This window comes from Thalia democratica, chromosome 2, assembly GCF_965202585.1.
Source record: "Thalia democratica chromosome 2, ktThaDemo2.hap1.1, whole genome shotgun sequence".
Taxonomy (NCBI): domain Eukaryota; kingdom Metazoa; phylum Chordata; class Thaliacea; order Salpida; family Salpidae; genus Thalia; species Thalia democratica.
Genome location: NC_139166.1, coordinates 22,834,494 through 22,906,582, shown reverse-complemented (window position 1 = coordinate 22,906,582; position 72,089 = coordinate 22,834,494). Strand labels below are relative to the sequence as shown.

General features: G+C 29.6%; 5 protein-coding genes and 2 pseudogenes across 5 annotated transcripts in view; 1 reads left to right on the top strand and 6 right to left on the bottom strand.

Annotated features, from left to right (window-relative positions):
- Positions 1-8,442, top strand: part of LOC145829899 (choline transporter-like protein 2) — a 21,439-nt gene extending 12,997 nt beyond the window's left edge. Inside the window, exons 16-19 of the mRNA XM_082937773.1 lie at positions 712-829; positions 3,147-3,262; positions 5,542-5,626; positions 7,602-8,442. Coding sequence (XP_082793899.1) covers positions 712-829; positions 3,147-3,262; positions 5,542-5,626; positions 7,602-7,714 — 432 coding nt within the window. The 3' untranslated portion in view covers positions 7,715-8,442. The remainder of the gene's footprint in view (positions 1-711; positions 830-3,146; positions 3,263-5,541; positions 5,627-7,601) is intronic.
- A 4,007-nt stretch (positions 8,443-12,449) lies between these two features.
- LOC145849902 (uncharacterized) lies at positions 12,450-16,053 on the bottom strand. Its single transcript, XM_082955005.1, has 3 exons — positions 15,032-16,053; positions 13,720-13,965; positions 12,450-13,442 (listed from the first exon to the last, which is right to left on the bottom strand). The coding sequence occupies exons 1-3, from the start codon at positions 15,267-15,269 to the stop codon at positions 12,889-12,891; spliced, it is 1,038 nt and encodes a 345-aa protein (XP_082811131.1). The 5' UTR covers positions 15,270-16,053; the 3' UTR covers positions 12,450-12,888.
- A 10,838-nt stretch (positions 16,054-26,891) lies between these two features.
- LOC145829537 (small ribosomal subunit protein uS12-like) lies at positions 26,892-32,034 on the bottom strand. The gene is made up of 4 exons (XM_082937368.1): positions 31,887-32,034; positions 30,947-31,087; positions 29,152-29,268; positions 26,892-27,163 (listed from the first exon to the last, which is right to left on the bottom strand). The coding sequence occupies exons 1-4, from the start codon at positions 32,019-32,021 to the stop codon at positions 27,053-27,055; spliced, it is 504 nt and encodes a 167-aa protein (XP_082793494.1). The 5' UTR covers positions 32,022-32,034; the 3' UTR covers positions 26,892-27,052.
- A 66-nt stretch (positions 32,035-32,100) lies between these two features.
- Positions 32,101-37,539, bottom strand: LOC145829971 (GDP-Man:Man(3)GlcNAc(2)-PP-Dol alpha-1,2-mannosyltransferase-like). Its single transcript, XM_082937862.1, has 8 exons — positions 37,244-37,539; positions 36,636-36,890; positions 36,171-36,353; positions 35,040-35,271; positions 34,066-34,162; positions 33,495-33,647; positions 32,996-33,072; positions 32,101-32,787 (listed from the first exon to the last, which is right to left on the bottom strand). Exons 1-8 carry the CDS (start codon positions 37,525-37,527, stop codon positions 32,587-32,589), a joined length of 1,482 nt encoding a protein of 493 aa, XP_082793988.1. The 5' UTR covers positions 37,528-37,539; the 3' UTR covers positions 32,101-32,586.
- A 249-nt stretch (positions 37,540-37,788) lies between these two features.
- On the bottom strand, positions 37,789-41,178 carry LOC145829972 (small ribosomal subunit protein bS16m-like). Its single transcript, XM_082937863.1, has 2 exons — positions 40,909-41,178; positions 37,789-38,070 (listed from the first exon to the last, which is right to left on the bottom strand). The coding sequence occupies exons 1-2, from the start codon at positions 41,164-41,166 to the stop codon at positions 37,807-37,809; spliced, it is 522 nt and encodes a 173-aa protein (XP_082793989.1). The 5' UTR covers positions 41,167-41,178; the 3' UTR covers positions 37,789-37,806.
- A 4-nt stretch (positions 41,179-41,182) lies between these two features.
- On the bottom strand, positions 41,183-42,020 carry LOC145829973 (ubiquitin-like FUBI-ribosomal protein eS30 fusion protein pseudogene; annotated as a pseudogene).
- A 443-nt stretch (positions 42,021-42,463) lies between these two features.
- Positions 42,464-43,031, bottom strand: LOC145829974 (ubiquitin-like FUBI-ribosomal protein eS30 fusion protein pseudogene; annotated as a pseudogene).
- Positions 43,032-72,089: the final 29,058 nt, after the last annotated feature.

The window sequence follows — 72,089 nt, the reverse complement described above, 5'->3', positions numbered from 1 at the left end:
TTTTACGATTCCACGAGGCAGGCTGTGACCTGCGTTGTGAGCCAGTGTGTGATGGTAAATTAAGCAGTAAAAGGTAATAAACTTTACAGTATATTTATTGTTGGACATGCTTTAGATTTTTGTACAAACTAACATAACTTTTAGTGTGGCAGTCGTAAACGTGCGTTGTAATAAATATATTAAAAGCTTTAAAGTACATCTGTTTCGAATGTATTTTATGATTATTACAAATCGTAAATTATATGTACGTACTTTACATGAGGCTTTTAGTAATTAGTTTTATGATCTAAACAGTAAAATTAAATACAGTTTGATATGTGTATATTAAGTAAGTTTTTCTGGTGATTCAAAGATAAATCTTACAAAGAAACTTATTTTAATAAACTAATAAAACTTTGACTGTGTAAAGTAACTGTATTTTTAAAAAATTACAACATTTTTTGATAAAATAAACTTAGGGAATAATTAAACTAAGTCATTAAATATTAAATAGAAAAATAATTTAAGTTTTTTAAAACTGAAAATTATAATTAAAGCTTATTTATTGTTTAATCTTGTTCCTTATTTGTTTACAACAGTAAATTAATTTTTGTTTTACGTATCATAATACTTCACATACGAACCATATGTACAATAAAACTTTAATCCCATCAAATGTCTTACACCAAACATTACAACTGTCCACTATTACGTAACAATCACCTCAAACAGATAGCCATTTACGGCAAGAACTTCTGCTGGTCGGCGAAAGAAGCATTCAAGCTCCTGTTCAGGAACATATTGCGGGCCGCCGTCTTGGACAAGGTCGTCGACTTTGTGCTGTTGATGGGTCAGTTGCATTTATTATTCATTTTGTAACTCGTGTGCTTTGCGTCTATTATTTGTGTTGAGCTCATTAATATGCACGTAAATTCGTGATAAGTTTGTCTGTTATCCATGTTGGTTTTGGTATGATGTCATTCAAGATTGTTAGTGGTCTGTAGCTTTATTTAACAGTTTAATTTTTTTTATTTTAGCAAAAAAATTAAACTCTTTTTTTTGGTCTACTCAGAGTGGTGATTTTTAGTAGTAATCTTAAAATTTTCGTTTTAAACAACAATAAGTCTATTTTTAATTGCAGCAGTGTAAAATTGTTTTTAAAATTTTAGCTAGTAGTCTATATAAAAAACGTGATTGTTAAAAAATCTTTTGTCAAAATACAAATGAAAGTAACAAGCTTTTTGCGCTTCAATAGGGGTTCTACTTTAAAGAAAAGCATTAAATTTTTTTTATTTTAGACTACACAACACAATTGGTAGAAATATAGTAAGCTAAAAAAACAATTTGTACATTAAATTAGAATTATAAAGTAACCAAATCCTCTAAATTATATTATATAAATTAATTTTCTAATACAAAAAGCGAGCTGATGCAACCTTGCATAAACGCGCCATTGAGCAGGTTTCGCAAACGTGTTCAATGTGACGTCACATTGAGTGTGGCGAACGAAGTCATGAGTTCTGGCTTCCCACTCACATCACGCCATCAGCGTCACGTGACTTATTTTTCCGCAAGGTGGCGCCAGACGAGGCGTTGCTTGGGTGGGCGCGAAACGGGTTTTATAAAAAACGCTGAAGTTTTTTTTTTGTTCAGCGCGTTTTGTTTCAACTTTTCACTTGAGCTCGATGGTAGCTGTATTGATTTCGTCTACTACTCTAGTGTTACGCAAAATCTCGTTGAACGTGACGTCACAAAAGCTGTTAACGCTGTGTGTGAGTGGAGGGAGCGAAGTATCGAGCTGGTTTCACGGGTCAAACGTAAATTTGTCGAAGACAGTTGAATTAACAAGAGCCTATTGTTTGATCGAGATGAATTGTTGCCTTTCTTCGCAAACGTTGTTCGCTGAAACTTCTTGCTCGTGTGTTTACTACTTCTTTGAAGTGTAGGCGTTTTTGATTTTTCCCAGCCGAACGCTTTTATTATTAACCTTTCTTTAATGGAAAAACAGCGCGAAAATATTTCCAGCGGTTTAATTTAACATTGCGAAATTCCTCCCCACGCAAAATGCCTGGGCGTTCTATGAAATTTATCTCACTGCTTGCTTCCTTTCATTGTGAAAAGAGCGGGAAAACTTCATGCTGAAAGCGCCAACGACTTATCGATTTTCCAATCCATATTTCTTTTGATGTTTTTTTTTCTAGTAAGCCCTCGTTATATAGGTTTTACAGCTAAATTTAGAAGTTAGTGCAGCTTAAACAAACGCTAACTGAATAAATAATTGATCTGTTTTTTCTCTTGCAAACTTCTACTACGTTAGTTTCCGTTGGCCGATTTCCTGCAATGCACTGCAGGATGAAGAGAATAAAACTTAGGCAGTTTGTAGAGTAGCTAATTAAATCGATTTCAAAGAGCTCTCATTGCGCAGCTTATACCGAGCTAAGCCCGAGCTGGTATGGATACACAACTATTTTTAAAACAAAGTTCATTCGTGTTTGAAACTTTACTTCTGAGCGCACATATTTCAACAAACCAATGATTTATTCCAGTTCAAAGCAGTTGCATGTTATTAACAGGCCGCTAAATATGCACAGCTCCAAATGTGCCTTTCGTTTATAATGGGTTTATTGTCTTGGACTTTCTTTTGACAGTTGGCATACAAAATAGAAATAAAATGTTTTAAAAAATATTTTGTATTTTGTGTGGTTTGTAGAGGACTGGATAAACTTTCTATTTAGAAATTGTAATAGTCGACAAACGGCAATATATCTTTAAAAAGCATACAACTCAAAAGGTAATTAATTAGTTTTAGTAAAAATACCTACCAGTTAATAAGCATTAAAAAACATTAATCATCAATTAAACTTTATCCAGTAAAAACTTCAATGACTATAATAGTGGAAAAGAAACACACTTTTTGATAGAATAGCTAAAAACGCTTTTTACTGCTCTTAAATTCTCATTAATAACAATAAAAATTGTTATATAAAGTTAAATTGAGATTGAACGCTTTTGCTAAAAACAAATCAGTTTTATTAACTTTTTCAGGAACCTACAATCAGCTTCTAATTTTTTTGTAAGCTCTAGTACATTTGTTCACTAACCATTTTAATTTTATAAGCTATTAAAAATCTTATTTGGATGAAATTATAGTTGATTTTATGTTTCAGGAAAACTAGTAGTGGTGGCAGCCATGGGAGTGATAACTTTCTTCCTTTTCACAAATAGATTCAACGTTGCATTCCTGGAAGCTCCCAACCTGAATTACTACTGGATGCCCATCATTGTAAGTTGATGTTTAAATTTTTTCTGTAAACAAACTTTTATACTTTTATGATGAGATTCGTTTGTTTTATTAGTATACTTTCATTGACTAGTTTTTGTAGTATATTACATGTTATACTGAAACGTTCCTTTTTTAGCAACTTTGCTGTAATTTTTAAGCTCTTCCAAAGACTCACTTAAGTTCAAGAGCATCTGAACAGCGACTTTGTTCGACTTGGCAAGGTCAAAACAGTCTTTGTGTCATTTTGTCATCTATTTCGAGTGCACAAAAGCACGCTCGATATAACTTTTATACAAGCCAAAACACGCGTTTGACAGATGCCAAAACTCCTTTCACTTTCAAAAAAAACTTAATCAAAACAACGATCGTGATACGCGTCTGCGCTTTGGTTATTGCCTCACAATTGAGTTTACACAAGACACAAAAACCTTGATTGAACGGCGAGATAGCGCCGAAGCTTTGCGATCAAAAGTTTTTCGCAGTTGTCACCTGCGTCTGAGCGAAATCAAAACACTCACGAAGCAAAAGAAAAGTCACTGAGGTTGTCGGTGTTTGTGCCAAGGTGGAGAACAATGAACCTGTTTCAGCCTCATTCTCCGCTCACAGAGTGGCTCGCATCCATTATTTACGCACGTTCTCTAAACATAAATAATAGATCACGCTAAGTAGTATCTTGCAGAGTGTGTTTTTTTTTTTTGCAAAGCTGCAAAGTAACTGCTCTTTAAAAGTGCTCTGCTGTTAAGAGGTTTCTGCATGAACTTTGTAAGTAAAAGCTGAAATGTCAGCATTTAAGTTACGCTTCGAAAAATGCTTTGGTTTACAATTCAACCATGAAGTTTTATCAATCTTTGCTATAGCTATCTAATTTTTAAAGCCCCAGAAAAGTATAATGCTTTGACTACTAGCTACTTAAAAAAGAATTTTTTTATTACAAAATTAAAAATAAAACTCCTCTCTCTATTATTATATAAATAGTTTGTTACGAGTTTAATTTGACTTTATAATTTATATCATATAAAAGTTGGTTTGAAAAGTAAGTTGTCATTATATGAGAGCTAACAATTTGAATTTGTATCTGTCAAAAAAAAATTAAAGATTGTTTTTATACTTATTATTTTTATACCACCGAACTAAACTAAAACGAAAAAATTTAACAAACTTCTTTTTAGTGCTTTTATATATATTTTTTTTAATTTAACTTTGAAAAATCAAATTAAATTTCTATTTTATAAAGTAAAAGTCATATGACCTTAAGCACATAGATGCAACGGAAATAAAACAAACTTTTCACGACGGCTTTGAAGTAAAAATTTCAGAAAATGTCTAGAATGTTTTCGAGTTTTGAAATATGAACTTTGTACTTTAAAAAGTAAAAACTCAAATATTTCTATTACTAAAGTAATCTTAAGACAAAAAAGTAGTATTTCTTGGTTTCGCAAGAGCGGATAACTTTTTCATAGCGTTTCACTAATGAGTAAGTAATAGGCATAGTTACATTGCACAGCTAATTAACAAATCGTGAACTACCAGAGCTTCCAATACACACGTTCAGCACTTAGTTGAACTTTCAAGCACTCTTGTTTGAAGCAATCAGCGCCAATTTTGCAGTACACGTTTATGTAGCGACAGCAAGTTTGTCATGCTTTTTATCGCAACTTACAGCACCGCTTGTTTTTACAAGAATTCAAAGCGTTGTAGAAACAAGTTCGTATGATTGACACGTTGCGACCGACGTGTTGTTCGAAAAACAACATTGCGTCAACGAGCGACTTTTCCAAGGTCGCCAGGGTTTGCTGTTCGAAAACACAGACGCGAAACATCAGAGCGTCCTGAAAAGCAATGTGCGTCTGAGAGGAAAAGTTTGATGAGTTAGTTCCGACCGTGACGAAGAAAGTTCCAAAGCAAACTGTTTGTGCTGCTGCTGAAAACTTGTTGTTTCTGCATGCTGTGTTTTTAAAACAACTTGTTTGCCAAGCTTGTTCTAAGAGCGTACTTACGCGCGTATAAGTCAGCATTTATCGTGGTAGTTATACTTGCTAAATTGCCGTGTTTAATCCTCCCAACTACGGTAAAACTATGTCTTATTTTTTACGAGTAATTAATATTGCTTATTAGAATTACAGTTTTTGCATAACGATTACTTCTTAAAATAAATTTATTAACATAAAAGTGATTGCAATTCAATCAATCAATAAAAGCTTATTTAAGTTTTATTTATCCTTAATTATTAATACTTTTCTCAGTAAAATTTTATAACTTTAATGTTTTTATATTTTCAGGTCATAACACTGAGCACGTATCTCATTGCTTCTGGGTTTTTCAATACGTTCGGAATGGCCGCCGACACAATATTCCTTTGTTTCCGTGAGTTTTATTGTTACAAAAATAATGCCAAAACCTTTTTTGTCAATAAAAATTCTTTTTTGTCATCACAACACAAATGTTTGTTTAATGCTATACAGTTTTCGAATAACAAGCCTTCGGTAACAAAGAGCTCAAATAAGTTGTTTTTCACGCGATTTTCTCTGTTCTAACCGCGAAAGTTCAAATTAGTTGCAAAATTCAGCTGAATTAAACCGTGAAATGCAAAAATTGATGATTTTTCTTCCTTTAAGCCAGCTTGGATAAAAAAGACTAAAAAGCCCGTTAGGCTAAAAATTGCTTAATGCAGCGAAAAATGTAATAATATTTATCTTTGGCTCTAATAATTGCGTGCTTTTAAAATTAAATATTCGGTATTTCCAGCAGTAAAAAAGCCAGCAAATTAGAAGAAATGACTTGACATGCAGTTTTAGAAATAGTTTTATACACTTTCGTCTTTTTACTAAATTAGGCATGTTTTTATTTTTAGTCGTAAATTTAAGCTGTATCTAACAAATTTACATTTAAGAAATGAACTGTTTACAATTTGATTGAATTTGTTTTAAACGATTTTATTGAAAACTACTTGTTTAATTTAAATTTACTTTAAAAGCTCGTATGTTAACGTTATTTTTTAATCTCATGGTAATTCTATTTTAAAATATTGAGTAATTGTGTTGCAACTGTATAAAACAAACTAAAAAACAATGTTATAACACAGTTTAATGCATAGTTTTGAAACAAATTGTGCTTTAAGTTTTTTTTTTTGTTTTTTTAACTAAATCGAGCTGGGAACAAGAGTTGTTAATTCAATTATAACAAACTATTTTAGCATACTGCTCTGTTGTATACTTTGATTCAAACTAAAATAACAAAAGTTTTTTTTATATTCAGCTTGAGAAGAAAACGTCACATACCGTTGTTTTTTTTTCACTGTTTGATTTAACAAGCTGTTTATAACACGCCATGAGAGTCTACTTTTGTTTATTTTCTCCTTTGACCTATAACACCAACCTATAACCTTTTGTACAATAACTTCTCACATAACTCGACATTCTTGAATATCAATACTAGGATTCTTTTGCGACTTGCAGCAGTAATACAAAGTTTAGGTTTTTTATGTATATACATATATTGTAAGCTACAACTTAATACTGAAAGCTTAATTATCATAGCCATTGTACTTCAAATAATTTAATTTACCACAAAATTACACAGACAAAGTGTTTTGTATTTTATTGAAAATAAGTTGAAAAGAATTTCAATAAAAACCAAAATATCAAGGGTCAGTTGCCTACCTTTTTGCCCTCACTTGACCCCAACCGTCCAGTGAACCGAAAACCAGATGTTGGATGTCCCACGCTCGGCGTTCGGCATTATGACGTAATAAAGACTTGCGGTTCGGTGGGCCACTTCACGTTTCGCAATTCACAACCAACTATACACTCGAACAAGAGCCTCTGTGAAGGGCTTTCGACTGAAACAACCCACTTCAGGACTCGAGTGCCACAACGTTGTGCAACGTTCAAACACTTTTTACTGTGACGTCATAAAAATGTGTAATTAACTTATTCAAATTTGTCATAGCTAACGGCGCTAAATTGCAAAATTGATTCCTTTTTTTAAGTAAAGTTAGATAGCTTTTGTTTAATATGCATAGGATGCATTTAGTTTAAAAAATAGCTTATTCAACACTTTTAATTGTAAAACTGAAGCTTGCAAAAAGTCCAAATTTGCAAATTTGCAGCTTTGGTTGTCAAAACAATATAGTAAAACTATAAATAAACTTTTTTTAATTACCATTGAAAGATATAATACAATTGGTCTTACAATTCAAAAAATAAAATATATAACGTTGTTTTTACGCATTTTGTATCGAGTGAGAAGCCATCAAAGTAAAAAAAAAGTAAAACGTAACTTAAAAACAGCAATTAAGCCTGTTTCATTACTTAAACCTGTCACAAAATTATTTTCACAGTTGAGGACTTGGAGAGGAACGACGGCTCGGAAGAGAAGCCTTACTACATGCCCAAGGGCCTGCTGAAGCTGCTGGGGAAAAAGAACAAAAAGAACAAGGAGGAGTCATCGTGAGAATATTGCTACGTCACGAACGTCGTTGGCTGGTACTCTCAACAGATTCGCGTTGAGAAAAACCAAACTTTTTCGTCTCTGTGTATTTATTTCTTCAAATTTATAGATTCTTCACAACTTTCACAAATGATGATAAAAGCAATTTAATGACTTTTTGCACGTTAGAACGTGTCTGCAAGAGCTATAAGTGTGATCAACAATTGCAGCTTTTGTTTTTTTCTTTGTATTTTTAAGCGTTTTATATTTTTTCTTAAAGTACTAAGTAATAATGAAAATTAAAAGATAAATTAAAAGTTTAATCAGTAATAGCTAAACTCAGTTTTAATAATGTGCCTTCGTTTAAAAGTAATAGTGTTTATCTCTATTATTTTGTAATCGCGGTGTATCTTTCTAATACTTTTTATCTGCCTTATCATGTTCAAAAGTGCTCTTTTTTTTTCATATGCGAAAATTTACTTCATAATGAGATAGTAGATATGCTGTTAACAACCTCATGTACTAACATTCTCACGAAAAAAAAACATCACTTTTAACGCTAGCAACCAAAAGTTTTATTAATACAGCTTTTTTAATTACTTACTTTTTTTTCTAACATAGCATTTCACTGACACTTGTTTATCTACATTCCAATGATCATGCTAGATATTTAAACGTTAAAAGTGTTTTCTGTTGTGTTTTTATCGTGACTCGGTTTTTACAGCAAACGTGTTTTTGGAATAAACTTTCTTTTCCACAAACTAAATGCCAAATGCTATACAGGTTTAAGCGTAAATAGTTTACTAAAAACAGTTCAATAAACTATTTAGCTTTTCGTGCAAAAATCTACGTGTCAAAAGCAACCTTATATGCAATTCACAAACGTGCTTTGAGCGAGGCACAAAAGCTAAAAATTGCACACTGTGTACTTTGAAACTTCCTTTAAAGTTGCAATTTTTAGCACAAAACTACAAAGCGTTTAGAACTTATGACACTGTAGTATGACCTCAAAGGAAACTAGGTTGCATAATGCTTCCTCGAATTGTGTTCGTGCTATTTAAGCTGTAAACGTTTTCATTTTACTACAGCTATTTTCACGTTTGAATACAAAATTGCTATTCATGGTTTGTGACTTTGAAAAGACTTCCTCGCAAAACGCTATTTATAGAAATTTCTAAAAGAGTAAAATTGATGTGTGGTTACAAAAAAAAAAGATTTCGGTTTCTATTAACAAAAACCGTAAGCATTTATCCAGCCGTGTAAAAAAAAACAAACCGAAAAAGTTGAGAATAAAACAAGCCGAAGCTGAAAAATGTGCAGATAACACAATCAGGCTTATGTAAGAAATCCGTTTGTTTTCAAACAGCCGCGCCACTAAGTTCTCAGTAAATCGCACTCTTGTAGTAAGCAGAGTCACGACGCGAGTGTTTACCGTCAAGATAAGTTCGTTCTGAAAACAAAAGCTCTAATTGGCCGCCTTCAGTCAAACTGGCCGGGCGTGGCCGATTATGGCCGTTATCGAATCTGGGCTCGGCATGTTTCATCGATAAGAGTCGTTTGGTGCCGTGGCTGCGTCACATCACGAATGAAAAGTTTATTTGAAGATCTTAAACTCCGCGACTGCGTTTACTCAGAAACGCGATTGTTTTGTTCACAGCCAGCGTTGAAATGCTCTACAAGATTCGTCGGCTGTAAAGAAGTTGTTTGATAAACAGAGATTGCCTTAAAAGTTTAAATGTTTTCAGTAGCTTTAAAAATTGGCTAAAAGTCAAGCGAGCACTTTTGCTGTTCTTAAAAGTTGAAAATGTATTTTGTTCTAAGCGCTACTAAAAACTACAAGTAATTAAAACTGCAGTTCAATCTTACGCCTAATCCGATTAGCTTTTCGACCTTTCGCGGTGCGGTCTCAGGCTAAACACAGCCGTAAAACCAAAGTATTGTTGCCTTTGTTCCGCTAGCGGGTTTTTTCTTAATAGAAAACCAGCCGAGGAGTTTGAGGTTAGGCTGTCAATCGCGACGGAGCGTTACTCATACTTTATCGTGCAAAGTTTGTTTTGTACCCAAACACGCAGCAGCTCGTTAAAAGCACTGCCAAGTGAAAAGAAGCAAAGGGGAGTGGAGGGTGAATGAAAGTTTGCCGTGAATGAATGCTTTCTGATAAAAAACGCTGCGTTGGTCGCTCTGTAAGCGCTTTTACGCTTGCTGTGAAAGTTCACGAATTCTTGTGCTGTGTGTGATAGCGCTCGCTCCCTTTTTATGTAATTTTGAAGTTTTTTTTTTGTACGGTATTTCAGTTTTGCAACAAACAAGATTGTTTTCACAGCAAGCTTGCTAGGAGGCGTAAAAGTTTTATTGCCCGTCGTATGAACCGTAAGACTGTCCGTTGTAGTTTTAATGCTATGCGGTCAGAGCTAAATTTTGACTTGAGCTTTGTTTAAGTAAAAGCTCACTTTGTTACTGTTGTTTGAAAAAACACTGTTATTTAAAGCATAAAAGATTAATTCAAACAAGCAATTATTTCACATTATCTTAAATTATGCTAACGTGTTACAATAAGTAGTTTATTTTATCAAACTTTTGAAACTTTAATCCTGTTCAAATTTTAAACTAACTTGTATGAATGAAAAGTAAACTGGGCTACCTTAAAAAACGTATCTTGGTTGCAGATTTTGTTGAACTTTAGATTCAAAATGTATTCATTAAACTTTCTTGAAAATTTTTGTTTTCAAGCTTGAAACTAATGGAAAACTAAAAAAAGGTTAAACTAAAGCAAGTTGTGACGTATGTTTTAACTAAGGTTTTAAACTTTTGAAATATTAAGAACATTAGGGAAAAATTATTTTAAGCCTTTAAAGCTTAAAAGTAACATCTATCTAAATGTAAACTTTAGAAATCAAAATTTGAAAAGAACAGGTAAACAATTAAAACTTATACACAAAAGATTTTCATTCGAAAAATATCAAATATTTTCTTTCATACAATTTTAAAATCTTTAATGTTCTAAACAATTTGTGTTACTACCCATACTTGCTTGCAAGTTTTTGTACTTTGAGTAAATATACTTACAAATCAAAAAGTATCTCTTAAACTACTTTTAACTTAACTTTCAGTAATCGAACAACACAGCTGTATTTTGTTATGAATATCAAAGATATTATATTCTTGTTTAAACGATTTACTTAATCAGTTTGTAACTTTAGTTTATCTAAGCAGTTTACACTATAACCTTTTCTACCTTTAACTAACTTGTCAATTTTAAAGCACTAATTTATGTTTTAAAGTTTAAGCTTTTAATCAGTTTCAAAAATAGAACATTGTTATTTAAGTATTTTTGACTAATAAATAATGCAACTATAAGTTTTTTGACAAAAAACAAAACTTCTGTTTGTTGTTTTTTCATTACATATTTGATTAAAAGATTAGTTTATAAAGGTCTTAAAAACTTTTATAATGATAATTTTATCAAAATATGATAAAAAATAAAAATATTTTTTAAATAACAGCTTAATCTGCGGTAGAGTTTACAAGGTCAACTTTGTAATATCTTCAAAAAAATAACAACCCAAATAAAGTTTTTTTTGGTCATTTGAGCTTTTTGGCGTCACGTTTTTTTGTGGCACTTATATCAAAAATCGTGCAAACATCAACAAATTCCAATAGGCTTTACTTTATATTGCAATGTCTTAAAGACCTCAACAGAACATTACTTGCTTATTTAAAAAACGACCGCTGATCACGGGATCACGTTTACAGAAGTTTCAAAAAGTTTCCACCGAAGCGGTTGTCCCTGCGTTGGTGCGCCGTGTAAACGTTATCCGCCACCCCACGACTTACAAGAAGCTCCAGACATGAAAACTCTGCCAGATGCTCGCTACAAGCTGAAAAGATTTGAATTCTCCGCGGGTGACGCGAAACTTTTTGTTTCCAGACACAAGAAACTCTCTTCGTCCCGAGCGCTCGCGTTGGGTTTCTTCGCTTTTTCTTTGTGTCGTCACAGCGGCCAATTTGTGCAGGGAGCGTCACGGCCAGCACGTGAAACAGAAAATAAGTTTATTAAATTTCATTTTCTCTCTCTCTCTCCGTGTTAGAGAACCGCGAAAATTCCTAAATTACCAGCGCAACAGACTGTGGAAGGAAAAGTCTTTTTTGTTGATTAAAAACAAAGAAACTTTTGAATAATGTTCGAGCTTCTGTTTTTCATTTAAGCTCTCGATCATTAGCACGTGTACTGCAATGCAGCAGTTTTTCAGGTTCAGTCAGCGTTTTTTGCGATATTTTTATTAGCTCGCGTTATTAATCGGTACCATCGCACGGCCGGATCGTACTATTTCTCAAACAATGTTTGTTTTTGGTCGTATTATCCTTTAAACCGCGACATTTGATAAGAAGTAGTATGTTCTCTTATATAGGTAATAGGCACAAAGCCTTATCACAATGCGTATTAAATTAGATTAATTAACTGAACACGCGGTAGAAGCTTGTAGTAATTTACGTTTATCAAGATATATTTCTTTGAAATTATATAAAATTATTTCAAACAAGACATTGATTAAAATCCTTTTGTGTTTATACTTTTCTTTAATGAAAAACTTAAGCTTCAACTAGATTAATCTAACAGTACTTTATTTGATAATATTTTTTTGTTTTCAATCCTTATTAAAAGTACTATTTTGTTACTTAATTATAAAACTAGCCATATGCCAAGATTTTACAAAATATACAAGACAACCAAACGTAATTTTTATGCATTTTTATTCACATTTTCGTTTTTTTTCATACGATACAAAACAATCAAATTGCACTTAATGTAAAGGAATGTTATCGGACTATGTATTCATTGGCTGAATACATTTTGATAAAGCAAAAAATTTCAAAGTCAAAGTATAAACTGTTTTAACATTTATCGTTTTTGTCTCAAAATATTACTGATTTTTTTTTTTTCATTTTGATATAAAATCGTTTTTAAAGTACAATATATCCTTTTTAGATAAGATCGTCACAGACGTGTTCGATGTAAGAAATAAGCTTAAAAAACGAACAGAGTTTACAACACGAACATGATTTGTTTTGTGTACTTTTAAAAAAATAAAAAATAAAGAAAAAGAAAAAGTCACGACATCTACCAAAGTTACGACATCTGACGCGACCCAAAAAAAAGTTAAAAATTGCCTAAAAAAATTCGGGGATTTTTTTTTCCTTCAGTCCAACGCAACGCTCTTCTCCTTGCTCTGCAGAAGGTACTGCCACGGTATCGTGTTCTGGTGCGCGTACGAGTAGGACCCCGTCACCTGGGTGACCTGCGTCGACCTGGGGCTGCTCGTCGTCAGGGAGGCGCAGTTGTGCGTCACCGATCCGCCGTAGCTGGTCGCCGTGGTGACGGGGGGTTGGGCGAAGGTCGGGAAGTCGGGGAATCCCAGCCGCTTCTCGATCTCGCTGATTTCCTCCAGCGACTTGTGGGGCGGGTCCTCCGCGGCGTCGTTTTTGCCGATGATGCTCAGCACCGTGAACTTCTTGCATTCTTGGGTCGTCTTGGGCTTTTTACACGGCGTTGGGTCGTTAGCAACCTGGGGCGAAAGCGGCCTCTTTTTTGGCTTTGGGTCGGCGGGCTCGAGCGAGATGACGTCGATGTACTCTTCCTCTTCCTCTTCCTTTGTGACGTCACAGTTCTCGTCGCTGACCACCACCTCCTCGCACTCGACGTACTGCGGCGCCTCCGACTCCTCCACAAGCTGCATTTCACCGCTTGCTTGGCCTGAAAATTGATTATAAAATTTAAAACAAGTAAGCACAAGTTGTTACAAGTAAAACCAAACTGGACTTAGTTCTAAGATGCGCGCTCAAATTAAAAATAAATTGCTTTGTATGAAGATCACAAATTCTATCTATTTGTATTATTTTTTCTTAACATTTCTTTAAGTTTTAACATTCAATTCCTTAATCTGCTAAAACACATTTAAGCTGCAATAAACTGATTGCGTAACTAACTAAAACTTCGATACTTAAAAAACGTTCGTACAAACAAAACCAACCGAGGTGGGGGTAGGGTTCGCTGCTCATGATCTGGTGGGTGTTGACGGAGCAGCACACGGGGCTGGTGTACTGGCAGTAGGTGCTCGTGTGCTGGTCGCTGTTCGACACCACCGACTGCAAGACGGTGGCAGACGGCGACGATCCTTCCTGCTGCGGCACCGTGTTGTCCTTCGAGTTGGGGGAAGCCCCGTTTGACAGGTGCATGTTCACGTACTTTTGTGTTTGGTTGGTGGCCGGCTGGAGTTCTGTGAGAAAAGGTTTATTTTTATTTTTTCGTTGCCATTGTTTGGTTACAAAGAAGTGATGAATGTAAACCGCCGCCTACTCGGTTGCTCGCATTGTTCCTGCATCACGAGTTTTCGAAGTAGCGGAAGCGGGCCACCGTGTGAGTCATTCAATACACACTATTCAAAGCTCAAAGCTGTGAAATTAAACTTGAGCCGTTTCAACTAAAATTCAGCGCGAATTTCAAAAAAAAAAAACTTGGCTTTGGGGCGTGATTGACACGGAAAGAATGGCAAAAATTTCGATACTCCCACACGTGCTGTTTCGAAACGAAACTGAAATTGGAGCCGATCTGCACGCATGATCGTCCCGAGGGGGCTGCAAATCAAGCGTCGCGGAAAAGCCCGTCGACCGTGCTAAAGTTTAAAGCTGAAATAAAAAAGAAAAAGCTCTTCTCACCACTAAAATCGCTGGCATCAGCGCCTTTTGCTTCCTTTTTATCCTCAGTCAGCTTTCAAAAAAACCGCAACACAAAACGACGACGTTAAAATCCCCTCCCCCCACCTCAGATGCGCCGCTGCCCTTTAAAGCTCATTATGACGTATGAATGACTAACAAAAATCTCACTGCATTGTTTTGCAACGGTGCAGCGCTCGACTCAAAAAAAGTTTGTTTATCCTTTCAAACTTGCCGTCGAAATTGATTATTTTCTAATGCTTCTCTTTTGGCCGTGAGTCAATTGGCACTGGTTCTAATGATAGTTTGATTGTAAAAAGTTATTTTGCTGCAACGATAATGACATAACGAGGCTGAAAGCCCGAGAATCACATTTTTCGTTTTTGTTTAGTTTGCGTAACCGCTTAAAGTTGTGTGTTTTTATTTTTAATTACGGCTTTTGGCGCGTACTAGAGCGATGAGCTGGTTATTGTATGACTCACTGCAGCTTCCTGTAGTTTTTTACACTTTTCAAAACAAACTCTGTGTGCGCGAAAAACTCACACGTATTTTAACTAAAAAAGCGATAAGATTTATCCTTGTTCTTCTACGTACTCAAGAAAAAAGACTACCGTGTTATACGCAACTCACCAGTGAATGTCCCTTCTTTTTCGTAGTCGTCCCCGTTCATTTTTTCCAGGAAGTCGTAGATGGGGGCGTCTTCTTCGGTGTAGTTTTCCAGCTTGCTCCTGGCGTAGCTTAGCAACACCACTTTTCGCAGGTCTGTCTTGCCCCCCTTGCTCCGGTTGCCGCTGCTGGTGCAAGCTTTGTCGTACTTCTCAACCGTCAGGTTGTACAGTCTGTCTAGTGCTAATGTGCTCACTGGCATCTTCGGGTTTGGTTTATTTTTTATTTGTCTAGTATCTAAAGTAAAAATTTTTGCGTCTATTTTCTTAATTAAAAATAATTTTTACTATATAAAAATTCATCCGTTTTAATAACTTTTTACTTCACAGGTCAAACCAAACAACTCCAATGCAAAAGTTTTTGTTTCAGCGCTGCAGCTTAAACAGCTGAACGCAAAAGTACAAAAAAAATCTTGTAACAGCGCACTTGTTAGTGCAAGCTGCCGCTCGAACAAATGAATTATCTGATCGCGATTTCGATATGAAGTTTCCAAGTACTTTTTCTCTCTTTCAGCGCTGCACTTTTTCTTCCACTTTGGGCTACAAACCTCTCAGCCTCTCTCGCCTAGCGTTTCGAGTTGTATTTCGCTTGAACACGTCAGTTAGCAGCAGCTCACTACACACGCGGCAGCTGCCTTCTACTCTCTTCCGTTCTCCCTTTCAGCGCAAACGGCAAAGTTTCCCTTTTCCCACAGTGAGCTGCTGTACAGCTTCGGCTGTTGGCCGCTCTTTTTTTTCTCTTCCGTTCATCGGCTTCTGCTTGGCAGCAGTTTCAGCCCGCGCGCATTTTAACGATGGCTCTTTTTCTTTGTTTTCAGTTCGACTTGCTGTACACAAAGCCCGGCGTAAATTATTCAACTTAACGGCTTTCTGTCCTTTTTGTAAAACACACAAAAGTGCACACACAGGAAAAGAATTTGAATAATACATTCGCATGTTAACAGTGTAATGACTTTGAAAAAGGCTAAAAAAAGACACTGTATTGTGTGTTAACTTTTTTGTAATTCTTTGTAGATGTTTCAGAATTAATCTACTCATTGTTATCGATCTAAAAAGTTCCGCGTATATGTAAAACTTTCTTTGTATACTTTTGCAGCTTTTTTAGTCGTTAAAATGAATATAAAAATGTACTCGAACAAAACCTTGAAAAACTAATGAAAACAAAGAAAGCTGTCCTTCAAAAATAAAACTCTCTGTAAAAATGTTCTAAACAATAAAAAAACTTCTAATTCTTATAAAAGCTATTTTAAGAAAGCAATTATAAACAAGGTTGAAGCAATTAAAAGGTCGTTGGAAGCTTTTGTAGTTTAAAATTTTTCTCTTTTTAAAAGTTTTATTGCTCTCTTTCATTGTTATTGAAATTTAATTGGGGAAAGCAAGGAAGTTTTTACTATATGTTTACTATAAACAAGTACTTTAACCAAACGTGGTTAATTATTTAGGCTTTACTAAATATCTAATTTCTACCTAAAATTAAATGTTATTTCTAGCACTACAATAGTATTGCTAAAACTAAGCAATTGATAAATTTTAAGCATAAAACTCTTCTTTATATTACATTTAAAACATTTTGGTTGTTTTATTATTTTTAATTTATTCTCTTTAGAGCTTTAGCTTCAAACAAAAAAAAGTTTTACTTGTTTACTTTACCAGAACAAAAAACAAGCTAATCACAATAGATAATACAAAAGTGCCTTTTAATACAATTGCCTGAATTGTATATGCCATGTTTAGTGTCACATAATTAACAAAAGAAAACTATTTCGTTTGTTTTTTTACTAATAAGGTCTTGTTTTAAAGACATATAAAACAAGTTAAGTCATTCATAGATAAAAAAAAATTCAAACGAAAGAAGTTAAGCAAAAACATTATTTTTAAAACGAAAAAAATGCAGTGATGTAACATTAAGTTTATGTTTTGCTTATATAAGCAGTTTTCATGCTATTTTTACTCTGCTGATTGATTTGATTGCATTTAATTTGTTTGCTCAGCAACTTACACAACAGAGCTCACAGCACAAGCGCGCAAAGTTATATCAGTCTTCATAAAAGCGACGGCAGCCGACACTGGTTAACTATTTACTAGCACCAACGGTGACCTTTCTGTAAAAATCAACTCATTTTTGCACGTCTTTGCACCGACTGGCCGTAAGCCACCATCGATCAAACAAATCTGATATCTCGAAGCAGGTGAGCTTTTTGTGGGCAAAAGCACCATGCAAAAGTATTTAAATTGAACTTTAAGTGTGTGCATCGTTGCGTCACTAAAAACGCTCTCGAACAAAGCCGTTAAGCAGCTGAATGAACTCTGCCGTTGTTTTCGCTTCTTATACTTTCTTTGGCTTTCTTTTTTCCGCGAAATCGAACTTTTGTTTTGCTCGGTCCGATTCTTTCGTGCGTGTTTTCCTTCTCGTTTCTTATCTCCATTAAAAAAAACTTTAAAACTTTCTGGCAGCGCCGAGAAGCGTGACGGACCTCGGCCAAGACGGAAAACACAGCTGAAAAATCGACCACGATAATTCGACGTGGATGCAAGCGGGCCGTGACGAGCGAAACAAAAGAAAAGACGACGGCGGTTGCCAGCCAACGCGTCACGGTTGATTGCGCGCGCTCATTCGAAGCCGACGGAGCTTGTAATCCGCAGTTGCTGCTGTTTTGTTCGTTTTGAACGGAATTTTTCATGGATGTTTCGCGATGCTGATAAAAATTAGTTTCGCGGTAGGAAAGCTGGTAAACAACAGGCGGTTTTCAAAGTTTGATGATAAAAAAGTTCCGTGCCGTTTCTCCCTTCGGATTGTGTTTGGCAAGCGTGTTTGTTTTACTTAATTCACATGCGAGACCGCAGCTTAATCTCGTGAAATATGTTTGTGTATTTTATTCGTATAACTGCGAAATAAAATGTTGAATAAAAGATAAAGTAGGCCTGATAACTGATAAAATCTTTAATGTGTTTTTTATTGTATTTTATTGGTTGAAGGATGTAATTTTAATTTTAATTGCTATCAAACTGGAATAGCGTGTTTTAATGAAAATAACAAATATTTTTTTTTTGTTGTGAAAACAATCAGTTAACTTTTAAAATGAGGTCAAACTAAGTACGTTTCAGTTAATAGCTGCATAAAACAAAACAAACTGTTTAACAACTGACTTCAACTTACAAAACAACATTAACACTATAACTAAAAAACAATAGTTCCTACTACTTAATTGGCATATACATGACAACCTATTTGTTGCAATTGATATAATGTGTTTGCTACATGTTAAACTAATTAACTGTATTCTTTTTATTAAATATTATACAAAGTTAGTAAACTGCTGTTGTGTATAATTATAACCAGATATACTAAATCACAGCTTGAACTAAAACTTTATAATATTCAAAAACTACAAGTTCTGTCAGCCAACTTTAGTTTAAAACTTAAATACTTTTTTTCATGTTTAAGTACAGTTAAAATAGTTACATCTTGTTTTTTCGTTCTTGCTCAAAACAATAAAAGAAAATTTTAAAAACTTTAAGGTCAAAAGTCTATTGTATCAAAGTAGCATGCTTCTTGTCTTACTTTATCTACACTGCTTTAAAGTTATCATAGCAAAAAAGATGTCATATCTTTTATGACATATAAATAACTACATTTCAAAGTTACAAGCACAAAAGTACTTGACATTGTGCAAGTTAAAAAAAAAAAACAATTTATGTGATCACGTTTACAACAAGCAGCAATCGAGTTCTCAGAACAAGCCGATAAAAAAGTTTGTTGTAATTTATTTTACGTGCGACCTTAATTGGAAAGTTTTACAAAATTTCATTATGCAAATTTTATAATGACTTAAGGATAACAAAACTGCAGTGGTTTTTAAATAGAAATATTTAATGCGTTAGGTATGTAAATATTCTTTACATGTGTGTATAAAGAAACAACTTTATGTTTTAAAATGGTTTCATAACAAAAAAAGTTCAGCTTAAGTATAAATGACTCAAAATAGATGTTTAAATTCTGCTTTGTACATTAAAATTAAAATCAAAAAACTGAAAAATAAGCTTCAAATTCATCATAAAGTAAGTCATAGCTCACGAAGTTTTTTTGATCAAAAACTCAAGCAAGTGCTCTACCGCATTTTATTTCAAATTTGAAGTATCGCACTTGAATTAATACTTGTAGCTGTCTAATTTACATCGCAAAGCAAACACCTTTTTCAAAGTGCCAAAAGCAACAAGTATGATCATCATCAGATTTCAGAAACGCAAACAAAACAGCTCGCGTTTTCAGGCAGGCAGTGTTTGTTTCGTGTGATGAATTACGTCACTGTTGTTTCAACGCTTTGCTTATCATGTGCCTCACACTGGCAACCGACAAAAGAAAAAAAAAAGGCAACAAAACCTATACACAGCAAACCACCCCTGTTTGCCGACCCCGCACAAAGGGATTAAACAAAAGTTCCGTTGAAACGACGGCTTTTGTGTGTTCGCAACGCCCTTTGAAAGTTCCTTTGAAAGGCTGACAGAAGCCTGCGCTCGTTCCATTGACTTCGAGCTGCGCCTTGAAACTTTTTTCTTCGTCTTTTGTCGCAGCCGTGCCCTTTGACACTGTTAACAAAAGTATTTGCAATACACTCATCGCTTTGCACAAAATAAACTTGTGGGAACCGCAACTGAAAGCTTCTGCTCTGTTTTTTCAGAGGTCGTTTTCACACACCGGGCAGCGTTTTTCATCTTCTTCACGCGGCGGGGTCAGTCACCCATCAAAACATCGTGGAAAAAAATTGGCACGGTGCCGCCACGCACACTCGAATGGGGGGTTTTCCCGGCTTATCTTGTTGTGCTGTCAGCTTAAGTAGCGGGAAGGGAAATTCATCGCGCAAAGCTGCAATTGAAAGGCGCAACGCTGAAGGAAGATTAGCATCAATGCGTCATGAAAAAGTTGCAAGTTTTTTTTTTCGCTAGAAACAAACATTTCGGTGACCTGTTTGTTTTTTGTAAATAAAAAGATTGATTTTGACATGCGCTTTTAAGATCTTTTAAAATTGTTAAGATTGTTTTACTTATAAAATATAAGTATTTGTGAGTTTCATAAACATCTAACTTCTTTGACTGAATAGTCAATATTTTACCTGCGCTTTCCGTGTTTTTTTTCAACATAAATATTTTCATACGTAATATCAAGCCTTTTAATCAAAAAAAAACAAACACACGTAAAAACCAGAGCATGAAAATTTTTAATAACTTACAAAGTGCGTCATGAACACAAAAACCGTGAATGTTTTGTTCAAACAAACGTAAACAGCGTGTTTTATTCAGATTATTCTTCTGCTCTTAAGTAAAGTTGTACATGCTTACACAACCACGAAACGACTTCAAAACAAACAATCTTACATAAAAGGTCGAGAACAAAAAAAACCAATGCTTTTGTCTTTCAAAAAACAAACAAGACGTGCATGGAGAGTCATCAGTTTTTTGACACGGCGCTTTGTTTGCCGCGAGATTTTGATTGAAATCATCGTTATATCGAGCGGTGGAGATGAATTCTGGACTATTTATAAAACACGGAAAGCCATTATGAAGGCGAGAGCAGCTAAGCGGCTCAATGTCAAAAAGTTTATTTATAAACTTCATTCTGCGTTTTCTTCCTGCACAACGTTTTACCTGCCATGTGACGTTTGAGTTTGTTTGCTTTTTTAGTTGTGCAGCGACTTAAGCTGCTTCCGACGGTATTTTAGCAGAGCTTGTTTACTCAATGTTGTGCAATGTCGAAAAATAGAACAATTGGAATTATACTTGCTCTTATTGCTGGAATATCCTTGACTCGGTATTTCTTGGTTTGTTTACCCAACAGAATTACATAAAAGCTTTCAATCATTTGAGTTAAAATTAATCTTGACGCGTGTTTTTTTTTTCCCAGGTAAAACAAAATTAAGTAGCTTTTCTCAGTTTACCTCGTAAATAAACAACACCGAGTATCCATTACGGCCTTGCATCGTCTTTATAGCAATAATCGATTTCAACGACAATCAATAAACAAGCGCTGGGTAATTTTAGCGTTTCTGAGAAGTGGCGAAATTTTATTTTAACTCGCTGCTGAAATTTAACACAAATTTCAGTTTGAGCAAACAGACGGCTGCGCGTGGGTAAAAATTATGCAAATATTTGGCCGAGGCCGACAAACCAAGCCAATTTCCTTTGGCACACAAGAGTCTCAGTTTTTTTAACTGGATTTTGCGACCTGCGTGCTTTGAAAACGCGCCTTTCTCCGATCTCTCAACAATCCAACTGCTGTAATGAGCTGCACTTGTTATTGGTGAGTTGCTTGCCGAGTGTCGTCTTTAATTGGTACCTGAGCGCGCTCTTAACGAGGCGAGGACCACCGTTGCGCTAATTGCCTTTTAAAAATAAACTTTTCCGTTGGAGCGGCTAATTGAAACACTTGCTCGTTAAAGTGCAATTTCTGTTGGAAGCAGCATGACAAGCTTTTGAAGCATGTATTTGGTGGTGTTAAGTTTTTGGAAAGCGAACGCAAATCTGATATAATGTTATCTGTAAAATTCGTTTTTTCCTGTGAGTTATGTTTTTTCATTGCATAAAAACACGCATACAAAAGGAACAGTAAAAGTAACAAGGTAGGTTCACCTTAAAAACTACATAACAGTCCTTTCAACAATTTTTCATCAAAAATACTATACAGATTTTTTTTTTAATAAAATTATTTACAATTTGCTAGTAGTAACAATAAAAGTAAAAGTAGATTCGTAATAAACTTTTAACAGGTCATAAACCTTTAAAGCAACGCAATGTTATGCAATTGACTTATACAAACTGTTTTGAATAGTAAAAACAAACACAAAGATCACATGAATAAACAAAACAACTTAAATATTTAAACTAAGGATTTGTTCAAAGCGCAAATACTCAACAAAGTAAATATTTTTCAATTGAAGCGGGAAAAAATGAACTTTTCCAAACATTAAAATTTTGAACATCTTTTTTATTAAAATCTGTTTCAATTCCTAGCAGCCTTGAAATGCTAAAACGAGACGTTTCTTATAAATGACATTACTAAAATGACGTTATTCTTTGTTCGAAACAAATATTGGCTCTTTGCTTTGCAAATATTAACTTTTGCGATAAAAAACTAGTGTGCACCATAAGAGCTCTCTGACAAAGTCCATCGACTTTGTTTACTACCGTTTTTGGAGCTTAAAGTAAGATAAAATCATAAAAGCAGTGATGTAATAGAAAATAAATACTCAAGTGCTGTTTTATTACAAAGCAAACACTAAAGTATAAGTAAAATTTCAATAAACAAATGATACTCGCAAATTTTTAGAACGAAAATAAATACAAACAACACTTTGTGTAACGAAAAAGCTTTAAATTAAGTTTTAATATTATTTTTATTCTAAATTCAAAGTCTTTTAAAACTACTATATGATTTTTAACAAAACTGTCTACTATTAATTTTTTGTAGATGTTACTTCAACTAAAACCTTAAACAGAACTGTAAAGCCGTCTAAGCTTCATTAAAAAGTTATGCTTTTTACCAATTAAATACTCTTTATTTTAATTATGTTCAATTTGAAGCTTAGAGTAAATTAAGATAACTATAAGCTTTAAAAATTACCTAATTATCTGATTTACAGAAATCAGATAATTAGCTCTTAACTTTGAATTTAAAAGTTTGTAATTAGATTAGGTTTGCATAATAATTATTTCAAAACTAATTATTTATGTGATACGTGTACTAAATCTAAAGTAACTGTTTTGTTTCAAAAAATTTAAGCATTCAAAAAAACTGTATTGTTTTAGACATTAGATACTAAATAAGTTTATTAAAACTAAATTTTAGAAAATTATTTTAGAAACATCAAGTTAAAAACTTTTTTTTAGGTTGTATAATTTTTTAAAACAGTGACAGGCACAAAACTTTATTTTTAATTATTAAACATTATTGTAAAATCACTTGTTTAACTTTTTTTTGACTTTTTGTACACTGTAGAGTTTGATTACAAACCTACACTAACTTTGATTTCTTTTTTATTTTCCCAAATTGAATATAATACTTATTTTTATCAAAAATTGTATTTGATAAAATGACAAATAAGTCATACAATTTTTTGTAATTTGTGTTGATATATGAAAATTTTTATAATAGTTTTCACGTAAGTATCAAACACTGTGTAATAAATTAAACATAAAAAAACTTTTGGCACATTCAAAACTAGGCTATTTTTAATCAATTAGTGTAGTTATATCAATTAAGCAAAACATGTTGCTACTAAAAAAGTTCGAAGACTTTTAAAAAAAAATATTTTACTTGCGGTTTATTAATTCTGTAAAAACTATTGGGTTTTATAACTAAATATTTTAAGATTAGTGTAGTACTTAAAAAAACAAAAAGTACTAAATATTCAAATACATAAAAATGAAGTTTAGAACAGTAAATAGTTTTTAATACAGCCTAAGTGTTAACTTTTCTATTTACTTAGTATCGTAAGAAAAATAAAATTATCAACAAACATTTAACAAATAAAGAACAATTTATTTTATATCAAAATTTTTTGTATCTTTATCTTTTAAAAGTTATTATATCTAATTTAAAGTTATATTTTTTAATTATTTCTTCGTTTGTAATTTTTAACTTTTAAATGACTCTTTTTAATGTAAAACTAACTGAATTTTAACATTAAATTTAAAAATTCATACTTAGCCAACTTTACTTTACAAAATATTTTATTTTATGTAAAATCCTGAAAAAAATTTGTTTTCAGTCTTAAAAGTATTCAAGCATGATCGAAAGTTTCATTCACCTTTTCATGATTTGACATTTAAAACTTTTTCAATAATTTGCTATTAAAAAAAGATTTACCAGGTTTTAAAAACAACACATACTTTGTATGACAATTTATTGACAACTTTACAGTTGTTTTTTTTTTCAATAATTAGTTTTATTATAATTTAATTGCTGTTTAACATTGTCGTACTCCGGAGGGCAATATAATCACACTACTTTTTTATTACTTGTTCATATTAATAATGCAGCGTATAATTTAGTAAACAAATGAAAAACTTATAACACTTTTTTTTTTGACTAATCCAATTATATTGTGCGCTTTTTCAACATAAAATAAATTATAATAATTTGTATATTAATTAGATTACTTTTTATAACAATACACGTCACATCAGAATTTAACAAAATCTTTAAAATTTCCAGAGAAAATATACTTGTATTTTTTCTTCTTTACTCTTCGGATTTTATATAAATATTAAGATGGTTTGTGGTCCTTAATCTTTATTTTGAAAATTTCAACATAGGTCAGATGACAAAAACAATAACGTTATTGTCTGTTAATGATTTCCTTACAAAAAGTAAAAACAAAAATAAATGGCTATATTTAACTATCCCTTTTAATTGTAATATAGCATTTCAAAAATACATTTTTTAATTGACAGCAATATCTCAAAGTATTTTTTTCAATACTAAAAAAGTTTGAATAAAGTTATTACAAATTCTTCAGTTCTTATATTTAATTTTAAAAAATAGTATTTGTTTTTGCAGAGCAGTGCTATGTTACAAGCATGACTGTTCATTAAAACTCCAAGTTTTAAAGTTATAGATGTCGATAAATTATAACTATTGAGATACCTATTCGCTAAAGATCAATTAAAACGCAATTAAATATTTTATAGATATTAAAAAAGTTGATGAGTTCTTACTAAGCTAAAACAACGACTAAGTTTTTATTAACTCCAAAATCAAAATTTGCAAACTTTCTAACAAAGCTTACAATCGACTTGTTTTTGAACGGCGAAACAGGGTTTAATCAAACAATCATAAGCTCTACTCCAACATCAAAGCTTGGTATTTTTTGGCAGCCACGTAGAAACTTTGCTCACACCTATCGCCCACTTAACTTAATTGCTAATTAACTACTGTGCACTGCTGTTTGTAAGCATTCATAACGCTATTGCAGCGTGTTGTTGCAGATGAGAGTTGTCTTGGAAGCAATAAGAAGGACGTGCATTTTAACTACATATGTAATAAACAATTTTAACTTTATTTTGCTTAGAAGTTTCCGTATACTGAACAAAAATTAATATCGTAAAATGTAAGTTTTTCAATACATTCTTCTTTATACTTAACCTCAAATTTTCAGTAAGTTAAGGCATTATAAATTACGTTTTACCAATTCTAGTAAGACAAAATATTCTATAAAGTTGTGTTTGTATGTTTCCTTGAAGTCTAACTTTGATTATAATTCAATGCATGTCCTTAAAATAACGTCACCTTACATAACAAGTTTCTTGAAATGCACATGAACGCATTCATCCCGGTTGTAGAGCAGACTTGTGCTACACCGGTTCCGCAAATGTTTTCAACCCAGCAGTTCTCAGAAATGTCCGGAACGTGCGGTTCAATTATTTTACCCAAAATAATACAAAGTGGCTTAAAATCGATTTGATCGAGACTTGTTACAAGCCGCTGAACTGGTAACATTTCTCTGAACCGGTATTACTTCAAAAGCACGGTGATTATGCCTCAACAAGACGAATGGATTATTTTGGGTTGGGCTTTGTGCTTCGTAACGGCTGCTAATACGTTTTAAACTGGCCTCGAACGCTTCAGATGGCTGAGGTGGAATGTAATTGCGTTGCGGTTTTGTAATGAAAGATGTGGAAGATTTGTTTTGACGTTGCTTTTTGGCATGGTGGTGTTGCACGAGTGTTGTATGCAATCTAGTACAAAGGATTTTGTAAGCTATGTTAGCTTAAGTTTGAAAACATAATGATGATATTTAAAATCAACCACCCTCCTAATTATACTATAGAAATTGTTATCTTTTTTATGTTTTATAAGATAATTTTCTTAAAGATATAAAGGTTAGCCATAAGAAACGCAACATGAAATAAATATATTTAAAAAAACTAATTCAAATAAATTAAGTAAAAAGGTAAAAACAGTAAATTCAAAAATTTTGCGAAATTTATATGTCTTGTAATTAATCTAATAAAGCTATAAATAAATTAATTTGAATAAAAAAAAGACTTCAAATTATTTTTTGAACATTATAACAGCACTTGTTCATAAATTTGTCAATACCTCATACTTTTTTTAATAACAGAATGCAAATTGTTTTCTTCATAAAACTTGTCGTAGCCAGATCTAACTCTTAAGTATGATATGTTGTATTACATATTCAAAAAAATATTCAGTTAAGCAAATGTTTGAAGTATCCACAGTCTACTTCAATAAAAAAAAAGCTTTTAGGCGCAAAACAATGCGCTTCTTTTATATTTACCTGCAATGACAACTTGAAAAAAAAATATCCGCAAACTTCTTAAAATGAGCCATTGTGCATTAACCCACTACAGCTTAAAACGAATAAAAACTATTAACAAAAACTCAGATTTGACCTGGTCAAAACCATTACCTAATGCTTTTCATTTCTACCGGCTAACAACAACAATCGAACCCTCAGTTGAATGTCGAGCCAGGCGATATTGAGAAAATCGAGCTCAATTGAAAGTTGGTGCAAGCGCGTGTTGCAAGGCCACGGCGACTTACAAGTTTGAGATATCCGGCAATAGAGAGGCCAGCTATGAATAGAAGCCAGCTTGCATAATTGATTAGTCATCAAAATTTCTTAGAAACTTCTCAATTGATGGCGTGATTTAAATACAGAGCACAATTGAACTTTGATTTTCTCAAAACTGGCTTCCACACGCGCACAAACCAGTTGTTTTCTTTTCAGCATGTTCTACCAGCGGAAAGCGTTATTCATTGAGGTTATTTTTTAGTAGTAAAACAATAAAAAACAAAACATTTTTGGCTTGCTGCCATTTATTCATTTCATTATGATTATAAAGAAAAACAAAATAACAATTTCCTATACATCTTTACAACACAATTTTTTTTTAATTTTATCAACATTTAAATACGGCTGTAAGTTGTTTTTGAATGACACGTGTTAAATCAGCACAAGTTGAAATTTTACGACTTCTTGACGACGGCGGCGCAATCGAGCTTGCCCCTGACAATTTTGTGGTGCACCCCCGCCAGGTCGCTCACCCTGCCCCCTCGCACTATCACCTGGTTGTGTTCCTGCGAAAATACAAGATAAATTAAGATGTTCCTATGAAAACATCAGATAAATTAATTCATGCAAAAAAAAATCATGAAGTCTTATCCGAATACAAAATACAAAGAATTAAGTTGAATAAAAGATTAAACTGCGAACAACAAACACAAAAACCACGAAATGTAGAAAACCCGGTCAGTTTTTGCAATAAAAACATGTTGCATTTCGACAAGTAAAATTTAAAAGACAATATAAAGCATTAATTAGTACAAAAACAATTAGTCTAAATATTTTTAGATTGAAGTATTGTGTTTTTTCTGAAAATAAAGAAAAAATATTTAAAAAAAGTTATCTAAAACACAAAAAAAAGTCAGCCGCAAAATTTTTTGATTTAACTAAAGATGTTCAAGGTGTTAGCTGATGAAAAAGAAAATATTTTGTATTAAAATTTTAAATTTTACACTGGTAAATTTTAATTTCGCAGTCAAAATGATAAAAAAATATTTGAATTATATTATTTATTTTCGACAGGATGTTAAACCTTACAGTGTTGGTTAGAAAAATTCACAGATAAGTACCATATTGCTAAATTAATATTTAATTTTAGCTCTGAGAGTCAGCGATTAAATTCATGTCGTAATGTTTTTTTTATGAACAATTAAACTAACTAATTTAAATCTACTAATACCTTGAATTAATAATCATCTTGTTGATTTTTTAAAGTCTCCCAAACCGTATATAAGTATAAAAAACGGAATTGCAATTGACGTAGAAAATTTTTGAAATTATCAATTTAACCGAAAAAGCACCGCAAATGTCGGCATTAATTTAAAATATGTCGCAATAATTCAATTCAATATTTTAAAAAAAGCAACTAATGCAGAGCCATTAAAACAGATCTGTTTGTAAACAATTACTTACGTAAATGTCAGCTTAAATTGCCAATAAAATTTTAGGTTGAAATTCCAGTAATTTTTAATGGCTCGTTTGAATTGAATTCAATACTGGATGACTCAACACCGTATCCATTTTTTATATTATTGATTAAAGCGAACATTCGAGCTTTGAGGAAGTAAGTTATTCTTGTTTTGAAATGATATATTCTTTAAACACTTTAACTTTGATCTATAATTTCTAAGTATTTGTACTTCGTTATATTTAAAACAAAAGCATAAAATTCGATCTAAACAGTTCTAAAGTTTTTAAAATAAACTTGAAGGGATGTTTTCGTTTTGATGACTTGATGACTAAAACTTTATATTTGTTATGAAACACAATATTTCTTTGTATAAATAGTATAATTTTTAAGTTTACACAGTGGCAAAAGCAGTTTTTTATCATGACTAACCTACTTATTCTAAGTTTTTTAAAAAATTTCATAAAAACAAAAATATTTAGTTTCATTTTTCTTATATAACTTTAGTGTGTAAATTATCAATACTGAAATTACTTTTTTTAAAGCTTTAGCGTATCGTAATTTCCTCCAAAATACAAACAAGACTAATTTTATTAATGTGTGTATTTTGAGAAAAAATAACGAAATCACTTAATATACACTACAGAGAATAATTCTTGCAGAGTTTCTAACTAATGTTATACTGATAAAAATGATAGTTTATATGAAAATGTTTTAAACAAATTTGAAAAATTCAAGCATTTTATAAACTTAAAACTATTTTTTTAATCACATTGGTCTCTAAAAAGTGAGTTGATTTGTTTTCAATCAAAGCACATACACACTTCAATATATAAAAAATGCTCAATTCACTTTTAAAACATAATAAAACGGCATCACAGCCACCTGTAGAAATGTCCAAAATATACAAATGCTTGTGAGAGCCCATATGACATCCAATTACAAAAAAACACAGCAATTTTTGGACAAATACAAAATATCATTCAAATTTTATAATCTTATTACCAAAAAACAGTGTTTCGCTCGTTCGAACAACCTGAACGAGATCTTCGGTCGATCTGCAAAACTCAAACGGAGCCTGAAATCAACACATACCTGCAAAGTGTGGCCCTCCCCGGGTATGTGGGCCACGATTTGCTTGCCGTTGGTCAGCCTCACCTTGGCGCACTTCCTGTTCGCGCTGTTCGGTTTCATCGGCTTCTTGACGAAAACCTGCGAAACATTCGTGAATTTGCACGCTTTGTTTAAAACGTTCGAAATTTATGCAAAAGATATTTGTTAACTGAAACAACAGCGTGAATCGTTGAACAAAGTGGGGCTTTTCATCAGTTTTAAGCAGTTGCAAAAGAAAATGCAAAAGCTTTACACACTAGTTTCACTTATAAAACTTGTGTTTTTAAGTAAATATTTTATTGTCTGATTCATAACAACTTCCTTCTAAACTTTGCACAGAGAAAGAACTTTTGTTACATTTTGGTATTTATTGCTTCGCATGAGCTCTTTTTATTTTTTTACTCCCTTTTATCTTTTAAACAGTGTAAATTTTAGGGTTTTAATATTAAAAGGTTATATTTAAAAGGTGCGTCCAAACAAACTTTAAATTTAACAAAACTTGAATGTTATATGCACTTAGCTTTTATTTTGTTATTTCATTTGTTGATTAAACAACAAAATCTGAGGTATTTGGTTATCAAAAAAAAAAGAGAAATGTTTGTAAATTCTAAAATTAGCCAAACATTTGATAACTAATTCAGTCTAAATTAAATAAAACTTATTACTTAAAAAAAGTTCTCAGGGAAACTTTATACCTGTTTGTTTAAACAAAATACTTTAAAACATGTTCTTAAACTTATACAGTTTAATTCAATTGTTTCATTTCCTATTAAAGATTTAATTAAATAAATGTTAAAGATAAAGTTTAGTAAATATAAAAGATTTACCTTTTTAAGAAAGTGTTTTAAACTACTAAAATTTTTTAATGTAACAACAAGATTATATTTAATCTCTGTACATACTTTTATTTTAAAATTGACACCTTTGATATGAAAATATTTTTGAAGTTTTCTTTCATCCTAACATAGTTTCTTCTTTGTTTTTCTTTTTTTTTTTGTTTAAAAGGTGCAAATAACTTTTATTAAAAAAAAACAATTAAATGTAAATTAAACCTTGCATGAACAGATTTTTTTACTTCATTAGTAAAAAACACAAAAAAAAGAATATGTTGTTCACAAAACACTGTGCTTAAACTAATTACTTTTAAAAAAAATTATTGTTTATAAATTGCAAATTAAAATGTAGACAAACAGACTATATTTGGTAATTAAGTCAGCTAAAAACATTTTCAAACGTTAAAATAAAATTTGGTTTACTTTAAAACGATTGTTAATGGGAATTATTATTGAACAATAAACTAACAGTATAACGCTAATAAAACTTAACTTTATAATTGTATTGTTTTGGCTAATAATAAAATTTCATTTCAAAGGGTAAATGTATGAAGTATTTAATGAGCATGACACTTTTACCTTATTAAGAGAATGTTTTCAATTATTTAAATAACTGTAATGCAACCACAAGATTAGACTTAAACAGTTACAAAGACTGCGCTTTGTCTAAATAAAATAACTTGAACTTTACTTTAACTTTCTTACTTCTCAATTGAATTGATCAGGAAGTTGTTCAAACAGATATTTATGTAACAAAATTTTAAACCGACATATTTACATACTAAACTGACTAGTTAAAATTTAATACCTTATATTTGAATTAAAAATATTTTCCACGAAATAGATGATCTAATTAATCAAAACTGTATCAAAAATGCAGCAGGATATCCAACTGTCAGTTTTCAAAATGAAAAGCTATATAAAAAATGCTTTCAAACACCAACCCTTACAACGGTGCCTCTTATCTGGGGCCTGCCGAACATTTTGCTGGGCTTGCTGGGTTTCCTCTTGACAAATCCGTCGTTTTTCATCAACGCTTGGTCCAGCTTGCGCAGCCACTGCTCGCTTTGTTGCCCGTTAGATTGCTGAATTTTTCGTTGTATTAGACATTAACAACATAAATTAATTAATTAAAGTTTAACATTAGAACTCGTGTACGTTTAATTGAAACAAATTTAGACAATTTTTTTGAAGCATTTATCAATGAGAAGCATGTTAAATTTTTTATTGCACAGATTAAAGTATCGAAATTCCTGCCAAATTAACCATTAAACTTTACAAGCTAATAAAAGCTAAAAATAAAACTCTGACATATCATGTTGCTACATTGTATTGCAGCAATGTTCACAATGCGAAATTGCTATCAACTCCTTGCATAACTGAGTAATGCGCTCAACAAGCGTAACTGATTCTTGCAATTTTCAATTACTTTCTGCGTTTATTTCATTAGCGGTTGGTGCATGGCAGAAAATTCAATTTTCTGCTGGTAATCAGTCATGAAACAAACCGTAAATTTTTACGCTCAGCTCATTTCAGTCCCTTATGGTTGAAAATTTACAGTTGGTGAAAAATTTTCTTATCGTTAAAGTTTTAAATATTAAAGTTAAAGTTATTTAAATTTGTAACGATTGAACGACTTTACTAAAAAACTTTAAAAGTTTTGTATTTATATTACAGAGTTTTAAATAATCAAAATGTGTTTTACTTTTTACCATAATACATTTACAGAGCATAAAGAAAACAGTAGGTTTAAGTTTAAAGTTATAAACTTCCACGTGTTGATAAAATGTGTCACCAAACAAATATTTTTAATGAGACATGTAACTTTTCTCAACTTTAGCAGCATGAAACAAAAGTTTAAATATAGTAACAAGCAACACTCACTGTAGTAGTGTGGATGTTTTGAGCGCTCTTGAAACCGCCTAACGGTGAGAAATGCTGCAAATTTAAACTTCTTTGACTCGTTGCTTTCAAAGTTGATGACAAAACTTGTCTGAAGAGCGAAAAGTTAAAAGACATATTTTTTTTTACTCTGTCTGCGAATGTAAAATTTTGTATGTATTGCATTAATAAAAAATAAAGTTCATATATAAATAATAAGTCAAGAGTAAGTACTATTTAAGTAAGTGCAAGAAAAAATAAATAAAATAAGGCATAAACATTAAATAAATAGTTAATTTAAAAAACACTTTACAAAATTTTAAAAAATCAAACTTAATTAAATATAATTAGTTTTCGAACATAAAGTTCTAGACTATGTTTTTAAAACCATATACAACAATTATAGGTTTATTTTGAGAAATAAAATAAATAAATTTATATTTGTTTAAAGTAAAATTAATTTAGCACAATTTGATGGAACACATATAAAAAAATAAAAATTAAATGCGATATACAATGATAAAAATATACATACAAATTTTTATAACACATAATGTAAATAACAAATAAATTCGTCGTATTGGCGAAACAAACTTCAAACTTATTCGTTTAAACTGAACGTATAAATATGATCCTAAATCGAAATTTAAAAAACTGCGTAAAAAGTATCAGACACCGTTTAAATTTTTTCACTCAAAGTTTTTCATTGGAACAGGGGCTCAACGGCTCGTTGAAAACTCGCTTCGAACCCCTCCTCGCTGAACCGTTCGCAGCTCTTCCTGGCCGCCACCTGCATCCTTCTCAGCGTTTCCGGGCTCTCGTGGTAGAAAATGTCTCGCAAGGACTCGCTGTACGTATCGACGCCGTCCGCAAGACATCCCGACAGTTCGCCGTCGTCATTTGCCTGTAAGAAATAAGTACAACTAGCAGAATGACAACAAAAAAGTTATTGACCTTAAACACAAGCTTCAGTGGTTGTACAGGTAAACAAGAATTCAAAGTATAACTGAATGAACTAATTTCAACGAAATTTAATAAGTTATACTTGCTTGAAAAAACTATTCTGGCAAGCCTTGTAAAATTTTATAACTTGTCAGATGAAAACAACAAACTTGAACAATGTCCATTTTCGGTCCACCGGAGTTGTGAGCAATAACGACTACTCCCGCCGCTTGAAACTCCACTACGCCTGAAAATATATCTTGCTTGATGTATTTTGTTTCAAAAGTTTTTCATAAACGTTCAATTAAAAGCTTAAACAGTTTAAGAAAGTTTAATTACCAACATTTATTAATGTAGGAATTTGTTGTTATTTTTAACATTAAAATACAAGCAAGCTTTAAATTTTATTCGTTTTTATATGTTATGCTAGTAAAAACACAAGAACAAAATTTATAGATGAACAACAGATGATCGATTTGTTAAACATCACAAAATAATAATTATGCTTATTAAGTTTCGGGATTTGAAATCCTGCTAAATCTACTAAATTTTCTTAAACTTTAACCTAATACTCAGCAGCGAAACCAAGCGGTTAACTTTTAGAATATTTAACTTTCTGCTTTTTTAATTTTTTTCAAGTTTACTGTTTTTCTATTTAATAAAACCAACCGATGCCGAAGTGCTCGTTGTTCATAGTGTGCATTCCCACATGGGCTGAGGAATATAATTGTAAAAGTCTCTCGTACGATATATTTGTTTCAATATCTACTTTGCTCTCCATGTCAAGACTCTTTATCAACTCCTTCAATTCATTTACACGATCTAAAAAATGTTTTGTAGCTGTTTAAATTGATCAAAAAAACACTCAAGTGTTTCTGTGCATAAACTAAAAATTTATAAACAAAAGCAACCTTATTTTATATTTAGTGGTGTTTTAAATAAATTTACGCATATTTAATCAGTTTTGCAATTTTGTTCTATGAAAAAATCAGTTTATAAGTAAACAATTATTTCTAGAATCCTAAGCATATAATTTCATAAAAGACATTACTTTTATGTCATAAATCATTTAAAATTACTTTTAAAAGTCTAAACTTTGCATAAAAAATTCAAAAACTTACTGGGTTTTTCAAACCACTAGTCTGTATTCTGTACTATGTAATCGTTAAAAAATCAGTACATTTGAAACCAAAATTACATTATGTCAGTTTTATTTTTATTCATTCAACAGTAATCTTACTTTTATCCCCTTCATTTCGGCAGCCTCCGGCCAATGTCAGTCGGTATTTTCTGTCAGATACATCGAGTTGTGATAAAAACTTGTGGAATGATAAAACCTGAATTAAAAACTACATTTAGTAGGGCTTTAAATAAGCATTACATTGTAAAGTTTATCTTTCTTTATTTGTATGTTTTATATCTTTAAGCTATTAATAACTTACTAAAAAAAATCAACGTGTTAAAGATAAAGACGTTTTAAATATCTGTTTAAACTTTTGAAGATGTGTCTGACTAACAGACTTTTCAGTACTTAAAAAGCATACATCAAAAATTATAAGCAAAACAGGGTTGCCACTGGTTTTTGGAAAATTTTCTCCAGGTTTTGAAAGTACACGTTTTTGGCTCTATTTTTAGTTTAAAGTTAAGTTTAAGGTTAAAAAGTGTGTTTAATAGTATAACAACATTGAAAAGATTCTGTAAAGCTACTTTAAATGGGTTTTTTTATAATAAAAAAATTAGAAGATGACAATTTTTTTATCTCAAATAAAAATTTTACTACAAAACATATAAATTTGTTTAAGATTCCAGGTTTTTCAGCTTATATTGTCAAATTCCAAGTTTTTCCAAGATTCTATGTTTTGTGGCAACCCTGGCATAAATCTAACAAGTCTTTTACGTTCAAGTTTTGTTAAAAATGTATAAATCTTTTAAATACTCTTCTATAAATAAAAAATATTCTGTTAAAAGTAATCTTATAAACAACTTCATAAAAATTATAAAAAAAAGTTTTTAATTTAACATGTAATGATTACCATCAAATTACTCTTCACTGCCACTACAAACTTAAAATAATTTTGAGTACTGAACGGAACTTGAAATAAAACGTTACAAAAAAAAAAACAAAGACTAAAACACGTGAAGCTTGTTTTTCTAACTTTTTTCAACTATGTAAAAACTTTAAAACAAAAGTTTTATGTGCATCAAAAACAAAACCTGAAGCTTGTGGTTCTTCTCGGGCCTGAACTGCGCGACGGACACGACCAGCTTTTCTTCGCTCTCGCTCCTCTCAAGCGGTATTTCCATCAGCTTGCCCACATCGCAAGGTGGAAATACCTTTGTCGAATCCACCTTCCACAGCTGGTTGATGTGGCCCTGCGTCCACGACGAGTTGACCATCGTCACGCTCGACTGCCTTCCCGCAACGCCGTACATGCGCGCGAATAATCTGTTCAAAAATTCAAATTTGTTACTGGATTTTATATAATGTTTGTGAACACTTAATTTCTGTGTAAAGTTTTAATTTTTAGTTGAAATTTTAATCTAAAACTTTCAGCATATACCTTTATAATCATATTAACAAACTTATAATTAACCAATACTTATTACGACCATCATCAACAAAGTTAAGATGTACCACCCCGTCAATAATAAATAAACAAACTTCACCACACAACCATCAGCAACAGCATCTGAGACAACAAACGGTAGCTTAAGTGCATATACCCTTAAGCTCGCTTGGTTAGATCTCAACAGCGGCTACTCGCGATTATGCCTGCCTGATTAGTCCTAATAAGGATGAAACTGGTCGTAGGTTGTCTCGGATGCTGTTTTTGATGGTCGTGTGGTGAAGTTCAATTATCTATTTAGTTTATGTTTACAAACTATTTAATTAATTTAAAACTGATATTTGTCTCGTCAACACTTGATTCATTCACTTCGAGAATCTATCCTTAAAACAGAGTTTCCATAGGTTTATGAAAATTATTACCAGGTTTTCTGAATAACTTCCAGGTTTTTTTAAATACCAGTTTTTTTGTCAATTTTGAATATAAAATTAAACTTAAGGTAAGAAATTTTCCTAAATAGTATAAAAATATTGAAATGGTATTGTAACGTTACTTTAAACTCAGTAATAAAATTATAAACGATTAAACGAAAACGCTGTTAAAATAGATTTCTGTATCTAATCCAAATTTCATTATTTAAATGAAAAAATTGTTTAAAATTCCCGGTTTCTAGTGACTTTCTTCAAAATTCCAAGTTTTTTAAGCTTTATCCAGGATTCCAGATATTATGGAAACCATGTTCAAACATTTTATGTACTGAAAACCCAACGAAACCAACCTGTAGTACTGAAGTTTGGCTTGGGTGAGCAACCTGCTGCTGGCGATGACCTTCCTGTTGTTGAACGAGTCGTTCCTGCACTCGACCACCGCCAGCATGTCTGCGCTGATGGTGGGGTAGTGCACGTAGCACCCGGTTTCGCACGAACACAAGTGCTTGAACAGCGGCAGCGTGAACGCGTACCTGCGTTGGGTACACAAAAAAATTATACTTCGACTTTATTGTTTTTGTTATCACAGAAAACACTGAAATATATAAGAGTACGCACCAAACATTTTATCACTTATATGAGATATTTTTTTAATTGAGTTGTATACACGCTGACACTGTTATGATTTAACTTTTACTAGACCAAAACGCTAAGCATGAACTTTTGATAAGTCTCAAATTAATAACAACAAAGTTTTAGTAACTTTATAAGCTATTAAAATTCATTTAAAACGTTTTTTTTCAATACACACCAACCCCATGGTGTCAACGTAGATGTCGGGTGGGCAGCGCAGCAAAGCCTCCAAGCCCAGTGCGACCGAGCCGAGCGACTGGCCCAGCAAGGTCAGTGCCGGGTAGTTCTTGGCTTCCACGAAGAACCTGCTCCTGAGGTACACGAAGCGAACTTTCCTCTTCACCTTGATGCCGAACGTGTTGTGCGCTTTGTTCAAAATCTCGTCTCCCGTCGCGTCGCAGTCGCCAGTGTAAACCACGCATTTTGCATCCGGGTATCTTTTGGAGTTAATTTTTAAATGCTTTAAATCAAGTTGGAGCTGAAGTTAAGTAAAAAAGGTGAACAACAAAAAATTAAATGAAAATAGTGCTCAAAATTTTGATACTGCTGATTTAATTAGCATAATGAAACATCAAGAAAGTAAAAAAAAAACTAGTTTTACAACCAGAACATTTCGAGATTGACACACACTATAAGTTTCAAATGCATGAATATTGAAAGAATTGTTAATCTTTTAGTAGCACTCTATATCTGAAAAACAACTTTTGACTACTTCTTACAGCTCATGCCGTTTGCTTTTGTACTTTCATTCGTTTTAATTTTAACTACTTGTCATTAAATCCAAACTCACTTATTTTGCACTGCGTTGACGGCGCACCACAAAACACGCTCGCCTCCACCCCCGGCATTGCAGTACGGATGGAAGAAACCGACCAGAACCTCCTGGCTTCCTCTCAATTGCTTTCTGAGGCGGGAAAGCACCCAAAGCAAGAAAACAAGCGTGCTCAACAAAATGAAAGTGAGGAGAGCTAAGGCGGCGGATAATTGTGCCAAAATTAACGCTAAATGGTACGCTAGAAGTGTTTGATTTATTAACAGTTCCCATAAACTTTCAAATAGATTTAACTGTAACATAATGTATGTTTCTGAAAAAATCACATTGAAATTTACATTATTTTACTAACAACTTTTTTAAAGTTCACTCAATAAGAATTTAAAAACACGTTACGTGATATTTCACAAAAAAAAAACTAGAAATAACATTAGTTTAATTGTATTACCTATAAAAAGTATTTTTATACACGTCCTAACAGTTTAAGAATAATAAAGTGCTTTTCCTTATATTGCGCTGAAACAAGTTCGCTTGCAACGACTAAATTTTCTATCAAAACACAAATAAGACTGTTTTTTTTTTCAATTCTCGCCTCCCTCCGTTTCTTCGGCCGCCTCCTTCTCTTCGATCAGCTCCTCGATCCTCTTCCTCCTCCTCAAGCCTTCCGCCCAGAACACGAGCGAGGGGTCCAACGGCAGGAAGCCGCTGAGGCCCAGCAGCCTCCTGACGCTCCGGTTGGGGAGGGCGCCGTGTGCCATGTGGTACCGGACGCGCTCGAAGTTGAACGAGCACACCTTCTCGTTGTGCACGTTGGGGTACGGGTCGTAGGTTCCCAGCTGCTCTATCTGTGTTCACGTGTGTTTGGTGTTTGCGAGAAAGTTGGTTTTTACTAGTGCGGCGAAAAAACGTGAAACTGTGAATTTCATTCACGTAACATTAAGAAAAAATTATTTATAATAATCTAAAAGTTTGTTGTTATTAAGCTTAGTCTAGTTTTTAAATTTCCAATGAAAAAATAAAATAAGCTTTGTTAGGCTTTTGATACATTTTTAGAGTATGACACAATTACTTTGTATGTGAAAAGTTAGACACCTATTTTGTAACAACATGCATAAAAACTTTGTACGCAATTATCAATTATTAATTTTTGAAAATATTGTTTTGACTGTAAATTCTAAACGTTTTCACAAATTCAATTCGTTGCAGAATTTATTTATATATTGCAGTACAAATTATAAAAATATTTTGAACTGATATAGGTATAACTTAAATTAAGCACAAAAAACTAAAAAGCAAGTTATTTTAAAATTTATCTGTGTGCTTTAGATGTGTAAGTCAAAAAATAATTAAATTGCTATTTTTTAGAAGCAAATGCAACAGCAGTAAATAGCTTTATTGAAGCTAATCTAATATTTTATTTACACAACGAAATTACCTTTAAGATTATTATTAGTTATTTTTGAGATATAAGCAATCAATAATGGAGATTTCAAAAGTTTCCTCAATAATTACTAAAAATGACTGTTTCACTAAAGATTTAATTCCTCCTAAAATCTTTGAGCAAACGTTTTCTAACTTTTTATGTCTAAACTATTAAAATTTAAACAATATCAAAATTTAAAACAAAATTGTTTAAATTTTTGACTAAGTATTTTCTTTTAACTATTATTCGAAAATAATTGCATATTTTTTTAACATAATATATTTTTCACTTAATAGCTAGTGTTCAACTGGATCAAAAAGCCGGATCTGGTTGGATCAGGATATAGCTTGCCAAGATCTGGATCTAACCATATTCTTATTTAAATAACCAATTCGGATCTGGTTCAACCTTGATTTTGATTTTTTTAATGGTTTTATCTGGTTCCGATTGGGCTGGAGTTTAAGACTAAAGATCAAGAGTTTAAGTTCCGGCCAAGCTTATTTTAAATTGAGCTTTGCCGGGTATTTAGTCTGTATTCTGGTTGAACCGGAACCAGATAGGACCTTGCTTTCAAAACAAGATCGTGCTTGAACCGGAGTTGAATCTATATTATAAATAAAATCTGAAAACTTATAATAGCATCATCCGTGTCTGCATAAATTAAATTATATTAAAAGTTCATGTCTTATTGGCTAATTTTATCATTTTGAAGACTTAATCGAGCTTATTTAAAGATAGCGAAAAGATAAAAACTGAAATATTGATATCTGTAGACTAAAAAACTTTTTGTTCCAGATTATGAATGATAAAAATGGAAAAAATCTACAACTCTTATATTGTTGTACTCACTAATACTTTTTACGGTAAACCATCTCTAAGTAATCATCACTAATATTTTGAATTAATATATAAAGCGTTTTTCAAATTGAACAATAGTGTTTTTTTTTTGTGTATCTAACTTCTTTATTTAAATTTCTATTAATTTTACCTATTTGAGAAATCTAAAACGTGATCTTTTTATTGACCAAGCTTGCTTAAAACAGGAAACTTAAAGAAAAACCAGCCGAACAACATAGTTTTGTTTTATAAAAACTTTTCCTTTGTAAATTTCACCAAAAAGTAAAACAAAACAGCTTTAATTTGTGCATTGAGCTTTATACAAATTTCCATTTTTATATTCAACCAGTTTTGACAATAAAGTTAACTAATATGAAAAGTAAGTGTTATTTTAATTCTTTATAAAATTATTCAACCTAGTTATACACTTTTTTAGGAATGTCATAAAAGAAAAAAAAAGACATCAAGATTGTTTACAGTCAAAATGTGTATTTATTTCTAGTCTGAATTTATATTATTTATTTAAAAACTCCTCAAATTATTTATATATAATACATTATAACACAATACTATTAGAAACGCTCGAACTTATATGCACAGAAAGTTAAAATATATAGAATATTTAAAATAATAATTTGTACTAGTTTGTACATCATTTTATAGATTAATAAAAGTTTATTAACGGTTTTTTATTGAAAATACAAAGATTAAAAATAATTAACAGTACTGGTGAGGTACACCAACTTTTAAATACTAACTTATAAATATTTCAAACAAACTTTTGTATATATTAAAACTTTATTGACATAATACAATAGTCATTTTCAAAACAAAAAACTTTAGTTAATATATAGTGTCGGAAAAATAAAAATTTATAACAAATAGAATAAAAACTTTTTATTAATAACAAAACCATCATACTTACTAAATAAATTTATCATTATATAAAACAGTACAAAAATGTGCTAACTTGTGTATATTTTTTATATTAAAAATATATTCATTTAGTAAGTTTAATATTTTTAAATTCAAAAACAAAGTTATTACATTTTTTTATAAATTGATTTTATACTTGACGCTTTTTAGCTGTACTTAAACCTTTATAACAGAGAACTATAAAGTAAAACTGTTGTTTGAAAGGAGTATTAAGAGTATGACTTAAATTTCAACTGATTATGACTGTACAAGGTTATAAAAAATAAACTATTCAAACAAAAACTAAATTAAAAATGGTTTTTGCTGATAGTAAAAAGTTTTTATCATACTTTTATTATACTTTGTATTTTTAGTTTTACTCATATATTAGTTTTTGCTTTGAAAACGACCAAGGTATTGTGTTGAAACCAGTTTAAAAAGTTTAGATAAACACAACAATTTGGTTAAATTTGCAAATTGCTACTTAAAACAATTTAATTTCAATAACCTCAACGGGGAGATTGTGCTTCATGTGGGCGAGAACGATTCTGTAATACTGGCGGTTCTTGGCACCGGAGGGCGCGAGACGGATTTTCAAGTTGTTTTTCACCGTCGCAACGCCGCTCTCAACGTTCTCCTTGATGTAAACGTCGGGGTTGTTCGCGAACAAGTACTCGGAACCTTTTGAAATCGGAACCTTCTTAGTCACTTTCTTCGTAATCCACGGCTCTCCGATTTGGGCCAGTCGAACGCTTAACAGCCTCATATTTAAACTCTAAGTGCTGTTAAATTATTTAATTTTTCTTAACGTTAAAACAATAAACAGAGAAAAATCTAAACACTATCATATAAATATTGGTCTCAGAAAAATTAACTTACATTGTCTTAATTATAATTGAAATAAAAAACGACGAACTAAGAACACTATAGTTTTATTAAAATTCACCAGCAACACATGTCAAATATATTTAAGACAGCTAAAAAAAAAATTTAAAGAAGTCAAAAATTTATGAACAATAAGTAAATGAAAAGCTTAATTAATACTTTGTAATAGTTTTAAATTTGTATGTCCTTTTATACTGCTTTCAGAAAATGTGTCTGGTTCATTTGGCTCAATTATTTGGCGTTGGAGTTGGGGCCTCTGGCCTTTCCAAAGGTGTTGACAACATTGACGAATTTTCTGTTGTACTGCTGCCTGCGAGCTGCTCTTCCGGTCTTCTTCTTTTTCTTCTCTCCGGCCTCAACTTTTGGAGTTTGACCTTTCACCTTACCAGCACGAGCAAGCGAACCGTGCACTTTTCCTCCCTGCAACTCGACAACGACATCAAGTGTGGACAACTCGCACACTCCAGCCTCAGCAAGAGTTGATTCGTCATTGAGGAGTTGGCCGCCGAATGAAAAGCAAGCTGATACGTTCAAAGCAACTTTCTGCTTCAATGAGCTGACTGTTTCTTCTGCTGAGACTTCAACTGCAGCAACTTCCTGGTTCTTTACAAAGATTTTCATTTTGCACAAATTAATTTTACAATTAAAGGCTGGAAATTAGTTTATTTGTTAGTATTTTCATTTTCACAAAAGCTTGTATAAAAATTTAGTAAAAAGTTTGTCAATAAAATTTAACAAAACAAAAGCTACTAGACTCTAGGAGTCTTAAAAAGGTTTTCTAAAAATAATAATTTACCAATTATTTTCGAACTTTTTTATAACACATTTAGTTTTATAATTAACAGTCAAAGTAAGAATAAACTATTAAAAATTCATAATAAATTTTACAACTATAAATATATTAGTAGATAATAATGTGAGTTATTCAACAATCTGTCAGCAACTACAGAGTAGGTAATTCTAACTCAGTTAACTTAATGTGTATACATATTTACATTTTGCATTGCGTACAACATAAATGAAACTTTATAAATATGTTAAAGTAAATTCTAGTCAAAATTTGGAACATAATAAATAGACTGCATACATAACTTTTTAAACTAGTGTTAAACATACCAAAATATTTAAAGTTACCTTTAACAACTGTTTAAATATTTCAAAAAACAGAATGAATTCTAAACATTTGTCTAATTTTGTCATACCACATAACATACAAATTTGTAAAAAACTGGTAAAGTTTGTTAGTCTATAAAAAAATTGTTACTTAAGAAATGTTGTAAAAGTTAAATGCCCTAATGAACTTTATATTGCTTTAAGTAATCCGTCATCAATTTATTTGGCGTTGGAGTTGGGGCCTCTGGCCTTTCCGAAGGTGTTGACAACATTGACGAATTTTCTGTTGTACTGCTGCCTGCGAGCTGCTCTTCCGGTCTTCTTCTTTTTCTTCTCTCCGGCCTCAACTTTTGGAGTTTGACCTTTCACCTTACCGGCACGAGCAAGCGAACCGTGCACTTTTCCTCCCTGCAACTCGACAACGACATCAAGTGTGGACAACTCGCACACTCCAGCCTCAGCAAAAGTTGATTCGTCATTGAGGAGTTGGCCGCCGAAGGAAAAGCAAGCTGATTCATTCAAAGCAACTTTCTGCTTCAATGAGCTGACTGTTTCTTCTGCTGAGACTTCAACTGCAGCAACTTCCTGGTTCTTTACAAAGATTTTCATTTTGCACAAATTAATTTTAAAATATAAGGCTGGAAAGTTGTATATTGTAAAATAAATTTGTTCAGAAATATTTTAAAAACATTGTTTAAAAGTGTTACTGATATCAACAGAATAAAAATTAGGTTATTATCTAAGAAACTACAAAATACATTTCTTATTTAAAATTAAATAAATGTTGTAAATAAAAAGTACAAAAAATTTAAATTCAACATTATAAACCAAAAATTTTAACTTTTATACCTCACAATAATTATCTCTTAATGCTCTTATTAAATAAAATTTTAAAGCTTTTAAAGACTTATATTGTGAATTTTTCATATAAAAGTGGAACAAATGGTAATTAAGATATTCATATTGATTTACTAAAAAATTTAATTAGGAAACTAAGTTTTGCTCAAAGAGCTTATCAGTGCATAAATATTCTTAAAAATTACAGTTTTATTTTAAGCATTTTAACATAGTACATTAATATTGTAGTACATGATTTCAATAAAACACACTTTTCATATTTCCTACAAGACTTTTGCAATTAAATATTTTGTATAGAGAAATGAAAAATTTATTCACAATTCAATTATTATCAAGCTTGTAAAATTATTATAGTAGCCAAATTAACTAGAGTCAACCTAAATAAAAAAAATTAATATAATAACATATCAATACTTTTTATGGAATATGATATTGAAAACAGCAATTATATGTAGTAGAAGTAGTGTTTATCAAATTCATTTAAACATAAAAAAATATAACATTAAAATTCAATATAACGATTCATGGAAAGCTTAAATATACCTGGTTTTATAAAAACTATTTGATATTCTATCTGTTTTACCTAACTTATAAAACTACAACTGACTTTAATAACTGCATTCTGTTAAAATACAATTTCATTTCAAATATACTCCTGATTAAAGTTCGTAATTAGTTCTTATCAAACAATATTTAAAAATTCTTGTTAATGCTAAGTTGTATAATGTTTTTTTTTCTTCTAAGTTGAAAATTAATGAAGAAAAAAACCACCCTGGGTCAAACTAAACTACTTTAATTTATTTATAAAGTGAAAAAATAATCAATAAAACAAAATCAAGCTTAATTACAAAAAAAATAATTAAAATGAGTTAAGATTTTAAAAAGTTATAAATTTAAGGAAAAGTAATTAAAATCAAAATATTTAGAAAATTATCCAAATTAGTCTGAATTTTGCACATAAACTTAAAAAGATTTGATTTATTGACATGGCATAATAAATACATAGTATAAGTCAAATATTGCCAGTAATTTTTCAATTATACATCATACTTCAGTAATTTTTTTGTTAAGATTTTTCTTTAGCTTAGAAAGAACACATCACAATAAATACTTCCAAATAAAGGATTTTAATAACTTATTTTCAAGCAAAATACATTTACCTATTTTTGATTACCTAAAACTTATTACAATATTAATTTTTATCAACTGAAAAACTTTTTTTTTAAACAGATAAAATTAAATTTAAGAGTCAAAGTTAGAACTATGTTTTACACATCATTTTAATACAAAAATCTTACTTAAAAAAATTCAAAATTTAAGACTACATTTTATAAACAAATTAAAAAAACTATACCATGTATTTTATAATTTGAAGTCAGCAATTTTATTTTTATACATACAAAATATATATAGAAATAAACTATAACATTATAAACTAGTAAATGACTAAAACTTACAATATTTAACTTTTCTTTTTTGATTAAGTACAGTTTTAAAACCATTTAGTTTTATCTTAGCTATCAGACAACTTAAACTGTTCTATAAATTTAAAATAAATTCAAGATATAAATAACGATTCAAACTTGGTGAGTTCAACAGGAAACTTATGGAAGCACAAACTTGAAAGACAAAAATAGTGTTTGACTAAAAATTTAATTCCTCATTCATTTTATACCTATTGTATTCATAAATTTCACAGTAAATTTATTACTAATAAATAAAATTTATAACTAAAGAAGTTTTCAATCATCTTTTTTTGTGTTTTCTTTTTTTTCTAATTTTTTTAAAATATTTACTAAGTTTTAACACCAGAATTCTGACAAACCATAAAATTGTGTTTTCAAAATAGGTCAGAAAGTAAATATTAATTAGATAGACTTTTAGTAAAATGTTGATTTTCTGAGAAAACTGACTAAATTAAATAAAACTTTTAGGTTCTATAAAAACTAACTTAATGTTATACTTTTAGTTTTCATATAAGAAACAATGTTAAGTTTTGTAAAAAAAATTCTTACCCTGCTCTAAGACATTAAAGTAATGCCTATTTATATGTTGTACTGTTCCTACCACATAAACCAAATACAGACTATTTTTATAAGATTTTCTTTATTTACTCTGGTCCGATGTTCCATACACAATTATTTTCTATAGTTGCAATATTTAAAAAGATCCGATACTATTATATAGAACTTTATTATATAGAACTCACAGGAAATGTTTCTTACAATATTTAGAAAATTCTATCAGAAAGATTAATTTTTTAATCAAAAAATAGAAATTTTTTTTTAAATAGATATAAAAAACAATTTTTTTGTTTTTTTGTCATAAAATTCATATTTTCAATTTTTATAACTTAGTTCCCAAACAACTTTCTAAATATTGCATGGAACATTTCCTGAAAGTTAGGGCCAATTATCTCAAAAAACATAGAATATAGATTTTTAGTGATTTCTAGTTATTTGCTGTTTTAGTATGCGCTTCCCATAAGGAACCTATTGTTGCCTCCGACTTTGACCTGCTAGATCTCAAAAGTTACTTTGAGTTTTAAAAGTCTGTAAAAAGCTACTTTTAGCTTAGTTAAAACTAAATAATTAAAGCTAAATTGTGAAAAAGGTCAAAGTCATATGGGCAAAGAAGAAGTAAATCACTTTTTTCACAATTTGATCTTGGTTTGTTGAGTTTTAGCAAAGTTACAAGCTACATTTTACAGATCTTTAAAATTCAAATATTTTTTAGACATAGCCAATGTAAGTTCAAGTACATTAGGTTCCTTATAGGTGGCTCAAACTAAAATGACAAAAAAATATTATTCCACTAAAAACTTATCTCCTACGTTCTTTGAAATAATTACCTTTAACTTTTCAGGAAATGTTTTTGAAATGTTTACAAACTTCTGTTGCAACAAAACTTAATAAATTTGAAGAATTTTACAACAGAATAAGCAAAAAAGCTTTTTGTGGACCTGTTTTATTGAGTTAAATTATTTCTTTTATTTGTGTTTTCACCTAGTGATTTAATTATTATATTAGTATTTTCAGGTATTTTAGCTTGCCTAACAGTAATATTTTTTAGTATTTGTCTGAAATTACTTTTTCATATTTAAACTCAGGCCAATTCTGGCCCTTTTTTTTCTTGAAAAGTGGCAAGTATGTAATAAGTAGTTTTTTTTTGTTTTTATGATTTTTTTATTCTATCTTGTTTAGTGTTTTGCTGTGTTTTTACCTAGGGTACACCAAAATAGTGGCAATCAAAATAATTGCTTTTTAAAATAACACCTTCATTCAAATATATTTTACCTTTTAACAGCAATTATCGTTTAATAATATATTTTACTGAACTGTCTTACACATTTTTAAGTTTAACAAGTACAACACATATTTTAATTAGTAATAAATACTAATTATAATTAGGGTGACTACTGGTTTTTTTATAACTTTCTTCCAGGTTTTTTGTTTTTTTTCTGTACTTTTTTATTTTCAAGTTTTTACCTTCTTTTTAGCAAACCTTAACAGGATTCATGCGTGATTTTTTTTCATTTAGCCTGACTGAAACCAATTGAGCCTGACATTCTTTCAAAGTAAGAAAAGTTAGAAGTCATTATAGGTATGGGGGGTCTTGATTATATTGTAGTCTCCAACTTCAACCATTTTTCCTCAAAAATATTTTGAGCTTTAGAAATCTACAAAAAGCAACTCATAGCTTAAGATTTACAACTCAATAAAATAAGACTAAATTGTGAAAAAGGTGATTTACTACTCTATGCCCTTAACATAACAAATTCAGTGATAAGTTTTAAAATAAATGCTATATCTAATCTATTACTAGTTTAAAAATTAAATATATACTACTAAACACAACTGTTCAATTTAATTAAGCACAAAGTAAAAACATTAATACTAGAAAATTTATAATAAAACAACGTGGATTGTTGTGTTTTATTAAAATTTAAAATGAAACAGTTATACAAGTATTAAAATAAGTTAATAGTGTTTATAACATTATTTTGATTAATATATAAATTGATACATAATTATAAATCCTTAACTCTTAACAAATTTATTGATTGATGATGTCATATCAGATTTAAAAAGCTTACACTTAAACTTAAAAAAAACCTTTAATATTTTGTTCTTGTAAAGAAAAAAGAATTGTACCTATAATTGTACTCCGACAAAACTTAGTACTTATACCTTAAAGCTAAGTTTTAGTGTTGTGAATATCTCTAATAACTTTAAACAACCAGTAAAATATATGAATAAACTGCTAAGAGTTTTAATCTAATAAGTATTTGGTATAAAACCTTTAAATTAGAAATTAAAACAGTTAATCCAACTAAGCTCTGAAAAACATAGCTGAAGTAAACAAATTCAAACAAACAGCAAAGTATATAATCTACTCAAAAAAAATAATGAAGATTCTTAAATTTTTTATATAGATTTAACAAAAGGTTTTGAGCATTTATTTTTACAAATACTGATTGATTTTGTCGTGATTAACTAAATTTATATTTAGAAATAAATTCACATCTAAATTTGATCTTAAAAAGAGTTCTCAATTCTTTTTAATGAAAAATTTTCAGGCATTTGTACTGAGAAAAACTGAGATTCAAAACTTTAATATAAAAAAAAATGATTTAGCCTGACGTTTTTCAACTCTTTTCAAAAAAACTGATTTAGCCTGACGAGCACAAACCCTGCTAAGTAAAGCGCTGCTTCTACTAAAGACATGCTGTAGAGTTAGATTAAAAGTTTTTTATAATTATAAAAAAATCACATACTTTTTTACTTACTATAATACTTCTTTCTTATCTTGTCTTTAATTCATCTTTTATATTTACATACAAAAACTTTTAAAAATTCCAGGTTTTTCCAGAACTGTTTATTCTTTTGTTCAAAATCTTTCAGGTACTTCAAAGTTTCCAGGTAAAATGGCAACCCTGATAACAAAAAAATATGATATAAAATACATAAAACTATAGAGTATGCCTTAGCAGACTTTTTGAATATCATTTTAGATAAGTTAACACTTCATTTATAAAATTTTAGTTTTAATTAAGGGCATGGGGGGTGCAACACTTTTTTCACAATTTGGTCTTATTTTATATAGTTTTTACTAAGCTACAATATTTTTTTTATAGATTTTTAAATTTAAAATAATTTTTGAGATATAGCCGGTCAAATTGTCGTTTTAGTTTGCGCCTCTCATAAGGAACCTATTGTTGCCTCCGACTTTGACCAGCTATATCTCAAAAATTATTTTGAATTTTTAAAATCTATAAAAAGCATGTTGTAGCTTAGTAAAAACTATATAAAATAAGATCAAATTGTGAAAAAATTGTTTTACCCCCACCCACCCAATAAAAGAAAACAGTAGACAGCATTAACTCTAGCCTCTGTTCGGTCATGAAAAGTGGTGAGTATCTAAAGTGGTTGGATGCTACTAAACGCTCATCAATTTGGTTAATGGAAAAGCAACAATTGTCATCCTTATTCAAACTGACCATCCCTTGGGAGATAAGAAATTGAGTACATATAGTGTTCTGGACAAGAAGTTAAAAGGTATCCGTAGGACCAAATATTTTGAGAGTACTACAAGGACAACATATTCCACCACTACATCAGTAACAACATTGAATTGGGAACCACCCCATACTAAATACTTCAGAGTGAGCACTATGGCCATTACTGATATGTGTCAAGTACTGGTGAAAGTGACATTATCAGAAGCACACTATCCTCTGGTCAACAAGAATAATTTTATTATATAATTTAACAAAATAAGAAATTACAAATATAGTCGTGTTTTATAATAGACTATGTCAGATATAAATAAGTTAGTAACAAACTTGTCTTTGAAGAAAATTATCTTGAGTCAGCCTAAAATATGAAAACATAGGTAGTACCTAAAAGCTTTGATTGGAGGTAATTAACTATTTCTTGCACTTATTTTTTTTACATATTACAGTATAAATATTCTTTATTTATCTTAACATAAACTATTTTAAAAATTTAATCCTAAATGGGTCTGAAACTTTTTTAATCTTTAGAAAAAGCAGTTATATTATATCTTAAAAAACTCATATTTATAGTACAACAAATTTGACAATTTGGATAAAATCTTAATGAACAAGAAGTTACTACAAAATTCGAAATTCAAAATTTCAAAATTTCAGTGCACTGGTCTTCTAACATTTTAACATACTAAACCTTTACTTAGAACAATAAAACTTTTTATTTGTGTACTATTAGGTCTTGTCCACAATAGGTGTCAATAAAGTTGGTCATTTGACCATTTTCGTACAAATGGTTAAGTACCCAAAAATTACTATAAAACTTAATGGCTAACAAAAACATAACAATGGTCTTTTAACATTTTAACATACTAAACCTTAACTTACAACATTAACACTTTTTATTTGTGTACTACTAGGCCTTGTCCCCAATAGGTGTCAATGGAATTGGTCATTTGACCATTTTCGTACAAATGGTTAAGTACCCGAAAATTACTATAAAACTTAATGGCTAACAAAAACATAACACTGGTCTTTTAACATACTGAACCTTAACTTAGAACGTTAAAACTTTTTATTTGTGTACTACTAGGCCTTGTCCCCAATAGGTGTCAATAAAATTGGTCATTTGACCATTTTCGTACAAATGGCTAAGTACCCGAAAATTACTATAAAACTTAAAGTCTAACCAAAACATAACACTGGTCTTCTAACATTTTAACATACTAAACCTTAACTTAGAACGTTAAACCTTTTATTTGTGTACTACTAGGCCTTGTCCCCAATAGGTGTCAATAAAATTGGTCATTTGACCATTTTCGTACAAATGGCTAAGTACCCGAAAATTACTATAAAATATAACAAAATATAACGTCTAACCAAAACATAACACCTTTTAACATACTAAACACTGGTCTTCTAACATTTTAACATACTAAACCTTTACTTAGAACATTGAAACTTTTTATTTGAGTACTACTAGGTCTTGTCCCCAATAGGTGTCAATAATATTGGTCATTTGACCATTTTTGTACAAATGGTTAAGTATCCAAAAATGACCAATTTTATTGACACCTATTGGGGACAAGGCCTAGTAGTACACAAATAAGAAGTTTTAACGTTCTAAGTTAAGGTTTAGTATGTTAAAATGTTAAAAGACCAGTGTTATGTTTTTGTTAGCCATTAAGTTTTATAGTAATTTTCGGTACTTAACCATTTGTACGAAAATGGTCACATGACCAACTTTATTGACACCTATTGGGGACAAGATTTAGTAGTACACAAATAAAAAGTTTTAATGTTCTAAGTAAAGGTTTAGTATGTTAAAATGTTAGAAGACCAGTGCACTGAAATTTCGAAATTTTGAATTTCTAATTTCGTAATAACTTCTTGTTCATAAAATCTTATAAGTTTGAAAACAATTTTCAGACACAACAACTGATTTAATTTCTGAGGTTTGGTTTAAAACTTGAGCTTCTAATTACTATGTGCTGAATTAAGTATTATTTATGACAGTCAATTTATTTAAAAAAGTTTTAATATCCAAATTTTTTAAATAATGTAAATCATGATATAAAATCAAAAAAGGGTCTATGCTTGTATAAAACTATATTTAAATTTAACTATAATATTTTTATAAAATTAAAACTTTGGTACTACTTGTGTCAAAAAAAGCTGTCCACAGATATTAAAAATAAAATTAAACACTTAATTTAATCATTTCATCTTAATTTTTTTTTAACTTATAGTTAAATAAATGGTTAGTCTTAACATTATTTTTGAAAAAAGTTAAGGCAATAGAACAAACAAATTTTATTTATATAATTTTGTTTAAATTTGATGGTACTTATTTTTAAATTATGATCTAACCATAATCGAAATGTTAAGTTCATTGAAACATTTAATTTTCTTAGCATTAGTTAACAATTTAAATTATTTTCATCTTTATAACTTGTTCTTTATTTATATTAACTGAACTCTACTAATTCACATGTGTATAATGTTTCATTTCATGAAGAAAAACATGACTCTAGTTTTACAAATAAATTGACCATAATAGTTATAGAAAACTAATATAGGGCATAAGAAAAGTTTTTGAAATTGTTTTATTCATAATGTTATGCAAATGAGATAAGGTAAAAATACAGCAGTACATTAATAGCATTCACACCCAAAATTTTAGATCTAGAGTCTAGATCTAGACCCTTACTAAAATACTATGTATGTACGCTAGATCTAGATTCTAGACCCTTACTAAAATACTATGTATGTACGCTATTTTTAGTAAATAAATAATATATTAATTAGATTAAAACGAAAAAAAAGATTTATTAAATAAAACTTTAAATAAACAAGCTTAAAATTATAGCTATTCAAAAGTGCCTTAAATTTGCAGCTGACAAAAATTATATATAGGATAGTACAGAAAATAGAACTTAAAACAAAAAAAAATCTTACTGATATGTTTTTATATTTTAATTAGTAAGTATAATTTAAAGTTTTGGTATTTCTAAACTTTCATAATATCATTGATAACTTGAAAACGCATATTTACAAATAACTTGTTTACAACTTATATTATTTGAAATATATATTTACTAAAAAAATTCAAAGTTATTGGGTTAACCTTCATAATTCTATAAAAGTATTAATTCAATTTTGAAATTATTGTTTAGATATGTCCTATTTAATTTAAAACTTGAACTTCCTAATGATACAACAAAAAGGTTTTATCAAGTTATTTTAAATATTTATGTTTGTTTTTAAGTTAGTTTAGCTAGCAGTAAAAAAAGTTCTACAGAATGTTCTACTTATAAATAAACAGTTATATTTAGGTTAACTCTACATCTTCGAGTTAAGTTCGCACTTTTGTGCCAAAAAAAATGCTTTTATTTTTCTATTAAAACCTTTAAAACATCGACCAGTAAGTAGTAATAAAACAAAGTATCATAAAAACAACAAAGTTCAAGAATACTAATTAACAAAAGGTTGATTCTTAAAATATTAAACGAAAATAACGTACAGTGCAATTTTTATTCACACACCTCATGAATCATGATTAAAGCAGCAAAAAAATGTACAAAAATCTTATTAAATTTAAAAAAGTTTAGTAAATAACTAACATTATTATTTTAAATTAACATATAATACTTAAAATATGAGTAAAACAGGTTTTTAAAAACTAAATAATAATTCATACAACGAAAATAACAAAAAGTTTAATGATATAAGCATGATGTAATAGTAGCACATTTTTTAGGTGTCACAGACACTTTTTCTTGTTGACTACTTTGTTTAACTTTAAAGTTTTCAGATTCTTGTTTCAATTTTTGCAATAATTGTTACAAAAAACAGGTTTTGCTGACTATATTCTGTTTCCATAACCAAAAAATCAGCATGTATGTAAACGAAAAAGTTACTATAAAACTTAACAATTAGAAAAACATTAATTGGTTTCTCATTTTCTGATAAAATATATTCCTTTTTTAAAAACGATGAAAAAACAGCTTGCTTCTCAAAAAATTCACTTTGTAAGACACTATTCATTGTTTATAGTAGAAGTTGTCAATGTTTAAAACAAACTCGTTATATATTTTTTTTTAAATTTGACATGAGTTGAACACAATGTTTTAAAAGTATGGATGTTAGATTTATGTGTACATTTGTGCGTCTAAATTAAACTGCAATTATATAACTGAGAAACATTTTTTTACGTAAAATAACTGTAGAAAAAAAACTACATAAAAACGTTAAATAATTTCTTAGATCTAGTTTTTACTAAAAAGCAATTCTTATAATATAAACTCGTAAAAAAAATCTTTTTGTAAAACTTTATTTTATTTTCGTGAGGAAGTGTATCAAATGTAAAAGTTTTGACCGCTATAAATAAGTTCAATTTTTTTATGTAGCAGTCAAGTAATTTAATAACAGTTGAAAACTATCAAAATATTAATGCATACATGTTTTTACTGCAGTAAGAACTTTAATCTAAACTAGAGAGTTAAGTAAGTATTTAAAAGTAACATAAGAGCCAGTATTTTTTTGATGGTAAAAAAACATTAGTCTCAAACTCTACCAGGGGCGTGTTTTGACTGGTTTCCTGTTTCCTGTGAACCCCCTGAAAAAAAAAAGAAAAAAAATAGTCTTAGAATATCACTAAAAACGTTGTTTATTGACTTTGTCTTGGTTTTTTGATAAAATTTGAATAATGAATGTTGAATTTATAACACTGAAAGATTATAAAAGTTTTCTTAACAAAAAATGCTCGTTTTTTCCCAGCTGAAATAGATTTCAAATAAAATTTTAATCGTGACGTGATAATCGGTAAAAGTTTAAAAGTAGCTTTTTTTTTTCTTGGAAACTTTTTACTAAGATGCTCCTAGTTCCCATTTTAAATTGTTGCTTAGAGTAAATAACTTTTGATTAAGTATTGTTTTTCAACTAGTAAGTACAATTTTACTTAAAAAATGTCAAATATAATCACTAAAGTTTTATTTTACTTAGTTGATTAATAATGTTTAAACCTTGAAAAGATCAATTCAGAGAGTGTTCCAAATCATCTTTAGACCACTACACCAACTGACAATTTATTCTTTTATTATTCAATGGTATTTCAATACTATTATTTAAGTTATTTTATTTTTGTATATCTGTTGGCCACAAAATTTATTATTGATTTTTATAAATATTCAAAATCTATTTTTATAACAGTTTCCAGTATAATTTAATACTAAAACAAAAATAAAAACATTTAACTAAATTATAAATAAAAAAGTGTATAGTAACAACAAAGTTAATCAAAGTAGTTAGAAGTTTGAATTTATAGTGTTTTAAGAAATTATTACATATAAAATAACAACTTTTTTCAAAAGTTAGTGGTTTAAGTCGTTTACAATTTTTCTCTGATATACATAACTCATATATATAGTTTGCACAGTTAGATAGGATCTAACTTCTGCTAATGTAACAACGTTAGAATGGAATATTCATTTAAATCAGAAACAAACTTTTTCATAATAAAATTGAATAAATTAACCTAGTAAAAAAAAACTCAAGGTAAAAAAATTCAACAACAGTTGGTATGACAGAAAAAGCTGGTTGACAACTCGCCCTATCAGAAAAAAAACTTTTCTGCTTCCCATGTCTACTGTTTAAAGGTCAAAGTATTTGGTCAAAAATGGGTCAGTTGGTTTTACTGCTGAGGTTGAAACTATTAAAGTAGGTATTTTATTTTATTTTTGAAACAAGCATTTTACTATAAGAAAACAATTAGGTTTATATAATAAGTTTAATTGTAAGGTTTTTTATTTGAAGTTTTTATATCTATACAGATAATACAGTGTATTAAAAAAAATTGTAGTTTAACTAAAACAAGCTTTATAAAAATTATTATTTACAGAAAAAAGTAAGATATTCTAAAGATTATGTTTATTTACTATTTCTTAGTGTAAATTAAAGAATATACTCATTTTACAACTACAACTAATTTTTTATGTAAATTAGATTTGACTCTCTTTCCAAGTTAATGTAACACATTTGTTTTAAATAACTGATTTGAATTTTGATATAAAATTTGTAAGTTCATAACTTTTTTTTGGTTCTTTTAGTTTTAATTTACCTAAATTTAATACAGTATAACAAACAAAAAAATATAATACTTTTCTATTACTACTTATATGTTTTTTTTTTATTTCTAAGCAGAAAAATAATTTTAAACACAGAGTTTTTTTGCGTAGTACGCACAATGCGTACTTAACTGGCAGTGCATACCTAAGAATCGCGTGCTTAATCGGCAAATAAAGAAAAAAAATTTTGAACCCCCTTTGAAAAATGTCTAGACACGCCCCTGAACTCTACCCCTTGCGACGAAAACGTTTTCTGGGGAAAAGTGAGTGTGTTACATCATATACAATTTTACTTAACCCATTAATATTTAACTTTAACTATCCAAAACTAAATAAACAATAAATTACCTAAATTAACATTAAAAAAGTTCTTAGGTTACTGAAAAGAATTCTTAAGTTTTAAATTGTTTCTTAATTTAAAATTTTTATTTACCTGAAACCTCTCTTTTTAATCTTTATTTCCCACCTTCAGCCTTTGGTTACCAGCCTTAAACCTGAAACCAACAAATAAACAAAAACTGCTTAAACTTTATTCTTTGTTTGTTAATTGATGCCAAAATTAAAAATCATCACTGACAATAACAAATACTATTTGGCTCGACGATAGGGGTCGTTATGGCAACTATGATGTAAAGATTTTTTTCAGGACACGTGATCGTAAAAATAACTCTAGTATATTTACTCTGCCAAAACTGACGAAGAATAAAAATATACATCTAAATCAGTACAATTTTTGTTATGTTCGCTTTGTAGCTGTTAAATTCTCTTACTTTGGTTGGCAATCAAATTGAAATATTTTCACTACAGTTTGTAAAATCTATTTAGGTGCAATGTGTTTTTTCTTGGTTTTCTAATTTGTTTAAAAAAATCTAGTTCTCAAACTGTTTTGTACTTTTAGTTTTGTAAATAAAACTAAGAAACTATACAATTTTAAAAAGGCAATAACAATCTACTTAAATTCCGTCTCTCACTTATTTCTATTCACTAATACTTTTTGATATTGATAGACAACATTTTAAAATGATAGATTAATTATAAGAGCAATAATTTATAATATTTAAGTTTCTCAAACCTTCCTCCTGGTATATCAATTTTTTTTGTGGTTTTTGTCTTTATCATACACTATTTATAAATATGTATACTTCAAAAAATAAAAAACGCTTTTATTTTAAACTCATTATTGATAAATGAAGTACTTTAAACAATAACAATAAGCTCTCAAATAAAAGCTTTTTTGTTTTTTTTAGTATAATTTTTTACATTTAGTGCTAAATATGAAAGAAGAAAGAAGTATAGCAACATGTAAGAATTACAATTAATAAGTATTTATGCTTTTATTGGTTGCTTCAAAAATAGCGTATATACTTAGTACTTTTATGCAATACGTAAAATGAGTAAACTACTACGCATAAATTTAAACTTGTCTTTTTTATCGAGTAAGAATAATCTGGATATAAATAACATAAATTTTATAAGGTTTTGTTTTGTGTTAGTTTTTATTGTAGTTTAAAGACTTATATTTAAAAGTTTTAAACTAATTTCTAATTTTATCTACGCTAGTTTATTTTTGCGTTTATACAACTTAACTACTTTTACCGGTAATTTAATATTCAATTTTTAATCCTCCTTTAGAATTATACAAAAAATTGTTTTTAATACGTAATAGCATTTACAAAATTATTTTTATTAGAAGTAGTCATAGTTTGAAGTTCAAAATTTTATATTGTTTATTTATTTAATCATTTAATAAAGAAGCATAACTTACTGTTAGAAGTTTATAATTTCTATTTTGCCATCTTCTCAAACATGACTGATCAAATAAAACTTAAAGTAGAAATAAGAAACAAGATCGACCAGTTTTTTCACGAAAACCAAAAGCACATACCGTTGCTGAAAATAATAAACTTCCTCGAAGTTGTCACATACGACTACATTGCGTCCGACAAAAGCATAGGAGAAAGAAATACATTCGCTGAAGTTTACAAATACTGCTACGAAAACTTCAAAACAAGCTTTCCGTGTGTAAAATCAAACAGCTATGCAGACTTCCACAGGTCAATTTTGAACCACAGGAAGCGCTTACCGGCAGGCGGCGTGATTCTGGTAAACGAAAACATCGAGTTTTTGTGCGTCGTCAACAATCGACGCGAGGTGAACTTTCCGATGGGAAAACAAGATTTCGCTGACGCGGGCAGCCTGAAGGTGACGGCGTTGAGGGAGTTGGGGGAGGAGGCGGGGGTGTGGCTGTCGGAGGAGGAGTTCGAAATGGCGGACAAGTACGTGGAGTACCGCCAGCACTGCGGCAGGAAGACGAAGGTATACCACTTTTACGTGATTGAAGGTTTTGAGAAAAGCAGGGTGGACCTCGGCCACACCAAGAGGGGGGAAATCACAGGGCTGGTTTGGGTGAAGCCCGGGAAAATTTTGAACATGAAGAAAAGGAAAAGGAAAGTTGAGAAAAGTGAGCTGTTCGGTTCGTCAGACGAGAAAGGCGCACTTGACGTGTCTTGTTTTATCAGAAAAATTATAATGCAAAGTGGAACTGACTGCAACCCTTTTGAAACGTTTGGAAGCGAAGACAAGAGTAATGCAGAGGTTTTCAGAGACCTGTGCAATAAAAAAGAAGCTTACTTTTCAGCGAAAAAGCTAAACTTACTTAAATTTTTAGGAAAAAAAAGTGACTAAAAAATTTCTTTATGTTGACAGAGGACTTTTCAAAGACCTTCAAGCATATTAGTTTTTAATAAATTACTTTGAAATTAAGTCCAGTATTACATGGTAAAAAATGCTTGAGTTGTTTGTCTAATCTTTTGAAGTTTTTTTTTGACTTAAAGTAGCAGAAGTAGGTTGATTAGTTACAAAAGTGTCAAATTAAATTATTGACTTAATAGTTTTTCAGATGTGAAACTGAACAAGACAAATACGTGTTATTAAGTAAAAATATGTATTTTGAACTTGAGTTGACTCAAACCTTTACTAAACTAGTCATTAATACATTATGGATGTAATTTAAAAGTAAAACAAGAAAATGGATAGAAATAAAAAGAGCTATTCGTTACTCAACTACTTTTTAACTAAAAGCTAAACAAATACTTTTGAAACTTCTATACTTGGTAATTACAGTAACCTGCTGCTTATGACAACCTGCTGCCCAGGTACGCTCTTTGAACATGCGGGAGTGCGTACCAAAGCAATTTTGATCTTTTATTACCTACAATAAGCCTAATACGTGTTCATTTTCAGTAATATCGCTTTTAGCATAATTTTTACATTTGTGTTTATTTTGATCATAGGTATGTAATTGCAAATTGCACTGTTCCTTAATTTTGTTTATCTTAATTTAAATTTAGATTTTTTACGCTTTTTACATTTATGTTTCAATCATGAAGCATGTTAGTGTTATTTGCACTGTTCATTTTTTTCGTTTATATAAATTTTGTATAAATTTTTGTTTTGTTCTTTATTCCTGTGTTGTTAAACATGGGGTATACAAACCTAAGTTGCACTGTTCGTTATTATTGTTAAATAAGTAAAGTTTAATACGTTTGTTGTAAATATTGGATTTGATATACAATCTGTAAACCTATAACTTTTTTCTGGTTCCTTTAGTTTTAATTTATTTAAGTTTTATACAGTATAACTTTTTCTAAAATATTTACTTTTGTGTTACTACTTTAAGGTTTTTTTTTTAGTTTGCTGTGAGACAAACTCAATTTAACATAAGGTTTGATTATTCCATTTCAGTCATCAAACCACAAGCCTTCGGTTGACTGAGACCTGAGTTTCGTTCTTACTGAAACTCCGTCAGTCAGTCGCAACCAGAAAACCTGCAGTCGTCTATCTACAAAGGGTTTACCATTTTTTACCAATAAATATGCATAGAAAGTTTAAACGATTTTTCATAAAAATTTGAAATTGTTTCAATACTAATGATATTTTCTACTTTTTGTGCTTATTATGAATATTGAATTTTAGTTTTATTTCTACATTACCTATTAATTTGTAGCTTTGCGCTCATTTAATTAAAGTAACAAATAATTTCTTTAGTAAATACGATATTTTTTTAATTATTTGTTTATTTCTACATAATTTACTGTAAAACAAAATTACAAATCTTTCTTTCAATATTTTAGGGCTCAATACAATTTGCGGTAAATATACAAAAAAAGTTTTAAAAAAGATAGTCTTCCGTAAGTCTTCTTTAGTTATATGTACTAATAAAAACATAAACTGTAAAGTTTAACGTCGTGTTTAGTTTTTTAACATAAAAACTTGCAACTTCTAGTTTATTTAAAAAGTACGTTAATGTTCAGTCAGGTTCGTGTTGATTATCTAATGAACTCATGCAGACAGATGTTGGTTGAACACAACTGATTTATTTTTGTCTTGGCGATTTAATTTTTTTTTTTTAACTTTTCAGTGTAACTTGTCATTTAAACTTAAAACAGTTGTTTCTTCAAATGCTAATTTGAAAAGCCTGAATTTTTAAGTATTACTTTACTTTCTTTTTAAATTTTTATATAGCTATAATTATTTAGTTTCTATTCAAAATTAAAATGTCTTATCTTAAATATAACTTGTTATTTAAATTTCTCTATTTTCAGTAGTATATCTATAGTTTTTTGCAAATAATTTTAAACACGAAAAAAATTAAACTTAAAAATTTTTAAATTAAAACTGTTACGAGTAAAAAAGAAATTGGTTTTGCAGTTTATTTTATTAAGTATTAAAAAAAAAAGAAAAAAAAACCGTACAAGTAGTGTAAAAAAAATAACTAAATAATAACCAAAATAAAACTGTTTAAAAGTATATCACTCGTTAAGTACAATATGAAAGTAGCTCACGCACGGTATTGTTCCTTAATAAATAATCAACTTTCGATGAAAATTAAGTATCGTTCAAACAAAACTGTATAGTTAACCCAAGTCTAGGTTATTTAGAGCAAATGAAAACTTTAAAATGTTTAAATTTTTAAATAAAACTTTCCTTGTATCATCTTACCTTAGTTAGGTATGGCGAGGTGTTTCTTAAAAAATAGTTTTAATTTATTTCCACAAACTCAAATTCTTTTAAATATTTGTTACTAGGAACAATTTATACTAAATAGTTTTTTTTAATTAACACTATTTTTATAATATGCAAAAGTAGTATATTCATATAGTATTATCTTTTTTGTTTTTCAGCAAAAACTAAAAAAACAATGATGTTTTATATTCAAGTTAGTATTATATTAATTTTTAACAAAAAAATAAACTTTTAAAGCTAACTGTAACAACATTTTAAAATGTATTTTCTATACACAAATGAATTTTAAAACCTATGTTATTTGTGTTGAGTTTTTAAAGTACGCCTCAAAGTCCAGACTATATAATGGTGTGTATTACGACCTAATGAATTTTCAAAACTCCAAATAAAAATTCAAACAAGTTCTATTAAAGGATCACATTGTAGCCTTTTTTTTGGTTTAAATTAAAGCCATGCATTTTTATAAAACAAAAATATTTTGACCCGAGTTCCGTTAATCCAACTTCATATGTTTTGGTTGTTCAGTACCTAGAAAAATATACTTTACAGTGTTTTGAGAATTTTTTATTTTCTACGAACTTTATTCAAATATACACTTACACATATGTAGCTTCCCAATGAACAAAAAATTAGCTTCAAGTCTTCTCTAAATTTTTTACTTCGGAATATAGTGATTACGACGTTTAGAAGTCTAAAATACAGTTTTACAATAGATTATATGAATACTTAGACTTATTTTTTGGCAAAATTATCAATTAGTAATTTTTTATAAGCTCATATCTTTTGTTTAAAGTTTTTTTTTAGATTTATAGTACATATGTTTTGATTTTTATAACTTTAACAAAGCCATAAATTTTACTAAAGTTTTTAATAAAAAAAGTTTCATATATAATATTATATGAGAAAATAACTAAAAATTGATACATTACTTGTTTATTTTATACACAAACAGGCTCCCTAAGTATTATTAAAAGGTTGAACTTAGATAACTTGGTAAAATAGTAACATTCTAGTATAAAACTTTTTTTTTTATACAAAATTAGTTAAAGAGAAAAAGTTTGTTTCGTTAAAAAAATTCTAGTTTACTAATAACACTTAAACTTGTTATGATTGAGGCACAATTTTCGACAATTAATAAAACTGCTTTTAAAAATACATTTTAAACTAACCCAAACAATGCCGGTATGTACAAGCTCACAGTCAAAATCCAATCTCTGTTTATCACATTAAACATTTTCATCCCGTACAAAACAACAATCGGTGCTATGAAATAAGTTTACTGGTTAGTTTTTAATCTTTTCTCCAGTTGCTCACATTTTATTATTTAGAAAAATCACCAGCGAAAACTTGAATCGAAATTGAAGAAAAAATAACAATTACAATACCTACACAACATTGTTTTAGATACATTTGTATTTAATTTCTAGGGTCAATCTTTTTTTCAATTTTAAACATTACATTGAAATATATATTTGTATTAAAATTCAACACTATTTTCGATATTTTTTTTAAACCTAAACTATTACAACTGCTTAAGAAACTGCAATGTAAAACGAGCTATAAGGGCTATCAGTAACATGATATAAGTAAACAAAATTATTCATAAAAGTAATGCATTTGATAGACGTATCTACCAATTAGTTTCTACTCTAATTTCAATTTTATTAAGATAACAAAAATAGTTTATGCGGTTTTGATGTTGTTTGAAAAAAAAAACAGTAAACTTATCTGTCTTTTGTTTATAAAATAAAATCGTTTAACCGTGACAAAGTTAGCATGAAAAACGAATGACTTTCAAAACCTAGCATGAGAAGAGTTCCAACTTGCATGTAAACGAGGTAGACGAGTATTTCTTTGTGTTCTTTTATCTTTTTTATTTTTGCTTGCGACTTCAAGTGCACGGATCTTTTCATCTCGCTTTTTATGTTACTTCTAGTCCTCATTGTGAAATATATCTTAGAATATTATTGTTACTAGCAAAAATATTTACGCTAATCTAAAATGTTCATTTACCAGATTTTAAATTAACACAGTAAAATGTACTTTTAAGAAAGATTAAAATTAAAAGCTAAGATAAATTGCAAGACCTTAGCAAAAAAATAAAAAGTTTACTATTAACATGTTTTAGTACAGGTAAAAACAAACAAACAAAAGTTGATTGAAGCTATGATAAAAGTTTATAATAAAAAAGCGTTTTTAGTTCGAATTGTAATCAGTTTTATATTAGAAACTCAGCGTTTATATAAAAATTTCTTAAGGCTGTTAAATCTCAAAAAAAGAGTAGATGATAACTTATGATAATAATTTTCTTCAAACTTTACTGTATTTTCCTGGTAAATAAAACAATAAACTAAAAAATAATATTTTATTTATTCTGACTAAACAAGAAACATATTTAAAAGTTTTAACAACTTTATACATCTAAAATCCCAAGAATTTTAATTTTTACAGATTTATTTGTTGATATGTATTCAATAAAACATTTCAAAGTAGAAGTAATGCAATTACATAGTAAGAAAAGAAATATATTTGTATTTAGTTCAACTCTTGTTCAAAATTAAATTTTTGCAACTTCAGTTTGAATGAGGCGTAGGTTTTGTTCATATTGAAAAATACTGCAAAAAAAAACTATTCAGCTTCAATATAAAAAACATAGCTTGTGCTTTAGAATAAGCTGCTTGTTAAATTACCATGCAGTTTTTACACAGTTTCACTTAAAAAGTCGTCAATTGAAATATGACTTGCAAAAGAGGCTGCAGCAGTAGCTTTTTTATAAACTATTACAGCAGTTTTCAAATCTACGGTCAACTATATCCTCAGTAGCAACTTAGAAAGGACTTTCAACAAAAAATACTAGTGTGGTGTAAGTACGACTAAAATTCAAAAGTATCAAATATGATAAGTCAAAAATACATGATTTCTTTGAAAATTACTTTTATTGATTCCCATTCTGAAAAATAATGCAGTTTAAAAAATGATTCTGTAACTTACCATCATTATTTTTGGTATCACAGCGACAACCAGAAAGAACAGCGAGACGCAAAAGAAGTCGAGAAAAGTTTCGAACTGGTTTTCGTCCACGGTGAAGAAGTAGAACATGATCGCTCCGTAGTAGCAAGTCTTCACCCACTTTGACATGTAAACTGCAAGTAATATCGTTTACATTTTCTCTAAAAAGTTCAGAATGCGTTGAACAGTTGTTTCAAAAAACTTTCTGTAACTTTATTATTACTGGAATGCTTTATAACAACTGACAACATTTTAATATAAAGTAAAGAACTGTAGAAATCTAAGTCGTGTATAATTCAATAGAACTATAGCTGCATCAAACTAAATTTAATCAGAAAACAATAAAACTTTAAAATAAAAATTTGTTTACTATACCAACACAACACTTTAAACAACATAGCAAACGATGCATCTTTAATAACCTTTAATAATAAACAAAACAAAAATTATTTGTTAAAGCTTAACTATTTAAGTAGTGATAACCAAACAAAATGATAAGCTGGTTTAGTTTTATTAACACTATGGCTGACTTTAATTTTTCTATGTTTGCTTTAATCTTTGAACAAATGTCGTTATCAACAAACGTGTGTTAAAGCCTCCGAGGAAAGACAAAATCCAGAGCGCTGACGTCATCATGTTGGTTTTAGTTTTGCTCAGCTGCCGCATCCTGAACACGTTCTTTATGGCGTAATACCGCAGAACGCTGAGCAGCGCCAGGTGGTAGAGGCAGGCGAGGAAGGCGGTGGTCAGCAGGCCGGCGCAGACCAGGCTCTGGACGCCCCAGTCCTGCTTTTCGGCGATGGGCGTCTCGGGAAAAGTGGAAATGTTCTGCGTCAGCGTCCAGATGATGACGGGGATGTAAGCGAACAGTACCGTTGTTGCTGCAATTTTAAAAATTGGAGTAAACTTAAGTTACGGTTGAAATTTGGTTGACTAGTAAACATTTTCAACCATTGTTTTTCAAAAGTTTATTTGAAGAACTAATTTTCGCTCAAAGAGCACGTCGGTTCTCGTTTTAAGTTGTGGAAAGTTAATTGTTAATTAAGCGACTAGTTGAAACATTGAGCATAAACAAGACTAAACAAAACAAATGAAAACAGTTTAGTGTCTTAAGGTGAAAGCTAAATAACTAGTTTAGAATCAACAAAGTATGTATCTCATTTTATAAAAAAAAAATGTTAGGAGCTAAAACACTCTATAGTTAGTTGATCTTTGTTAAACATTAATATTTACGGTTTAAACAATTTAATTTAATGAGTCTGCTTTAAGAATATAAACTATGTGACTGAAAAATCTAAAATCCGAAGGCTGTTTAAAAATTTAATGTCTTCTTGTTGCTTTGCAAATTTCAAAAGTTATAGTTACTTGTAAATAACCAAAAAGAATGACAATATTTAAATTAAATAAAGCTCAGTTGTTGTTTCTATTTTCTCTTTGGACGAGTATATGTTTAAAATTATGTAAGTAAGCTACTTTGTATTTCAAAAATATTGATAACAATTAGTATATCCAAAAGCAGTGTCAATATTTCAAACTGGACAATAAATGTTAAAGTAATACTTTATTAATTATAAATGCTTTTGAAAAAATAAACTTCAACACGTATTTACTAAATCTCTTATTGAAAGTAATTTTATTTTTACTAGCATAATTAAAAACAAATATTATTATATAAACATGTTAATTTAAAAAAGTGTTGAAACAAAAAAACACACTGTCAAGTTGGTTTTAAAAAACAGTTTACAAACTCCAAAAACCGAATTACCGAAGAAAATCGAGGCCACCGATTGCGACACGTAAAATATGTCCATGGCTCTGAAGTCGGTTTCCTTCTGCTGCTTTTTGTTGGACCACAAAAGCGCGCAATTCAAAAATATCATCACGAGTCCGAGCAATGCAGCCACAACTACCACAGAGATGGCCGCTTCCGTGCTATAACAGAAAATGTAAAGTATTTTAATTGATAATTCTGATGACTAAAAGCTTCGTTTTGTATTAAATACATAATATAAGAAAAACGTAAGAAACAAATTAAATTAAAAAATATTTTTTTTTAGTTTATCAACTTGTTTTAAAGCACAACAAACTACTTTAAAATAAACATATACTAGTTGGTTTCTAGATAATTTTTATGATTTTTAATATGTCATATAGAAATGTTGTGTGAAAACAAATATTTCATACAAGTTATCAAAAGTGAGTTAGTACTGACAGTTTTTATTAAAATATTAACTAAATTGAACATTTCTCTATTTTATTTAATAGGTTCATAAACAACCTGCACAGGTGTGATTCATACACCGTCGTGTTTACTTCACCTACATAGCAGGCGCTCTTACATATGAAGAGAGGCCTTCGCATCCAGTTGATGCAATCTGGCTGTATACAGAATGTTGAAAATAGTATATTGCAAAAGATATAACAAAAGTATCTGACAATACTAAAAATATACTTATTTTGTTTTGAGCAGTGTTCTGGCTAAAACGGCTAAAAAGAATAATAAAGTTTGTTGAAATAGAAAGAAATTTAAACTTTACTTCGTTAAGGTTTGTTAGTTTGATAAACTGGTTTACCGCGTTGCGTTGTGTTACAATTTAGGCTCAATAAAAATAAAACAAAAACTTTACTTAGTTTTGCTTTTATGTAGTTGATAGTTAGTATTTTAAAAACTATTTCGTAGCATAACTTTTTAGTTAATCAAATATATTATTTACAAGAAAAATGCTTAAAGTCACTGTTTTTATTTTTCAAAACGTTTAGTTACTATTTTAGTAATGTTTGTTTTAGTCTTTTCAAACTATAACGTGTTTTAAAAAAATATATCAGTAAAACAAGTTTATCATAAATTTAGATTTTTATAAAAAACTTATTACAATTATATTTTATTATGTTTTCGCGGTGAATAAAAGCGTTTTAGTTAGGAGCAAATGACTTGATAATGTTACAGATAGTTTGAAATAAATAAAAACTTAAGTTTTATTCAAGAACTATTATCAATTGATCTATAGACAAATCAGTAAATATATAATAATATTTGGTCTATTTTTGAGTTAATTTTGCAATAATTGAAAATATGAACTATGTAAAAGGTCTCCTTTTCTTTCATTCAAACATCTGAATATTTAAACCATAACTAAACAATAATTTAATAATATAAAAATTTGCATTGGCTTTAGGCGGCGTAAAATTTTTTTAAATTAAAAATATTATTCGTGTAAGGAAACTAAATAAAAAGTTATTTATAAGTTTAATAGCTTTTGATAAGCTTCAAACGTAATGTTACTTTAGATCAATTTATGTAGAAGCTTTATTATTTAGATTTAATTTATCTGACTAAAAACTAATTTTGCACTTTTAGAAACTTGGAATACATAACTATGTTTAGTTTATAATTGTGAAATAAATGTACTTTATTCGATATTACAACCAAAAAAAGTTTTTTTATAGGCAAACAAAGTATCTTATTGCCACTGAATACAGTTCACAACTAAAAAACAAAAAAACTACTTAAATATCAAAGCTTATTAAAAACCATCTTTGCTTTACGATTTAAATATTCATCTACAGCTTTAAAAGTTTTACTATTGTAAACAAAAAAAAAGAAACTACAACTAACGCATATGACAGGAACGAATAAAGGGTTGCACCAATCTACATGCTCAGTTCTCATCTTGAGACTAGTCACTTCAAGTATGATGTTGTAGCTGAGTTTAAATAGGACAGTTGAGCAAACGGCTATCCTTACAAACTTTTTAAAGTTACTACTTGTCTATGATAAATTTACTTGTATTTTTCCAGTTTGAGCTTTTTATAAAGTAAAAAAAAAATAAGCGATTAAAGTATAAGCAGCAAAGTTACCAGAAAGCAAATGTTGTTACTCAAAACGTTTCTTTGTTTTAACTTGTGCGGCTTTTAACTGATTGAAATCTAGTAACTACGAAACGCAGTACATAATTTAAGCTAAAGCTTTATTCTATTAATTTTCCAGTTGTTTGTAGCATGTTTTTAAAGCTTTAAACCAAATACTAACTTGACTTAAACTGAAAGGATCTACTGATTCTAATTTGTCGCCTTGATAATACTTAATACAATATTAGATAAATAAAAGATGATTACTAAGTAAGTATTTTACTATTTTAAATCATGACTAAATAAAACTTTTTTTACACAAAAAAAAAACTTAACAAACGCTAGTTTTTAAAAGTGATAATGTATAAGAAAAAATAACTTACATGCTTCAGAGAAAAATTTTAGTGTTTAAACAATTTTATATCGTTTAAAGATTATTTGTTTTATATTGTGGAAATTCAGGAAATTAATACCTTATAGTTTATTTAATATCAAATTAGTTTTTTCGCTAGACAAAGCTCTTTTTTAACCGTAACTTGAGTTAGTTAGCGTGTGCTATTTCTTTTTTCGCTTTAAGTTTAATATTTTTTTTAAAGAACTTATGACGTATACCCTTTGTATGTTTAGTTTTTCCTTGCCTGCAGAAGCTGGCTAAATAATTTTTCACGATTTGCAGTATGAATTTAAAACTAGAAGTCCTACTAATAAGTAAGATAAATGCAATATATAAAACGTGCCTTTGTATACCGCTTTTACTTTAAAAAACACTTTTTTTAAATATAATAAAAAGCAACGGTTCCTTAAAAAAAACTTTACATAAATTCTGATTACTTTTGCTTAAGTAAAAAAGTTTAACTTGATTTTAAACAAGTATTATTTTTTTACAAGTTTGTTAGATTATAAATCACCAACTCTAGTTTAGTACGTTTGCGTCTACTTTGTACTTCTTATATTACTTTTTTCCATATATATACAAACGAAATAATAAAAAAAGAAAACTGATACAGTACTTTAACACATATTAACTAAAATAAGTGTAGTAGGTTTTCAAATAGCAATGTAATTTCTAAAAACGTAATGTTTTACTTTCTCTTAAGTATAAGTTACTTTTTTTTTAGTTTAAGACGATTTTTATATACATTTTAAGTCCATTAATCATTATTATTTTTTTAGTGTAAAACATTTTCTACTTTTAAGTAACAAACTATTTTCGACTTAAAACCTGAAACTGATTCTAAATTAGTTTTTACTGCTAATTAAGTCTAACAAAGTATTTATACTTTTCTTTAAAATAACTTACTTTAAATATAACTGTAAAGGATTACTTTAAACTATAAAAAAAAGTTATAAAAGCTAACAAATCTATAATAAAAAGTTTATGAAACATTTTTTGTATAATTGTAAAATAATTTTACAGAAAATTAAATAAAAATAACTCTAAACACTATAGGTTTTAACTCAAAAGCTTTGTTTAGTGGGCTTGTTTTGTTCAAGTTACTAGTTTTAACATTACTAGTTTTAACTATGTTTTAAATAAATAAAAACATCTAGTGACTTTACTATTCATTTAGATAAATATAACTGTCAATAACGTCTGTAAAATTTATTTCATTCACTTATTAAGAGTCAAGTCATGTTTTTACTCAAGATAAAGCAAACTTTTGTCTTAAAGCTTAAAACATTAACTTTAAGAGACTTTTTATAGAATAGGTCAACTTCATTTAAACTTTGGAAAATACATTTATACAGTTTTCTATTAAATATGTTCACTCTATTACCTGTTTGTTGTAATTTTAAAGTATTTCCTTCAAAATTAACTTGTATTTTAACTTTGTTTTTTAGCCGTTTATACATAATAAACTTTATTACCAAATCTGACATTTACTAATTTTAAAGCTGTTGTAGCTACTTTTATCAAGTTTGTTATTGAAAATAAAGATTATTTACTTTTTTATTTAATTTTTTTTTTTGAAATTTATATTGTATTCTAATTGACCATAATATTGATATTTTTAATGTTTGGTTTTCTTTAGCTTTAAATGCCATTTAAAATAAAATGTATTTTAATTTATCTTCCTAACAATTTTATTCAAACTAAAATTTCAATATAATAGTAAGTTTCTTTTTAAAATAGTTTTTATAGAAATGAAGTTTACTACTATAAATTTAAAAATTTACAGTTCTACCTTATGGTATAAAATACACTTTAAGTAAAACCGGTTTAAAAAATTCCCTATACTTAGTGAGAACATTAACCAATAACGCTTTATATTTTAATGAATATTTTTGCATGTACTTTTAAATAGGTCATAAATTAATAATAAGCAACTTGTGGAACCGAAAGATTAAACTAAATCGACTTTTAATTGTTTATTGAACGATAAAGGAAAAGCGCTAAAAAGTTTGGTCTAAGGACTTGGTGTACGAAAGAACCTTTCAGTTATCAAGTCGTTAATTTTTACGAATAAATTTAAAGTTAATATGATATTTATTTAGTTATCAGTTTTTTTAATATATATTTTTTTAATTAATATGTTAAACAACTTAAAGTTACTAAAGTTGGCAAAAAAAACTTTAAAAAAGTTCTGAATATTTATTTTAGTCAAATAAATAATACTTTTTGTGTTAGGAGTCAAATATACACGAAGGGTCACTTTTTTACGCATACATTATTGCATGAGGGGTCACTTTTGCTCGAAGACACTTTTGCACGGGTAAATTTTTTTTTAATTTATTTTTTGTTTAACTATCACTGTTAGCTTTAACCCTTAACTTTGGTCGGTAATTTTTTTATTTTTTATATTTTTGTTTGATTTAAAGTTATCCATAACCAGAGTCGGTAATATACCAAAAGTTTTCATGCCAATTAAGCACTGAAGCTTATAAACTTTTGTTTGTTTTATGTTATTAATTTCACGCTTGAGTAAAAACAACACTGCTTTTTACCATGCCTGCCCCTAACCCTTACTCTTGGTAATTATTTTTTTATTTAATTAATATTTTTTTAAATTCTCTTACTTTCGTGCAAAAACAATCCTTATAAAAAAATTGACTCTTCGTGCATATTTGACCCTAACCCATATTGATTCTTCTTTCGAATGGACAAACTTCGAAAAAACTAGCTTAATTAAATTTTCAAACCAAAGTTGTTGTCTAAGAATATATCAAGAACACGATAATCATTCTAAAATAAGGGGAAATTTCAGTCTTTTTTCTTGACTTCATGATAATATTTCTTAACTTCTAAACACAAAAATTTCTTAGTTTTATGTTATTAGAAAATACTTTTTACACAATTTAATAGCTTAATAATACAGCTGAAATAAACTTTTTTTTTGATTTTGGGTTTATTGGGTAGGTGCTGGATTCCATTGAAAAAGTGGGACATTTTGGCTTTTTTTTTTTGGTCCCGCAACATATCTCAAAAAGTACATATATTTTTTAACAATTTTTTTTTGATATTGTTCAGTGAATTAACTTAATTGGTGAGTGAATTTGTTTTTTATATTAATTTAAAATTAACACAACAAAGTTTTCTCTTTGAAAATCTAAATTCATTCACTTAGAAAGACATTTTTGTTAAATACTAAAAACATAAAAAAATATTTTAGTATTTATATAGATATGTTGCGAGAACCAAAAAACAACCAAAGGGCGAAAAAATGTTTCTTAGTTCTCGTAACATATTAAAAAAAAACAGGATAAAACAATCTTTTTTTTTAATGTTTAACAAAAATATTTTTACTAGTGAATGAATTTAGATTTTCTTAAAAGTATTTTTTATGACTAAGAAAAGAGACCTTAAACAAAGACCGAAACTGAAAAAATCAAAAATGGTCTAAATCTCAATAAATATCAAGTTTATATAAAAACAAACTCACTCACCAATAAAGTTAATTCACTAGAAAAAATAATTAAAAATTTTTTTTTTTTAAACATATATTGTAAGAACCCAAAAAAGTCAAAGTATCCCTTTTTTTTCTCTGGGATCTAACTACCGACCCAATAAACCCAAGTTAAAAAAAATATAATTAAAAGTTTGAAGTATTTTAGTTATCTTAGTAGACTTTGGTTCACATAGTTTATTTAAAAGTATTCTGTTCAAAGTGATTCTTAAGTTCATTTACAAAGTCGGTAAGTCTAAAGAGATCAACGTTTGAAAAAGTGAATCAGATAACGTTTTTGCAACAAAACGGTAGCTACTTAATTTGTCTTGTAAGAATTAATGCAAGTACACAGCTGTTAGTTACGTCTAAACACTGTGACAAACTTGCATCAATCATCATCTTTATCAGTAAGTGCGTAGCAGTTGAAAGGCGATTCGATCAGGTTCGGAACGAAAAGGAATTTCAGGAAAAAGTTTCAATACTGACGTCATCAGTATTGAAACCTTCGTCGCAATCAAACTTAGCAACGCTGCCCTCCACCGAGACTGACCCGTTTTCCAGCGGCTCGACCGGGCAACCTGTTGGGTTTGCAGTGAAGTGTGTCAAGCGTGAAAATGACTTAAAGCATCTACTTGCTTATACTTAAAGCTTTACTTTTTTGAAAGTGTTAAATAGTTTAAGATATTAGTTTTTTGAACAACGTTATTGTCTTAACACTTTTTGTTACTTAAATGTAAATTTTTCGTAACAATTAGAAATAATGCTAACTTATTATAGAAACTTTAAATATATAGATTTTTTTAATTAAAATTAATTTTTAAAGAGTTTTATGTAAAATTTAAATATTTATAACATATATTGTTGAAAGACAGGTATCTAGTAGATGTTTTAAATTAACTTAGGTACTGAAACATAGTATAAAAGAACTTTCAAATATATATTTATATTATAGCATTTTCTCTTTCAGCTCCTATCCTACAACATTCTTTCCATCCTCTTTAACCGCTGATCGCTTCTCTCAACAGTCAAACTAATTTTCTTTCAACTTATGTCACGTGATTTTCCACTTCTGTTATGTGACTGTAATCGCACCTTTCACCAGGGACACTCCTGACGCCTTGTGGTCCTGCCACGCTGTGACGACCATTTTCAACCAGAAAACAGCGTGGCCCCTCAAACCCCCTTTGTTCCGCCAACCCTTGTGGTCCCTACTCCCCCTTGTGGCCGCGGAGTCCCTACTTCCCGGGGTTCATTCGGCTTGAGGTTTGACCTTCGAAATGCGAGCTGTCCACGACTATCACCTGATTAACGTTGTATCAGCTAATGTTTTTGTGCTAGTTCGAGCCGTGATAATTTTTTTTAATTAAAAGTTCACGTTCGAGTAATTGAAACAACTCGTTTCAACAACTCTGTAATTTTCACCTTACAC

Coding starts and splice junctions, on each gene's coding strand:
- LOC145849902 (XM_082955005.1), bottom strand. CDS start 15,269: ATGCCAGTGAGCACATTAGCACTAGACAGACTGTACAACCTGACGGTT. Junction 13,966..15,031: donor AAAAGAAGGGACATTCACTG/GTGAGTTGCGTA, acceptor CTTTTCTCACAG/AACTCCAGCCGGCCACCAAC. Junction 13,443..13,719: donor CGAACCCTACCCCCACCTCG/GTTGGTTTTGTT, acceptor ATCAATTTTCAG/GCCAAGCAAGCGGTGAAATG.
- LOC145829537 (XM_082937368.1), bottom strand. CDS start 32,021: ATGTCTTTTAACTTTTCGCTCTTCAGACAAGTTTTGTCATCAACTTTG. Junction 29,269..30,946: donor TAAGAGGCACCGTTGTAAGG/GTTGGTGTTTGA, acceptor AATGTTTCGCAG/GTTTTCGTCAAGAAGCCGAT. Junction 27,164..29,151: donor GGGAGGGCCACACTTTGCAG/GTATGTGTTGAT, acceptor GTATTTTCGCAG/GAACACAACCAGGTGATAGT.
- LOC145829971 (XM_082937862.1), bottom strand. CDS start 37,527: ATGTTACAGTTAAATCTATTTGAAAGTTTATGGGAACTGTTAATAAAT. Junction 36,891..37,243: donor GTCAACGCAGTGCAAAATAA/GTGAGTTTGGAT, acceptor TAACTCCAAAAG/ATACCCGGATGCAAAATGCG. Junction 33,648..34,065: donor CCGAAATGAAGGGGATAAAA/GTAAGATTACTG, acceptor AACATTTTTTAG/ATCGTGTAAATGAATTGAAG.
- LOC145829972 (XM_082937863.1), bottom strand. CDS start 41,166: ATGAGGCTGTTAAGCGTTCGACTGGCCCAAATCGGAGAGCCGTGGATT. Junction 38,071..40,908: donor AGCACAATCTCCCCGTTGAG/GTTATTGAAATT, acceptor ACGTGAACACAG/ATAGAGCAGCTGGGAACCTA.